At 38.5% G+C, this 72089-nt stretch overlaps 3 long non-coding RNA genes across 3 annotated transcripts; all 3 read left to right on the top strand.

The window, feature by feature from the left end:
* The first annotated feature begins 18340 nt into the window (after nt 1–18340).
* Nucleotides 18341–32884, top strand: LOC127952745 (uncharacterized). The gene is made up of 3 exons (XR_008153041.1): nt 18341–18457; nt 24809–25297; nt 32540–32884. It is a non-coding gene; the product is annotated as an uncharacterized LOC127952745 (long non-coding RNA).
* Nucleotides 32885–35793: 2909 nt separating this feature from the next.
* On the top strand, nt 35794–37668 carry LOC127952752 (uncharacterized). Its single transcript, XR_008153049.1, has 3 exons — nt 35794–35976; nt 36070–36276; nt 37490–37668. It is a non-coding gene; the product is annotated as an uncharacterized LOC127952752 (long non-coding RNA).
* Nucleotides 37669–66552: 28884 nt separating this feature from the next.
* LOC127952754 (uncharacterized) lies at nt 66553–66979 on the top strand. The gene is made up of 3 exons (XR_008153051.1): nt 66553–66705; nt 66784–66828; nt 66914–66979. It is a non-coding gene; the product is annotated as an uncharacterized LOC127952754 (long non-coding RNA).
* The last annotated feature ends 5110 nt before the right edge of the window (nt 66980–72089 follow it).

Raw genomic sequence — 72089 nt, 5'->3', positions numbered from 1 at the left:
AATTACATTATATTTTGTGAGCCACTTTATTAATGTTGCAGGTGGGGCAAGGTGTTTGAGTGATGACTGATGTGTCAGACCTGTCACCTACGTGATGGATGGTGTGGCTGACGGAGTGGTGTCAGGGCTGGATCGTATGGCGTCACTTCCATTTACAGATGGGAGCACTCTCACCACCTAAGAAAATAAAACATTTAAAACTCATTAACACACTTTAAAAGAAATGGAAGTAGCTTAGAGGATGAATTATCATTGTATTAACGTCAAAATTACCTGTGTTGTGTCCACAGTAGCCCTAGACAGAGGTAAAATGCCAGTCTTGTGAAACATTATCCTTTATGTTTTGGGCTGTGACAGTGACAGTGGGGTAGACGTGTTTGAGGAGAGATGAAAACTGCTTTTTCCCCCTTGTTGTCTGCTGCTAGTCTGTCACAGGACCTTCTTCTCTGGACCGAGTCTTGTCAAAGCCAGTCTCATCACAATTATAAATGAGATGTGGCTTGTTCTCCAGTTGTGCTTCACATTAAGGGCCTCGTACAATTTGAAGAATGCCTCAATGGCCTCCTGTGTAGCAACATGGACTATGGCTCTGTCCAGGGAATTTACCGTCCTTGAGGCCAATTCTGGATGGAGGGCCTTTAACCTGGACCACCAAAACATCACTTGCCCCATTCTCCAGGTGGTGGTCTTGGTTAAGCCACTCTTTTTAATGATCTCAACAGCCAGAACTTTGACAAGGGATCTTGTCACTGGGAAGCCATGGTCCACCATGCAGAATATAAGAAAAGGAGAGCCTCTTCCTCTCCAATGTGTCAGGGCCGAATTAGGATGGGGGTTGTGGACATATTTTTCTTTATATAGTCCTGTAGGGTGATGTGGGGAATGCCAAATATTTCTGCTGTTTCTTAAACTGGCTCCTGCCTTTACTTCCTCAACTGCCTCGTTTAACTTTTGGTTAGTTAAACAGTTAGTTGAACTAAAATTAAATAGTTTACTTTGAGTAGAATCTACATTTTAATGGTTCGTTCCTGCATTCCTCTGATATTATTACCGCTCCGAAACTGGTTTGGGTGGAGGAAATACCGGTTAATAACGTTATTTTTTTTATTTTATTTTTACAGTTTTCTTTGCCTAAAATGTGCCTAAAAATAACGTACAGTGATTTCTTTGCTAATAAAGAGGAAAAAAGAGAGATCTGGTAATGTTACCAGCTGCCCTTAGTCACAGTCAATACAGCATCATCTCTTTAGATTTTTGCAAAATAAAATAAAAAAATCTATCAACACTTTAAAGACATCCAATTATTTGTAAGATATTTAAAAATGTTTGCTGCATTGTTAAAAAAAAAAAACACTTGTGTAAGATTGAGTTCTGAGAGTGAAAAATTGCTAAAATGGCTGTAGACTAAAGCACAATGTTTGCAAACATTATTAGTTTCTCTCTAAACAAATCTTCTAACGTTTAGGCTATAAAAACGTCAATCCAGGAACAAATTAATTTAAGGTGAAGCTGATGCCTACCACTGTCATGAATCCAAATGTTTCCATGTTCCCAACGTATCTGGATGCTAAAGAATTATTATATAGTGTTTGTACTTGAATCGACTTGAAATATCATCCTTTACATCGGCTATATCAGCACAGTTATTTTTGCTAAATAATTAAAAGTGTAAAGCTTTTGCAAAATAAAGAAAACTACTCTGTTTCGTTTTCACTCCCGAAAACTTTGGAACGTGTGTCAAAATTAACCGTACTTTAACAAAAAAAATTTTTTGTTTACTTAATATGATTTAAGTGAAATATATTTAGTGTATATGCCTATATTCCTTTTTATGTAAACCTTTAGTTTTTTCTGTTTTCTCCATTCACAGAAGTGCTGCAGGTGCATGTGATCTGTTGAATTCATCTCACACTATCCTTAGATAAACTCTTAAGGGTGGAGCATTGCGACTTGACTATGATGAGTGGACAGCTGAGCAGACATTTCACTCATTGGCTTCAGCATCACATTTGCATAGGCCATACTACTGGAATTTGTGATTGGTTGACAGCAAATTTTAAATATTAAAGCTGCGGTAGGTAACTTTTGACGCTCTAGCGGTTAATAAACAGAACTGCTTGCATCTTGTGGAAGAACATCGTAGCCGGAGCTACTTCTCTCTGTTTATGTCTATGAAGAATCACAAAGGTACTGGGTTACTCCGCCGCGGTATCCCCGAAGCAATCTAAAATAGTCCGAATATAAACACTTATTATAGGTGCACCCTAGTGATTCAGGACAAGCCAAAAACACTGTTTGGAAAATGGATTCATGGTGTACTCGCTTATTATATACATTTGTCTACATTTTGAACACAAACTAAGTTACGGACCGCAGCTCTGATTGGTTGTTTCTTAACAGGAGCGATGGTATTCCTGCAAATGGCAATAGGAGCACTGGGAGGAGCCAGAGGAGCTTGATTTTTTCACAGATTATCGGTCTCATATTCTACTGTAAGGACATAATGACAGGTTTAACAAATATGTAAAAAATATATTTTTACAAAAGTTACCTACTGCAGCTTTAAATAGAATGATAAAATAACACTATTAACCGGTTAATGGCCATTTCAAATTTTCTATTATTTTCGGAACTATAAAATTAGATTTTGTTTCAGTTCATTTCGTTAGTTTCTGTTTTTTGTTTTCGTTCCTTCAGAGCCCTGCTTCAAATTACTGTTTATAAAATTGTTTGTATTCACAAAGTTGTGTATTTGTTAACTTGATGTATGAACTTATTAAATAACTAAAAAGGTCACGTCCTTCGTGATCCCATGTTTCAAACTTTAGTTAGTGTGTAATGTTGTTAGAGTATAAATAATATTTGTAAAATTCTATAGCTCAAAATTCAATGCCAAGAGAGATATTTTATTTAACAGAATTCACCTACATCAAACGACCAGTTTGGACTACATCCCTCTACTTCCTGCATTAATGACGTAACTAGAGCAGTTTTTTGACTAACCTCCACCCACAGGAATACACAAAAAAGGGAGCGTGGTCTTTTTGCGCTCTGAGGGAGAAGAGGAAGAGCTGTGTTTGTGTTTGTCGCTATGTCATCGAAACGCTGTTATTTTCATCTCGGAGTCCAATCATCTTTGTTTTGTCTTCCCAGGGAAGCTGTACTTAAGAGATCAATGGTTACAATTTATGTTTAACTCGGTTCCCGAAAATTATAATGCACATATAAAACTATGTGCAGCTCATTTTACTGAGGACAGCTTCCTCAATCTCAATCAGTTTAATGCCGGATTCACACAAAGATTATTCTTGAAAGATGGAGCAGTTCCCTCTTTGTCTGGAGAAGGCGTTGTTTATGGACCACAACCGGTAAGTGTATTTTATTATTTAAGTTGGTGCGTTTAACAGTTTCTGTAACTTATTACACAAAAGGGCAACGCTGTGTTAGCTTTGTTAACTAGATCGGGTGTTAGGCCTGTGCAAAAAATCGAATGCGATTTTTCATGCGCATCTCGTCTGTAAAAACACTCCTGTGATTAGAAGTACATCTCCACGTGCACATTTGCTTCTCAAAACTACACCAAAACTAGCCCAATAGCGTTTCCAGGAGGGCAGCGTGCTGTAAGCTGCTGTCGAATCACAACACAGGAACCACTGGCCCAATCAGAACTCGTTACGTATTTCTGAAGGAGAGGCTTCATAGAACAAGGAAGACATCAGCCCGTTTTTATGACAGTGAAAACAGCGGTATACAGATAAGTGAATTGTGTGAAAAATACAGTTTTTTTACACGTGAAACATGAACACATGTTATATTGCTCACTGTAAACACAATTAAAGCTTAAAAAAAAACACAAAAAAACATGACCTTTAAATCTCTGAATATCCTATCACTGTGTTTAACTTTAGGTTAACTTTAATGTTAAGTTAAATAACTTAAAGAAAATTTGGCAATGAAATAACACAATTGAGTTTGTTATTTGTTACAGCATGACAACTCAAAATTGTAAAATTTAATGTAAGTTAATGCAAAATTATTTGATCCTGAATGAATATAAACATCATCACTGAGAGCAGGATGACTTACAAACAGCGTCTTTTGTCGGTCTCAGATGAAGAGTGGCACCAAGTGGTCATTGCCCTGAATTGACGTCTAAATATTCCCATTTCAAAGCATTTATTCAACAAAAGGTAATTTATTTATCAATTTGTAATAACATGATATTAATTTCATAAAGACAGTAATACGGTATGAAGCATAATTTAAATACAAATGTAAATTTTCGCTGCTGTAGTTGTCTCCCCACCCAGGAGCAGTCTCAGGTTAAGCTTGTCTAAATGGAACATGGTTAGTCTACGTTAGCTTAAATGGTAACATTAGAACACAATATCTTATAGCATACGTCCAGCACGCAAAAAACAAACAAATGCAGTTTAGTATGAGAGGATGCCAAGGAATAATTTTGTGTAAATGTAGGCAACTTAATTTATTCAGTGTAAAACCCGGACCCTGCGACACACATGTGCTTTTTTTATTAATGACTGTTGTGGCTGTGATCTAGTTGTGGTTTCTTAAGAGGCTTAATAACCACCAGCTTGAATGATTTCGGGATGCGACCTAAATGGCGAGTTAATAATATTTGGAAGTGGTTCTTCTGCTACAGGTAACAACTCTTTCAGTAATTTAGTGGGTACAGGATCTAATAAACATGTTGTTGGTTTAGATACAGTGATGCAAGTTTATTTATCTCTTCCTGATCATGAGTTTCTTTCATGAGAGTGGGTATTGCTTTTGTACCATGGCACAGTATGTTAAAAAGCCGGTGTACAGTTTAGCAAAAGTAAAAACAAATATAACTGCTAGCAGTGATTCGAGGCCATACCAGATATGCAACCTACCTACCTCACTCCCTGAATCTATATATTCAGTAATTTGCCATCTATCTACCTATCTATCTACCAATCTATCTATCTATCTATCTATCTTTAAAACATGTCAGTAATATGGTAGTACTGTGCTTAAAATCAATAGGAATTTGATACATTTTGTTGAATCAGTGGGTGAGTTACATTTAAATGCTGAGACACAAACCAATTTCAGAGAACTAGTGGCGACGAAAACCAATGGTGTTGTGACCTCATGTCCATAAAGCTGCACTGGAACACACCGCACAGACTATAGCCAATGAAAAAACTAATGTTGCATTCACACCAAATGTGAATGCAGCATCTGGTGCGAATGATTTCAACGTTAAGTCTGAAGGTCTTGCGGCGTGAATGTGGCGTTTAGCGCGGTGCGGTAAACGCGAATTGAGCATCTGGCGTGAATGGTGCTTATTGTGCATTTACGAGTTGAACATTTTTAACTTTGCCTTCAATTCGCACTGCGTTAACCAATCAGGAGCCTGCTTGCTGCTGTGGCGGCAGGCCCACCCAGAGTCACTGGCTGCATCCGAAAACTTAGGCAGTTGACTTACTGCCGTATCAGGCAATGACTTTGCAGGCAGCATTTTTGCATGAAGGCAACATTTTCAGTTTTCGGATGCAGCCATTCATTCAACCTGGAGGAAGTCACCCGGAGCTATGACACAAGTTCATATTTCTATAGAGACAGGAATAAAAGGACCTCACTTGGAAGAGTATCGGTGAGGAGATTGGACAACCTGATAAATTGGAAATAAACATTTCACTTTTGAGTTACGTACACTTTTATCGTATATGAATATCGTCTTGATGAATACTCGATCAGCATCAGCCATCTTGCAAACAGACAATCACCTAGTACTTGCCCCTCCCACAAGAAGTGGATTTCGCCTTGGACGTGCATTAATTTAGCTTCAAACACTTGATTTTAAAATGCGTCTATTTTGCTCTAGACGCGCAAATGCATTTAAAATGTTCAAGCGACAAACTAGACGCAAATTTTACGATCAAAATGTACGATCGTTTGGGCTTTATGTCTTAAGAAATTCCTTTTAGCCTTTGACATTTGCATATAAATCGTAGACATGGCCACACGTTATACAATTATATGGGTGCTAAATTGTCCAGGGTTTCCCGAACCCCACTATCAAGATGATGTTAAACAGCAACTCTCTGCTCCTCTCCATTGGACTACAAACACATTTCAAAGATATGTCAATGACCCTCCGGGCCAGACACCCTGGCCTAGCTGACCAAGGGACCACCTCCATGCTTCCAAATACACATTACACACACATATAAAGGCATTTCCTTTATTCAGACTACAATTAATCCGTTACAAATGTATCTGATATTCACCTTATGTTGCATGGCAACAATGGTGCCGCCGTTGAATTGGTTTTGTTATCTAAATTCCGTCTGAGGGACCAAACGTACCTAAGATTGCAGATGATAGCAGGCCAGCTAACTACATACACTGTTCAAAGTATGGGCCCGATTAATTCTCATTATGTATTTTAAGTACTAATGTAAAAATGTTTAATTATTTTCCACAGATGTATTAAGTTATGTCAAGTTTGCAAGGTAATTCCATCTTGGTTTATTACATAAGGAAATTAAATGGTGAAATTTTACAGGATGGTCAGTAGAAGGTGTCTCTTGCTTCCTTAAAACAACAGACACCTGAATATAAGGCATTTATCATCTTAAAGTTTCCTTAAAAAAAGTCACTTTAACAGACTTATAAATTAAATGTTCCCTTCTGGTGGAATGACCTCCCCAACTCAGGGTGTACTCACACTAGGCACGGTTGCCATGAACCGGGCCCGAGTACGATTGTCCCCCCTCCCCACTCCCCCTCTGGCCTGCACTCACATATAGGGTTTCAGCATTCGTGCCGGAGCACGCTTACGTCATTATGGTGCGACGGTTTCGGGATAAACAGGAAGAGCGGCGCTCTATGAACACAATGGAGTGCATCGCTCTGTTTTCTTTGTGGATAATTTTGTGTTGTTTGGTCCACAGCCTGTTGTTAAACAGATGTGTCGCCTTAGTGGCGCGAACATTTTCACGTAATCGTGCTGCTCTTATGAGGATGGTTTGCAAGATACCAGCTGAAGTGTAGCAAGGACTTTGCAGTTTTTAGTTTGTTTATGCGTTTTGCACCTCTGTCATAGACCAAAGCGACCCTTTCCCTGCCATGTTGGTTTTGGAGCGTTGCAAAACCGTGATGCAAAGCGTCCTTTTCCGTGCCCCGGCACGGTTAGCGCTCACACTGCATGCGAACCGCGCCCGAGTCCAACTGAACCGTGCCCTGGCCCACCTCTTCCAAGCGGGCCAGGGCCGGCCAATCGAGCCGCGCCCGGGCACGATTCGGAGCACTCACACTAGTCAAACGAACCGCGCTTTGGTGGTCAAACGCACTCGGGCACGGTTCAAACTGGCTAGTGTGAGTACACCCTCAATCCGGGCAGCTGAGTCCTCAGTCGTCTTCAAGAATCAGCTTAAAACCCATCTCTTCCATCTTTATTTGATCCTCTAACTTTAACACTCACTATTCTAATTCTATTCTTTAGAAAAAGAATAAAGCAAATTAGTGTTAGATATATATATAGTTCGTTAGATTTTTTTTATTGTTTTCTTGTTATTAGGGCCCGAGCACCGAGGTGCGAGGACCCTCTTGTATCTGCTTTGTTTTTTATTAGGGCCCGAGCACCGAGGTGCGAGGACCCTCTTGTATCTGCTTTGTTTTTTATTAGGGCTCAAGCCTGGAGGGCGAGAGCCCTATTGTTTTCCTTAGGATTATTTGTTATTATTATTATTATTTTTCTTCAAGGTTTCGGGGGCTTTTGGGGCCCTTAACATGCTTAAAAAGTCTTGAAAATTGGCACACACATTGGAACCTGCGGCCATTAGGGCCGGGCAGAGACTGATACACGGGCGTGGCACAGGGGCTCTACAGCGCCCCCTGGAATACTGAGGGCCATATATCATACATACTTGCACGTAGATGCACGAAACTCGGTACACATGTAGATCTCATCAAACCAAACAACTTTCGTACTGCATGTCATAGGCTCCGCCCAACAGGAAGTTGGATATTTAGGGTTTAGTATTCATATTTTTCGTCAAAGTTGTGGGGGCTTTTGGGGTCCTTAACATACTCAAAAACTCTTGAAAATTTGCGCACACTTTGGAATCTGTGGCCTTTAGGAGCCTGCAGAGGCTGGGACCCGGGCGTGACACAGGGGCTCTACGGCGCCCCCTGGATCACAGTCAGAAATGTTGATGCATAGCTCACACATACTTGCACATATTAATATCAAACTCAGTACACATATAGATCTCATCGTGCTGAACAACTTTCGTATTGCATGTCATAGGCTCCGCCCAACAGGAAGTCAGCTATTTAGAGTTATGTAAAAAGCGCATGCTCTGGAATTTGAAATACTTGTCATAGGGTTTTTTGCCGATTGACACCAAACTCGGTCAACATGATCTCAAGACATTGGGGATGAAAAATTGCCAGGGGATTTTTGATATCTCGAACGGTTTGCTCGTAGCGAGGCGTTGAATATATGGCGGGAATTGAGAAACAGGAAGTGTCTAATACCATCAACATACATTTCCTAATTGTAATCAAACTTCATCAGATTATTCATTGTATGATGTTGATCGCATATATGTGACTATTAGGAGTCAAAGTTATAGCGCCACCAACTGGCAGCAGGAAGTGTGTCATTTTCAAAATGCTTTGAATTCAGCATCTTATTTTTACTCGATGTGCTTCAAACTTCATCAGAATAATGTTAAAACACAGTCGATATAAATCTGCTGGGGGGATATTGATATCTAAAAATATTGTTGCCGTGGCAACATGTCAAACTGGAATACTTCTCAGGTGATTTTGAGGCATATAACATGCTTAGAATTTCATCAAACTCAGAACACATATCAGTATTAGTGACAGCTAGACACTGGCAAACGTTCATAAGAGGGCGTGGAAGAGGCACTCTATAGCGCCACCTTTTGTCAAACGTGAGGGGGTTAGTTTTAGCTACAGACACCAAACTCGGTACATAAATTGTTCTTATCAAGACGGACAACTTTCTAATTCACAGTCATCAGCTACGACCAACAGGAAGTCGGCTATTTTGATTTGAATGTGGATTGTTTTTTACATTTAGCTGTGAATTAATGCATACTGCTCAGAGGAGAGTAACACTATACACACCAAACTTGGCCTACTTGTTGAAAAAACATTGAGGAACTTAAATTGTGAATGGGTTTTGGATAGCTTGGATGGTTTTGTCGTGGTGATTTTTTTAAATGACAATAAAGATGGAATTATTAATTTTCCTGCATTTTTAAATTCCAAACACTTCAAAACCTTTTTTCATACAGAAAAAAAGTTATTCTGAGTAAATATGCATAGTTTCATGACTTTACAACACTGTATGGATAACAGAAAATTAAAAAACTGTCAGACATCTCATATCACTCTGTCCATCTGTTTGAGTGTGTGTGCTTAGACTTCCATTGTCTGAGAGAAAATGCGCCCCTACAGGTTCAGTTACCGGACTAAAAAAGGGAGGAGACTGTCTTTTGGTTTCACTTTTAAATCGGTTAAAATACAAATAAATACTTGGATTTAATTCAAACTGACAAGCTAAACCAACATATATGATTATTATCAGGTCAGGGCTGGAAATGTGGAATGATGAGCTCAGAAAAAACGAGTTTATTCTTGTTTTATAGCTATTAAAAATAAAGTATTGCAGCGATATCACACAATTCACCAATTAGAACACACCAAGAGCTAAATTAAGATGTTTTTGAACTGTTTGTGTGAAAATGAAATATTTTCAGCTGCCTTTCTGAAATCACTGCCTCCGATCAGCGCGCACAGTGTCACAAGTTCAAAACAAACGAATTTATTCTTGTTTAAGAGCTTTTTAAAATAAATTATTGCCATAAATGCACACAATACACCCATTATAACACAACGCGAGCTAAATGCAGGTGTTTGTGACCCGTTTATGTGCGCAAGACTATTTGAAAGCGAGACTGGCAGAATAACATATATCTCTGGAGCTGCAGGATTCTGCCTCTCGTCTTAAGAACGAACACATCACGGACAAGATTATTTCAAAATACATAATAGCTTGGCTAATATAAACGAAAACAGCCACGTGAACATAAACTGTTGAGAAATAAATCTGAAGTGGATCTACTGGATTTTAATATTAAGTGACCGCATATATACCAGCTGTTTCTGTCTTCAATTTTAATCTATATAAAAAATTAAACTCATTCATCTTGGCTGCTTTTTTAATGTGTGTACGTATTTATTTATTATTTTGCTCTAACAAGACTTAATCTATATTTAATTAAATCAATTAAATTTTATTTTACATTTGATTTGTCCATTTCTGCATCTAAACGCCTAAAAACCTAAAACATGCTCTATTATACTATTGTTAGCAATTTCTTTATCGTCCAATTTATCTGGTGTACACACTTTATTTTCATAATAAACCTGTTTGTTAGATTATACACAGTTACAGTGGTCTATAATAAATATTAACAGGTTTTATTCAAGCTGTTTAGAATGAATGCCGTAGACTAATTTTTTTAAAATGTAAATCCATACAGCTATAAATAGCTTGTTCTTGGTTTATAAGCACATTTATTAAAAAGGAGAGTAAAGGGTCAGTTATCTTCCTATGAAAAATAAAAAAAATAAAAATAAACAAACAACACAGGCCATAGCGATTTATTAAAGTAACATAAATACAATAGTTATTTTACTATATCTTTTAAATTTTTAATTCCAACTCTTCATAATTTTTTATATACGTAAAAGTCATCATTTGAAGGAAGCACAGTAAGTTTCATAGCTTTATCATTTTCAAGAGCCAGCATAAAATTAAAACTATCATAACATATAAATCAAGCTTGCAATTCTTAGTACCAATAATGGCCACCAGATGGAGCTATAGGATTACTTTTAAATAATTATTGTAGAAACAAGTATGATTTAAATAATTTATAGAAGTCTTTGAAAGAAAAATAATATGTATTTTATGTATTTTACTGATAAAATAACCCTCACTTAATTAGAATAACAAGCTGAAGTATTGTGAACTATATATTAAGAATAATTCTTTATAGGCTTTATGAACAGATACGTTTTGAGTGACTCTTGAAGGTTTAGCACCACATCCTCTTTTACCACTGTTTAAAGAATTAATCTTACAGAACAGGTGCGGATGAATTTTGGATAGCTTGAATGGTTTTGTTGTGGTGATTTTTTGAAATAACAGTAAAAAAGTAACCAGTAAATGTCTTTTATTTTTTTTAAGTGCAGCTTCTAAACACTTCAAAAAAAATTACACATAGAAGACAAGTCATTCTGAGGAAATATGCATAGTTTCATGACTATACAACACTATATGGATGATAGAAAATTAAAAAAACTATCATACATCTGATGTCACTCTGTCCCTCTGTCACTGTGGGTAATGTGTGTGTGTTTGTGTGTGTGTGTGTGTGTGTATTAAGTGAATTAGGTGTGAAACTATCAGACAGCATTTAGTCTCCAGCGCCAACATTTTACAGAACTGCCACTTTCCTGGAGTCTCAGAATTACAATGTGTCAGGTTCTGAGAGATCTAAGATTCCAAAAAATGATTTAATTAGAATACCATGAAGTATTGTGAAATACTAAATATTAAGACTTTATATATAGGCTTTATGAACCGATTAGAGTGACTCGTGAAGGACCAGCACCACCTCCTCTTGTCTGATGGTTTGAGGAATATTGTGGCGAGTGGGGCGGGGCCGAGAGGCGTGGGAACGAGGAGTGAGGCCAGGTGTAGTGATTGGAGATGAGCTACACCTGAGCCCCACCGCTAGTATCGAGTCCCACGTAGGAGATGGAAGGATATAAAACTGGAGTGACGACCGTGAAGGACGAGAGAGGACCAGGCCTGGGACATTATTTTAATGTGTGTGCTTTTTATTTATGCGCACCAGTCGGCCGTGAGGGGCTGGTGCGCCGTTTTGTATTTATTTTGGATATTAAAGTGCTTTTTGATTGTGCGCCGGTTCCCGCCTCCTTCTTCCCGATGAATATGGAGATTTGTTTATTACAGTGGTGCCGAAGCCCGGGAGAAGGAGGGACGCGCTGCTGAAGATCCCTCGCCGCTGTGGTGAATCCGCGGTGCCCTCGAGCAGGCGAGGTATGTGCCGCCAGGGACGCTCGAGGCGGTGGGCTGGAGCGAGTTGCCGGGGACGGGCGAGCTTGCTGCCGACCGCCCACGACAAGGAGGGGCGGCTGCCGTCCGTGAGGGAGCGGAGGAGTCGGCGCCGTTCGCCAGGGGGCCGGAGCCTGCCGCCTCCGTGACGGAATCCGGAGGGGCAGGGAACGGGGGACTCCTGCCGCTGCCCAAAATCGGAGGAGCCGTCGCCGTCCATCGGGCGGCGGAGGAGTGTCGCGCCGTCCGCCGAGGGCCGTCCAGTGCCACCGCCAGGCACCGCGGAGGAGATCACCCAGCTGGTGGAGGGCCGAGCAGCAGTGCGTCTGGGAACCGGATTTTTTTTTTTTTTTTTCTCTCTCCCCTCTCTCGTCCTTGTCGCTCCTCCTTCCATCTCCTTTTCTCTCGCCTCGTCTGTCCTACCCCCAGGTTCCTGCAGGTCCCCGTGAGCGGTCCCCCCCGGAGGGAAGGGGGGGGGGGGAGTAGAGCGCAGTCTCGAGGGTACCCCCCGGCCTGCGAGGGGCGATGGGGGTATGTGGCGAGTGGGGCGGGGCCGAGAGGCGTGGGAACGAGGAGTGAGGCCAGGTGTAGTGATTGGAGATGAGCTACACCTGAGCCCCACCGCTAGTATCGAGTCCCACGTAGGAGATGGAAGGATATAAAACTGGAGTGACGACCGTGAAGGACGAGAGAGGACCAGGCCTGGGACATTATTTTAATGTGTGTGCTTTTTATTTATGCGCACCAGTCGGCCGTGAGGGGCTGGTGCGCCGTTTTGTATTTATTTTGGATATTAAAGTGCTTTTTGATTGTGCGCCGGTTCCCGCCTCCTTCTTCCCGATGAATATGGAGATTTGTTTATTACAGTGGTGCCGAAGCCCGGGAGAAGGCGGGACGCGCTGCTGAAGATCCCTCGCCGCTGTGGTGAATCCGCGGTGCCCTCGAGCAGGCGAGGTATGTGCCGCCAGGGACGCTCGAGGCGGTGGGCTGGAGCGAGTTGCCGGGGACGGGCGAGCTTGCTGCCGACCGCCCACGACAAGGAGGGGCGGCTGCCGTCCGTGAGGGAGCGGAGGAGTCGGCGCCGTTCGCCAGGGGGCCGGAGCCTGCCGCCTCCGTGACGGAATCCGGAGGGGCAGGGAACGGGGGACTCCTGCCGCTGCCCAAAATCGGAGGAGCCGTCGCCGTCCATCGGGCGGCGGAGGAGTGTCGCGCCGTCCGCCGAGGGCCGTCCAGTGCCACCGCCAGGCACCGCGGAGGAGATCACCCAGCTGGTGGAGGGCCGAGCAGCAGTGCGTCTGGGAACCGGATTTTTTTTTTTTTTTTTCTCTCTCCCCTCTCTCGTCCTTGTCGCTCCTCCTTCCATCTCCTTTTCTCTCGCCTCGTCTGTCCTACCCCCAGGTTCCTGCAGGTCCCCGTGAGCGGTCCCCCCCGGAGGGAAGGGGGGGGGGGGAGTAGAGCGCAGTCTCGAGGGTACCCCCCGGCCTGCGAGGGGCGATGGGGGTATGTGGCGAGTGGGGCGGGGCCGAGAGGCGTGGGAACGAGGAGTGAGGCCAGGTGTAGTGATTGGAGATGAGCTACACCTGAGCCCCACCGCTAGTATCGAGTCCCACGTAGGAGATGGAAGGATATAAAACTGGAGTGACGACCGTGAAGGACGAGAGAGGACCAGGCCTGGGACATTATTTTAATGTGTGTGCTTTTTATTTATGCGCACCAGTCGGCCGTGAGGGGCTGGTGCGCCGTTTTGTATTTATTTTGGATATTAAAGTGCTTTTTGATTGTGCGCCGGTTCCCGCCTCCTTCTTCCCGATGAATATGGAGATTTGTTTATTACAGTGGTGCCGAAGCCCGGGAGAAGGCGGGACGCGCTGCTGAAGATCCCTCGCCGCTGTGGTGAATCCGCGGTGCCCTCGAGCAGGCGAGGTATGTGCCGCCAGGGACGCTCGAGGCGGTGGGCTGGAGCGAGTTGCCGGGGACGGGCGAGCTTGCTGCCGACCGCCCACGACAAGGAGGGGCGGCTGCCGTCCGTGAGGGAGCGGAGGAGTCGGCGCCGTTCGCCAGGGGGCCGGAGCCTGCCGCCTCCGTGACGGAATCCGGAGGGGCAGGGAACGGGGGACTCCTGCCGCTGCCCAAAATCGGAGGAGCCGTCGCCGTCCATCGGGCGGCGGAGGAGTGTCGCGCCGTCCGCCGAGGGCCGTCCGCCGAGGGCCGTCCAGTGCCACCGCCAGGCACCGCGGAGGAGATCACCCAGCTGGTGGAGGGCCGAGCAGCAGTGCGTCTGGGAACCGGATTTTTTTTTTTTTTTTCCTCTCTCCCCTCTCTCGTCCTTGTCGCTCCTCCTTCCATCTCCTTTTCTCTCGCCTCGTCTGTCCTACCCCCAGGTTCCTGCAGGTCCCCGTGAGCGGTCCCCCCCGGAGGGAAGGGGGGGGGGGGAGTAGAGCGCAGTCTCGAGGGTACCCCCCGGCCTGCGAGGGGCGATGGGGGTATGTGGCGAGTGGGGCGGGGCCGAGAGGCGTGGGAACGAGGAGTGAGGCCAGGTGTAGTGATTGGAGATGAGCTACACCTGAGCCCCACCGCTAGTATCGAGTCCCACGTAGGAGATGGAAGGATATAAAACTGGAGTGACGACCGTGAAGGACGAGAGAGGACCAGGCCTGGGACATTATTTTAATGTGTGTGCTTTTTATTTATGCGCACCAGTCGGCCGTGAGGGGCTGGTGCGCCGTTTTGTATTTATTTTGGATATTAAAGTGCTTTTTGATTGTGCGCCGGTTCCCGCCTCCTTCTTCCCGATGAATATGGAGATTTGTTTATTACAGTGGTGCCGAAGCCCGGGAGAAGGCGGGACGCGCTGCTGAAGATCCCTCGCCGCTGTGGTGAATCCGCGGTGCCCTCGAGCAGGCGAGGTATGTGCCGCCAGGGACGCTCGAGGCGGTGGGCTGGAGCGAGTTGCCGGGGACGGGCGAGCTTGCTGCCGACCGCCCACGACAAGGAGGGGCGGCTGCCGTCCGTGAGGGAGCGGAGGAGTCGGCGCCGTTCGCCAGGGGGCCGGAGCCTGCCGCCTCCGTGACGGAATCCGGAGGGGCAGGGAACGGGGGACTCCTGCCGCTGCCCAAAATCGGAGGAGCCGTCGCCGTCCATCGGGCGGCGGAGGAGTGTCGCGCCGTCCGCCGAGGGCCGTCCAGTGCCACCGCCAGGCACCGCGGAGGAGATCACCCAGCTGGTGGAGGGCCGAGCAGCAGTGCGTCTGGGAACCGGATTTTTTTTTTTTTTTTCCTCTCTCCCCTCTCTCGTCCTTGTCGCTCCTCCTTCCATCTCCTTTTCTCTCGCCTCGTCTGTCCTACCCCCAGGTTCCTGCAGGTCCCCGTGAGCGGTCCCCCCCGGAGGGAAGGGGGGGGGGGGAGTAGAGCGCAGTCTCGAGGGTACCCCCCGGCCTGCGAGGGGCGATGGGGGTATGTGGCGAGTGGGGCGGGGCCGAGAGGCGTGGGAACGAGGAGTGAGGCCAGGTGTAGTGATTGGAGATGAGCTACACCTGAGCCCCACCGCTAGTATCGAGTCCCACGTAGGAGATGGAAGGATATAAAACTGGAGTGACGACCGTGAAGGACGAGAGAGGACCAGGCCTGGGACATTATTTTAATGTGTGTGCTTTTTATTTATGCGCACCAGTCGGCCGTGAGGGGCTGGTGCGCCGTTTTGTATTTATTTTGGATATTAAAGTGCTTTTTGATTGTGCGCCGGTTCCCGCCTCCTTCTTCCCGATGAATATGGAGATTTGTTTATTACAAATATATCTTCCAGAATCCAGGATTAAGATTTAGGAGCTCATTTTTATTCCACCTCCTTTCCTGAAAGTCTGTTTTGCAGAATTGACTAAAAATTAATCTTCACATTAATTCCTAATTATTTTGCAATTCTTTTTGTCAGTTCTTCTTGACCTGTTTTTTTCTTCTTCTTTTCTGACCTCATGACCCAGTCAGCATTTTTGTACAATGGTCAAGTCTTAACTTATCAATTTCTGTATTGCATTTGGGTTTGATATTTCTCATGGGTATTTCATAATTTTCGACTTTGAGTTAAAACAGTTTGAGTTAAAACTCTTTTTTAGCGCATTTCATCTGTAAAAGAAAACATGCCTTATAATTCTGCACACATGAATATAAGGAGTTTTTCTCTTCCAGCTTTCCTGGACTATTGTATAGCACTCATAAATGATTAAATAAAAAATAATGGTAGTTATTAAGATTGATATGGTTTGGAATTGGTAAAATGTGCTTTGAAAAAAATCACAATAAAACAATGTTTTAATGTTTAAGTTTGGAATATTAACTGACATGAATGAATGCTATATAAATATTGTTCATGTTAACATAATGTTTATCAATGAAATCTTATTGTAAAGTGTTACTAAATAAATAAATAAATAAATAAATATATATATATATATATATATATATATATATATATATATTGTTCTGGGAATGTGATTTTAAAGTCTAGATGATTCGGATTAACCCTTTAACTGCCATATCCTTTAAAACCTCACTGCCAGAGGGATATTGTGAATGCATGTGCCCGCTGGGCACAGTTTACCTGATGCCACCGGGGTGGCGATGGCATTGGTGGCTTGAGCCCGCCATCGCTGCTTGCAGCTATATTTAGGGCCCGAGCACCGAGGTGCGAGGACCCTCTTGTATCTGCTTTGTTTTTTATTATTATTATTCTTCTTCTTCTTCTTCTCCCGAATGAATCGCATTTTTGAGGGCTTTAACATGCTCAAAAAGTCATGAAACTTTGCACACTCGTCAAACCTGGTGAAAATTTTCGTCTGATATAGGATTCAGAAGAGGGTGTGGCAAAATGGCTCGACAGCGCCACCTATACCAAGAAAATCAACAGCCTTCCAGCTATGTTTCACGTACATGCACGAAAATTGGCACACATATGTAACACACCAATACCTACAAAAAAGACTCTTGGAGCGAAATTCTAAACCCAACAGGAAATCGGTTATTTTTAATATTATGAGCATATTTTGTGTAATTTTGGTCATTTCCATGTGTTGTATTTTAACGAACTCCTCCTAGAGAGTTCTTCAAATCAACACCAAATTTGGTATGCCTAATCTAAAGGCCTTTGCGATGTAAAATTGCGAAGATCCTGACTTTTCGTTGAAGGGCGTGTCCGTGGCGGCCTGGCGAATTTCGATGATTCGCCATGAAAAATGAAGTTGCTATAACTCACACATACAATGACCAATCTGCCCCAAACTTCACATGTTTGATGAGACTCCGAACCTGAACAGATTGACATGCCCATATTCAGTTATAGTCATAGCGCCACCTATTGGCAACAGGAAGTGACATATTTTATGCTGCGACGAACTACTCCTAGAAATTTTATGACATCAATGTCTTTTTTGTGGTCAGTCTAATCTAAAGGCCTGTGCGATGTTCAGTTGTGAAGATTTTGAGTTTTCGTTAAAAGGCTTGTTCATGGCGCCGCGACGAAGTTCGATGTCTCGCCATGCGAATAAAAGATGTTATAACTCAGGCATAAGATGTCCGATCTTCCCCAAACTTCACATGTGTGATAAGAGTCCTGGCCTGAACAGATCTTCAGGCCAATATTCCACCGGGTGTGGCAAAATGGCTCTATAGCGCCACCTATACACTTTCAACGGAGTGCGCCTCGAGCTATGTTTCACGTACATGTACAAAAATTGGTACACACATGTAACACTCCAATACCTACAAAAAAGTCTCTTGGTACGAAATCCGGATCCCAACAGGAAGTCGGTTATTTTGAATTTTCCCTTCAAAATTGCTGTTGTTTTTGCCATTTTCAGGGGTTGTACTTTAACGAACTCCTCCTAGAGATTTATTCAGATCAACATCAAACTTGGTCAGTGTAATCTAAAGCCCTTTGCGATAATAAATTGCGAAGGACTTGAGGTTTCGTTAAAGGGCGGGTCCATGGCGGCCTGAAAAATTTCGATGTTTCGCCATGAAAAAGGAAGTTGCTGTAACTCAGACATACAATGTCCAATCTGCCCCAAACTTCACATGTTGGATAAGACTCTTGACCTGAACAGATCTACATGCCAATATTCAGTTATAGTAATAGTGCCACCTATTGGCAACAGGAAGTTACATATTTTACACTGTGACAGACTACTCCTAGAAATTTTATGACATCAATGTCTTTTTTGTGGTCAGTCTAATCTAAAGACCTGTGTGATGTTTAGTTGTGAAGATCTTGAGTTTTTGTTAAAAGGTGTGTCCATGGCGCCGTGATGAAGTTCAATGTCTCGCCATGGGAATAAAAGATGTTATAACTCAGGCATAAAATGTCCGATCTTGCCCAAACTTCACTTGTGTGATAAGGGTCCTGGCCTAAACAGATCTGAAGGCCAATATTCCATCGAGTGTGGCAAAATGGCTCAATAGCACCACCTATACACTTTCAACGGAGTGCGTATACACTTTAAACGGAGTGCGCCTTGAGCTATGTTTCACGTACATGTACAAGAATCGGTACACACATGTAACACACCAATATCTACGAAAAAGTCTCTTGGTACGAAGTCCGAATCCCAACAGGAAGTCAGTTATTTTGAATTTTCCCTTCAAAATTGCTGTTGTTTTGGCCATTTTCAGGGGTTGTACTTTAACGAACTCCTCCTAGATATTTATTCAGATCAACACCAAACTTGGTCCGTGTAATCTAAATCCTTTTGCGATCTTAAATTGCGAAGATCTTGAGGTTTCGTTAAAGGGCGTGTCCATGGCGGCCTGACAAATTTCATTGTTTCGCCATGAAATAGGATGTTGTTGTAACTCAGGCATAAAGTGTCCAATCCTCCCCAAACCTCACATGTTCGATAAAAGTCCTGCCCTGAACACATCTGAAGGCCAATATTCCATTATAATGATAGCGCCACCTGCTGGCAACAGGAAGATTGGCACATATATGGAATAAACATTGATATATTCTACTTATATTTATGAGTTTAAACGCATATTTCTCACCGTTCACCTATTAACTAAAGCCACTCGCTGCCGGTGAGCCCGGGTGCGAGGGCCCGTTCATCGCTGCTTGCAGCTTTAATTAGGGCCCGAGCACCGATGGTGTGAGGACCCTCTTGGAATTGCTCCGTTTATTATTATTATTATTATTATTATTATTATTATTATTATTATTATTATTCTTCTTCTCCAAAATGAATCGGATTTTTGAGGGCCTAAACATGCTCGAAAAGTCATGAAACTTTGCACACACCTCAGAACTGGCGAAAATTTACGTCTGATATGGGTTTCAGAAGTGGGTGTGGCGAAATGGCTCAACAGCGCCACCTATACACGTTCAACTGTGTGCGCCTCGAGCTACGTTTCATGTACATGTATGAAAATCGGTATACACATGTAACTCTCCAATACCTACAAAAAAGTCTCTTGGAGCAAAATCCGAAACCCAACAGGAAGTCGGTTATTTCTAATATTATGAGCAAATTTTGTGTCATTTTTGTCATTTCCATGCGTTGTATTTTAACGAACTCCTCCTAGAGATTCATTCAGATCAACACCAAATTTGGTATGCCTAATCTGAAGGCCTTTGCGATGTTAAATTGCGAAGCTTTTGAGTTTTCGTTAATGGGCGTGTCCGTGGCGGCCTGGCGAATTTTGATGATTCGCCATGAAACAGGAAGTTGCTATAACTCAGACATACAATGACCAATCTGCCCCAAACTTCACATGTTTGATGAGACTCCTGGCCTGAACAGATTGACATGCCCATATTTAGTTATAGTCATAGCGCCACCTATTGGCAACAGGAAGTGACATATTTTACACTGCGATGAACTACTCCTAGAAATTTTATGACATCAATGTATTTTTTGTGGTCAGTCTAATCTAAAGGCCTGTGCAATGTTAAGTTGTGAAGATCTTGAGTTTTCGTTAAAAGGCGTGTCCATGGCGCCGTCACGAAGTTCGATGTCTTGCCATGGGAATAAAATATGTTATAACTCAGGCATAAAATGTCCGATCTTCCCCAAACTGCACATGTGTGATAAGAGTCCTGGCTTGAACACATCTGAAGGCCAAAATTCCATCAGGTGTGGCAAAATGGCTCGATAGCGCCACCTATACACTTTCAACAGAGTGCGCCTCGAGCTATGTTTCACGTACATGTACAAAAATCGGTATACACATTTAACACACCAATACCTACAAAAAAGTCTCTTGGTACGAAATCCGAATCCCAACAGGAAGTCGGTTATTTAGAATTTTCTCTGCAAAATTGGCGTTGTTTTTGCCATTTTCAGGGGTTGTACTTTAACGAACTCCTCCTAGAGATTTATTCAGATCAACACCAAACCTGGTCAGTTTAATCTTAAGCCCTTTGCGATGTTAAATTGCGAAGATCTTTAGATTTCGTTAAAGGGCGTGTCCATGGCGGCCTGACAAATTTCGATGTTTCGCCATGAAAAAGGAAGTTGCTGTAACTCAGACATACAATGTCCAATCTGCCCCAAACTTCACATGTTAGATAAAACTTCTGCCCTTAACAGATCTACATGCCCACATTCAGTTATAGTCATAGCGCCACCTATTGGCAACAGGAAGTGACATGTTTTACGCTGCGACAAACTACTCCTATAATTTTTTTGAGATTAACATATATTTTGTGGTCATTCTAATCTAAAGGCCTGTGCAATGTTAACTTTTGGAGATCTTGAGTTTTTTTTAAAGGGTGTTTCCATGGCGCCATGACAAAATTTGATGTCTTGCCACAGCAAGAGAAGTTGTTGTAACTCAAGCATAAAATGTTCAATCTTCCCCAAACTTCACATGTTTGATAAGAGTCCTGGCCTGAACACATCTGAATATTCAATATTCCATTATAATGATAGCGCCACCTGCTGGCAACGGTAAGATTGGCACATATATGGGATATACTTTGATATATTCCACCCAATTTAGGACATTAAATGCATATTTCTCAACGTTCACCTTTTTACTAAAGCCACACGATGGCGGTGAGCCCGGGTGCGAGGGCCCGTTCATCGCTGCTTGCAGCTTTAATTAGGGCCCGAGCACCGATGGTGTGAGGACCCTCTTGGAATTGCTCCGTTTATTATTATTATTATTATTATTATTATTATTATTATTATTATTATTATTCTTCTCCAAAATGAATCGCATTTTTGAGGGCCTAAACATGCTCGAAAAGTCATGAAACTTTGCACACACGTCAGAACTGGCGAAAATTTACGTCTGATATGGGTTTCAGAAGTGGGTGTGGCAAAATGGCTCAACAGCGCCACCTATACACGTTCAACGGTGTGCGCCTCGAGCTACGTTTCATGTACATGTATGAAAATCGGTATACACATGTAACTCTCCAATACCTACAAAAAAGTCTCTTGGAGCAAAATCCGAAACCCAACAGGAAGTCGGTTATTACTAATATTATGAACAAATTTTGTGTCATTTTTGTCATTTCCATGCGTTGTATTTTAACGAACTCCTCCTAGAGATTCATTCAGATCAACACCAAATTTGGTATGCCTAATCTGAAGGCCTTTGCGATGTTAAATTGCGAAGCTTTTGAGTTTTCGTTAATGGGCGTGTCCTTGGCGGCCTGGTGAATTTCGATGATTCGCCATGAAACAGGAAGTTGCTATAACTCAGACATACAATGACCAATCTGCCCCAAACTTCACATGTTTGATGAGACTCCTGGCCTGAACAGATTGACATGCCCATATTCAGTTATAGTCATAGCGCCACCTATTGGCAACAGGAAGTGACATATTTTACACTGCGATGAACTACTCCTAGAAATTTTATGACATCAATGTCTTTTTTGTGGTCAGTCTAATCTAAAGGCCTGTGCGATGTTAAGTTGTGAAGATCTTGAGTTTTCGTTAAAAGGCGTGTCCATGGCGCCGTCACGAAGTTCGATGTCTCGCCATGGGAATAAAAGATGTTATAACTCAGGCATAAAATGTCCGATCTTCCCCAAACTTCACATGTGTGATAAGAGTCCTGGCCTGAACACATCTGAAGGCCAAAATTCCATCAGGTGTGGCAAAATGGCTCGATAGCGCCACCTATACACTTTCAACAGAGTGCGCCTCGAGCTATGTTTCACGTACATGTACAAAAATCGGTATACACATGTAACACACCAATACCTACAAAAAAGTCTCTTGGTACGAAATCCGAATCCCAACAGGAAGTCGGTTATTTAGAATTTTCTCTGCAATATTGGCGTTATTTTTGCCATTTTCAGGGGTTGTACTTTAACGAACTCCTCCTAGAGATTTATTCAGATCAACACCAAACCTGGTCAGTGTAATTTTAAGCCCTTTGCGATGTTAAATTGCGAAGATCTTTAAATTTCGTTAAAGGGCGTGTCCATGGCGGCCTGACAAATTTCGATGTTTCGCCATGTAAAAGGAAGTTGCTGTAACTCAGACATACAATGTCCAATCTGCCCCAAACTTCACATGTTAGATAAAACTTCTGCCCTTAACAGATCTACATGCCCGCATTCAGTTATAGTCATAGCGCCACCTATTGGCAACAGGAAGTGACATGTTTTACGCTGCGACAAGCTACTCCTATAATTTTTTTGAGATTAACATATATTTTGTGGTCAGTCTAATCTAAAGTCCTGTGCAATGTTAACTTTTGGAGATCTTGAGTTTTTGTTAAAGGGCGTTTCCATGGCGCCATAACAAAATTTGATGTCTTGCCACAGCAAGAGTTGTTGTAACTCAAGCATAAAATGTTCAATCTTCCCCAAACTTCACATGTTTGATAAGAGTCCTGGCCTGAACACATCTGAAGGCCAATATTCCATTATAATGATAGCGCCACCTGCTGGCAACGGTAAGATTGGCACATATATGGGATATACTTTGATATTCCACTTATATTTAGGACATTAAATGCATATTTCTCAACGTTCACCTTTTTACTAAAGCCACACGATGGCGGTGAGCCCGGGTGCGAGGGCCCGTTCATCGCTGCTTGCAGCTTTAATTATTATTATTCTTCTTCTTCTTCTTCTTCTTCTTCTCCCGAATGAATCGCATTTTTGAGGGCTTTAACATGCTCAAAAAGTCATGAAACTTTGCACACTCGTCAAACCTGGTGAAAATTTTCATCTGATATAGGATTCAGAAGAGGGTGTGGCAAAATGGCTCGACAGCGCCACCTATACCAAGAAAATCAACAGCCTTCCAGCTATGTTTCACGTACATGGACGAAAATTGGCACACATATGTAACACACCAATACCTACAAAAAAGACTCTTGGAGCGAAATTCTAAACCCAACAGGAAGTCGGTTATTTTTAATATTATGAGCATATTTTGTGTAATTTTGGTCATTTCCATGTGTTGTATTTTAACGAACTCCTCCTAGAGAGTTCTTCAAATCAACACCAAATTTGGTATGCCTAATCTAAAGGCCTTTGCGATGTTAAATTGCGAAGATCCTGACTTTTCGTTGAAGGGCGTGTCCGTGGCGGCCTGGCGAATTTCGATGATTCGCCATGAAAAATGAAGTTGCTATAACTCACACATACAATGACCAATCTGCCCCAAACTTCACATGTTTGATGAGACTCCGAACCTGAACAGATTGACATGCCCATATTCAGTTATAGTCATAGCGCCACCTATTGGCAACAGGAAGTGACATATTTTACGCTGCGACGAACTACTCCTAGAAATTTTATGACATCAATGTCTTTTTTGTGGTCAGTCTAATCTAAAGGCCTGTGCGATGTTCAGTTGTGAAGATCTTGAGTTTTCGTTAAAAGGCTTGTTCATGGCGCCGCGACGAAGTTCGATGTCTCGCCATGCGAATAAAAGATGTTATAACTCAGGCATAAGATGTACGATCTTCCCCAAACTTCACATGTGTGATAAGAGTCCTGACCTGAACAGATCTGCAGGCCAATATTCCACCGGGTGTGGCAGAATGGCTCTATAGCGCCACCTATACACTTTCAACGGAGTGCGCCTCGAGCTATGTTTCACGTACATGTACAAAAATTGGTACACACATGTAACACTCCAATACCTACAAAAAAGTCTGTTGGTACGAAATCCGGATCCCAACAGGAAGTCGGTTATTTTGAATTTTCCCTTCAAAATTGCTGTTGTTTTTGCCATTTTCAGGGGTTGTACTTTAACGAACTCCTCCTAGAGATTTATTCAGATCAACACCAAACTTGGTCAGTGTAATCTAAAGCCCTTTGCGATAATAAATTGCGAAGGACTTGAGGTTTCGTTAAAGGGCGGGTCCATGGCGGCCTGACAAATTTCGATGTTTCGCCATGAAAAAGGAAGTTGCTGTAACTCAGACATACAATGTCCAATCTGCCCCAAACTTCACATGTTGGATAAGACTCTTGACCTGAACAGATCTACATGCCAATATTCAGTTATAGTCATAGCGCCACCTATTGGCAACAGGAAGTTACATATTTTACACTGCGACAAACTACTCCTAGAAATTTTATGACATCAATGTCTTTTTTGTGGTCAGTCTAATCTAAAGACCTGTGTGATGTTTAGTTGTGAAGATCTTGAGCTTTTGTTAAAAGGTGTGTCCATGGCGCCGTGATGAAGTTCGATGTCTCGCCATGGGAATAAAAGATGTTATAACTCAGGCATAAAATGTCCGATCTTGCCCAAACTTCACTTGTGTGATAAGGGTCCTGGCCTGAACAGATCTGAAGGCCAATATTCCATCGAGTGTGGCAAAATGGCTCAATAGCGCCACCTATACACTTTCAACGGAGTGCGTATACACTTTAAACGGAGTGCGCCTTGAGCTATGTTTCACGTACATGTACAAAAATCGGTACACACATGTAACACACCGATATCTATGAAAAAGTCTCTTGGTACGAAGTCCGAATCCCAACAGGAAGTCAGTTATTTCGAATTTTCTCTGCAAAATTAGTGTTGTTTTGGCCATTTTCAGGGGTTGTACTTTAAAGAACTCCTCCTAGATATTTATTCAGATCAACACCAAACTTGGTCAGTGTAATCTAAAGCCTTTTGCGATCTTAAATTGCGAAGATCTTGAGGTTTCGTTAAAGGGCGTGTACATGGCGGCCTGACAAATTTCATTGTTTCGCCATGAAATAGGATGTTGTTGTAACTCAGGCATAAAATGTCCAATCCTCCCCAAACCTCACATGTTCGATAAAAGTCCTGCCCTGAACACATCTGAAGGCCAATATTCCATTATAATGATAGCACCACCTGCTGGCAACAGGAAGATTGGCACATATATGGAATAAACACTGACATATTCTACTTATATTTATGAGTTTAAACGCATATTTCTCACCGTTCACCTATTAACTAAAGCCACTCGCTGCCGGTGAGCCCGGGTGCGAGGGCCCGTTCATCGCTGCTTGCAGCTTTAATTAGGGCCCGAGCACCGATGGTGTGAGGACCCTCTTGTATCTGCTTTGTTTATTATTATTATTATTATTATTATTATTATTATTATTATTCTTCTTCTTCTTCTCCCGAATGAATCGCATTTTTGAGGGCTTTAACATGCTCAAAAAGTCATGAAACTTTGCACACGCGTCAAACCTGGTGAAAATTTTCGTGTGATATAGGATTCAGAAGAGGGTGTGGCAAAATGGCTCGACAGCGCCACCTATACCAAGAAAATCAACAGCCTTCAAGCTATGTTTCACGTACATGCACGAAAATTGGCACACATATGTAACACACCAATACCTACAAAAAAGACTCTTGGAGCGAAATTCTAAACCCAACAGGAAGTCGGTTATTTTTAATATTATGAGCATTTTTTGTGTAATTTTGGTCATTTCCATGTGTTGTATTTTAACGAACTCCTCCTAGAGATTTCTTCAAATCAACACCAAATTTGGTATGCCTAATCTAAAGGCCTTTGCGATGTTAAATTGCGAAGATCTTGAGTTTTCGTTGAAGGGCGTGTCCGTGGCGGCCTGGCGAATTTCGATGATTCGCCATGAAAAATGAAGTTGCTATAACTCACACATACAATGTCCAATCTGCCCCAAACATCACATGTTTGATGAGACTCCGAACCTGAACAGATTGACATGCCCATATTCAGTTATAGTCATAGCGCCACCTATTGGCAACAGGAAGTGACATATTTTACGCTGCGACGAACTACTCCTAGAAATTTTATGACATCAATGTCTTTTTTGTGGTCAGTCTAATCTAAAGGCCTGTGCCATGTTCAGTTGTGAAGGTCTTGAATTTTCGTTAAAAGGCTTGTTCATGGCGCCGCGACGAAGTTCGATGTCTCGCCATGGGAATAAAAGATGTTATAACTCAGGCATAAAATGTCCGATCTTCCCCAAACTTCACATGTGTGATAAGAGTCCTGGCCTGAACAGATCTGCAGGCCAATATTCCACCGGGTGTGGCAGAATGGCTCGATAGCGCCACCTATACACTTTAAATGGAGTGCGCCTCGAGCTATGTTTCACGTACATGTACAAAAATTGGTACACACATGTAACACTCCAATACCTACAAAAAAGACTCTTGGTACGAAATCCGGATCCCAACAGGAAGTCGGTTATTTAGAATTTTCCCTTCAAAATTGGTGTTGTTTTTGCCATTTTCAGGGGTTGTACTTTAACGAACTCCTCCTAGAGATTTATTCAGATCAACACCAAACTTCTTCAATGTAATCTAAAGGCCTTTGTGATGTTAAATTGCGAAGATCTTGAGTTTTTGTTAAAGGGCGTGTACATGGAGCCATGACAAATTTTGATGTCTCGCCACAGCAAGAGAAGTTGTTGTAACTCAGGCATAAAATGTTCAATCCTCCCCAAACCTCACATGTTCGATAAAAGTCCTGCCCTGAACACATCTGAAGGCCAATATTCCATTATAATGATAGCGCCACCTGCTGGCAACAGGAAGATTGGCACATATATGGAATAAACATTGATATATTCTACTTATATTTATGAGTTTAAACGCATATTTCTCACCGTTCACCTATTAACTAAAGCCACTCGCTGCCGGTGAGCCCGGGTGCGAGGGCCCGTTCATCGCTGCTTGCAGCTTTAATTATTAGGGCTCAAGCCTGGAGGGCGAGAGCCCTATTGTTTTCCTTAGGATTATTTTTTTTTTTTTTTTTTTTTTTTTTTATTCTTCTAATTTTTTTCTAAGGTTTCGGGGGCTTTTGGGGTCCTTAACATGCTCAAAAACTCTTGAAAATTGGCACACACCTTGGAACCTGCGGCCATTAGGGCCGGGCAGAGTCTGATACACGGGCGTGGCACAGGGGCTCTACAGCGCCCCCTGTAGTACCGAGGGCCATATATCATGCATACTTGCACGTATACATATGAAACTTGGTACATATATATAACTCATCAAACCAAACAACTTTCACACTGCATGTCATAAGCTCCGCCCAACAGGAAGTTGGCTATTTAGGGTTTTATGAAAAACACATGCTCTGGAATTTGATATACTCCTCTGAGGAACTCCACCCGTTCACCACAAAACTCGGTGAACACGATCTCAAGACATTGGGGATGCTAAATTGCGAAGAGATTTTTGATATCTCGAACGGTTTGCCCGTGGCGAGGCGTTGAAATTATGGCGAGAAATGAGAAACAGGAAATGTATAATAACATCCACATACATTTGCCGAATTTGATCAAACTTAATTGGTTTGTTCGTTGTATGATACCGATCGTATATATGTGACTTTTAGGAGTCAAAGTTATAGCGCCACCAACTGGCAGCAGGAAGTGAATCATTTTCAGAACGCTTTGAATTCAGCATCTTATTTTTACTTGATTTGCTTCAAACTTCATCAGAATAATGACAAAACACGGCCGAAGACAATCTGTCGTGGGGATATTTATATCTAATATAGTGTTGCCATGGCAACGTGTCAAACTTGAATGTTCTGTTCTGGTGATTTTTAGGCAGATAACTAGCTCAGATTTACATGAAACTCGAAACAGATATCAGTATTAAAGATAGCTAGACCATGGCAAAAGCTTTTAAAAGGGCGTGGAAGAGGCACTCTATAGCGCCACCTTTTGTCAAAAGTGGGGGGATTAGTTTTAGCTACAGACACCAAACTTGGTACATAAATTGTTCTTATCAAGACGGACAACTTTCTAATTCGCAGTCATAAGCTACGACCAACAGGAAGTTGGCTATTTTGACTTGAATATGGAGTTTTGGGAATTTTCTTTTGTGAATTAATGCATACTCCTCCCAGGGGAAGTACACTATACACACCAAACTTTGTCTACATTAAGAAAAACCATTGAGGAACTTAAATTGCGAACGGATTTTGGTTAGCTTGAACGGTTTTGTCGTGGTGAATTTTTGAAATGACAGTAAAAAGGGAAACATTAATTGTCTTGTATGTTTAAATTGCAGCTTCCAAACACTTCAAAGCATTTTTTCATACAAAGCTCAAATCATTCTGAGGAAATATGCATAGTTTCACGACTTTACAACACTGTATGGATAAAAGAAAATTAAAAAACTGTCAGACTTCTCAACTTACATGATCTCACTCTGGCCACCCTGTCTGTGTGAGGAAAGGGAGGGGGAGAGTGAGGGGGAGTGTGAGGGGGTTGGTGACTGTGACAGTGTGTGTGGACTGTAGGGAGGGGCTGTCTGGCAGAGAGAGAGAGAGAGAGACCTAATCATCCCTTTAATAATCAGAAAAAAAAAATCTGTATTTTAAATTGTTATTGTTTTTGTTGTTGCTAATGGTGGTGTTTTTTCCTTTCATTACAGGTTAAGAAATCTCTTAGGCCTATCCTTTTCTGACAGTTTTAGGGATTTAAAAACATCCTAAGAACCCTAATTTGTGCTGCAAATAATAATTTCAAACTCATTTGATACTGACCTATGACAACCTGTGACGTGACATGACATTTATTAATCTCATGGATGTAACAGTAAAACTCTTCAACTGACAGAAAAAGCTGCAATGCAAGCAAAACTATTTCACAAATGCTTATAGGTCATTAAAATCACTACAAAACACTAATACATTATTTAAGGATTTGGTAACACTGTAAAATAATGTCTAATTTGTTAACATTAGTATATGCAATGGTAACACTTTATAATAATTGCACTCATTAGCTAAGCATTAGTAAATAGTTCATGATTATAAAGCCTTTTCCCTTAATAATAGTCATTATTAAGCAGTAATACATCTATAAATAAATTGTTCTTGGTTTAAAAGCACATATATTACAAAGGAGATTAAAGTCTCAGTTGTCTTATAAAATAAATAAATAAACACAACCCAGATTCAGAATTCAGAAATATTTATATCAAGATGCAATAAAAGGAAACTGTACACTTGAATAGCTTTTATGCGATTCTTGAAGGATTAGCATCACCTCCTCTTGTAAGATGGTTTGAGGAATATATCTTCGAGATTTTACCGCCGCTCCCTATATGCATAGTATGCAGTCTTCGTAGGGCACCAACTCCCAGAGGGGGCACCATCCCAGTTGCTCAAAAAAACAAAAAAAAAACATGCGCCATTCTCCCATCTGCGCTCGCGACCGCTCACACCTCATGTTTGCGGCTGAATGTTCGTAATTGATGGATGGACATCTATGCCTGGGTATAGGACATCAGCAATCCGGCACAGAGAAAAGAAAACTAAAGAAAATAAAACAGGCATAAAGTTGTCTTGACATTGGACTTTCTAGAGTCTCAAATTTAGGGCCGGTCTCTAAAGTTACATGTGATATTGTTATACACTTTAGTAGCATTTGAAGAGAATGACTTACAGTCATAAAAACAACTGTAATTGTTCATCTAGGTGACAGCTATAATGCACAATTAAATTGAATGTTTGATATTTATTACAACAAACTGTAAGTCATATGTAAATTATGCTACTTTTTCACATGGGCTCAAATGCAAATTTGAAGCTCAATAGCATTTGAGAAGAAAGACTTGCAGTCATAAAACAATTGTAATGTGTTCATATAGGTGTCAGCTACAATGCACACCTTATACATTTTTTATAAATATTAAAATAAAGTGTTACTAAAGTTATATATATTGTTCTGTGTATGTGATTTCAAAGTCTAGATTGGTCGGATTAACCCTTTAACTGCCGCATCCCTTAAAACTTGATTGTCAGAGGGTTACTGTAAATGCTTATGCCTGCTGGGCACAGTTATCCTGATGCCACCGGGGTGGCGTTGCACTGATGGCTTGAGCCCGACATCGCTGCTTGCAGCTATATTTATTATTCTTCTTCTTCTTCTTCTCCCGAATGAATCGCATTTTTGAGGGCTTTAACATGCTCAAAAAGTCATGAAACTTTGGACACTCGTCAAACCTGGTGAAAATTTTCGTCTGATATAGGATTCAGAAGAGGGTGTGGCAAAATGGCTCGACAGCGCCACCTATACCAAGAAAATCAACAGCCTTCCAGCTATGTTTCACGTACATGCACGAAAATTGGCACACATATGTAACACACCAATACCTACAAAAAAGACTCTTGGAGCGAAATTCTAAACCCAACAGGAAATCGGTTATTTTTAATATTATGAGCATATTTTGTGTAATTTTGGTCATTTCCATGTGTTGTATTTTAACGAACTCCTCCTAGAGAGTTCTTCAAATCAACACCAAATTTGGTATGCCTAATCTAAAGGCCTTTGCGATGTAAAATTGCGAAGATCCTGACTTTTCGTTGAAGGGCGTGTCCGTGGCGGCCTGGCGAATTTCGATGATTCGCCATGAAAAATGAAGTTGCTATAACTCACACATACAATGACCAATCTGCCCCAAACTTCACATGTTTGATGAGACTCCGAACCTGAACAGATTGACATGCCCATATTCAGTTATAGTCATAGCGCCACCTATTGGCAACAGGAAGTGACATATTTTATGCTGCGACGAACTACTCCTAGAAATTTTATGACATCAATGTCTTTTTTGTGGTCAGTCTAATCTAAAGGCCTGTGCGATGTTCAGTTGTGAAGATCTTGAGTTTTCGTTAAAAGGCTTGTTCATGGCGCCGCGACGAAGTTCGATGTCTCGCCATGCGAATAAAAGATGTTATAACTCAGGCATAAGATGTCCGATCTTCCCCAAACTTCACATGTGTGATAAGAGTCCTGGCCTGAACAGATCTTCAGGCCAATATTCCACCGGGTGTGGCAAAATGGCTCTATAGCGCCACCTATACACTTTCAACGGAGTGCGCCTCGAGCTATGTTTCACGTACATGTACAAAAATTGGTACACACATGTAACACTCCAATACCTACAAAAAAGTCTCTTGGTACGAAATCCGGATCCCAACAGGAAGTCGGTTATTTTGAATTTTCCCTTCAAAATTGCTGTTGTTTTTGCCATTTTCAGGGGTTGTACTTTAACGAACTCCTCCTAGAGATTTATTCAGATCAACATCAAACTTGGTCAGTGTAATCTAAAGCCCTTTGCGATAATAAATTGCGAAGGACTTGAGGTTTCGTTAAAGGGCGGGTCCATGGCGGCCTGAAAAATTTCGATGTTTCGCCATGAAAAAGGAAGTTGCTGTAACTCAGACATACAATGTCCAATCTGCCCCAAACTTCACATGTTGGATAAGACTCTTGACCTGAACAGATCTACATGCCAATATTCAGTTATAGTAATAGTGCCACCTATTGGCAACAGGAAGTTACATATTTTACACTGTGACAGACTACTCCTAGAAATTTTATGACATCAATGTCTTTTTTGTGGTCAGTCTAATCTAAAGACCTGTGTGATGTTTAGTTGTGAAGATCTTGAGTTTTTGTTAAAAGGTGTGTCCATGGCGCCGTGATGAAGTTCAATGTCTCGCCATGGGAATAAAAGATGTTATAACTCAGGCATAAAATGTCCGATCTTGCCCAAACTTCACTTGTGTGATAAGGGTCCTGGCCTAAACAGATCTGAAGGCCAATATTCCATCGAGTGTGGCAAAATGGCTCAATAGCACCACCTATACACTTTCAACGGAGTGCGTATACACTTTAAACGGAGTGCGCCTTGAGCTATGTTTCACGTACATGTACAAGAATCGGTACACACATGTAACACACCAATATCTACGAAAAAGTCTCTTGGTACGAAGTCCGAATCCCAACAGGAAGTCAGTTATTTTGAATTTTCCCTTCAAAATTGCTGTTGTTTTGGCCATTTTCAGGGGTTGTACTTTAACGAACTCCTCCTAGATATTTATTCAGATCAACACCAAACTTGGTCCGTGTAATCTAAATCCTTTTGCGATCTTAAATTGCGAAGATCTTGAGGTTTCGTTAAAGGGCGTGTCCATGGCGGCCTGACAAATTTCATTGTTTCGCCATGAAATAGGATGTTGTTGTAACTCAGGCATAAAGTGTCCAATCCTCCCCAAACCTCACATGTTCGATAAAAGTCCTGCCCTGAACACATCTGAAGGCCAATATTCCATTATAATGATAGCGCCACCTGCTGGCAACAGGAAGATTGGCACATATATGGAATAAACATTGATATATTCTACTTATATTTATGAGTTTAAACGCATATTTCTCACCGTTCACCTATTAACTAAAGCCACTCGCTGCCGGTGAGCCCGGGTGCGAGGGCCCGTTCATCGCTGCTTGCAGCTTTAATTTATTATATTATTTTAAAGCCCTTGCTACTTTGTTAAACTAACTGAGACTTGTTATAGCACTTTAATCATTGCTCTTTTGTTGTTTTTTGATTGCTTCCATTGTCCTCATTTGTAAGTAGCTTTGGATAAAAGCATCTGCTAAATGAATAAATGCAAATTTAAATGTAAATGTAAGTTCCAGATTTCTCCTTTTCTAATATGTAATTTATAAATGTTCACTTGCCTTACTCCACTGTACAATTAAGAGATTATACAAGATACTTATGATGATGGTCAGAAGCAGGTCTTTTATACATTTATAACATACTTATTGTATGTTAACAACACAATCGCTGCAAGATATTATCACGAATAATAAATAATAATGATGTGTGTGATAGTCTTACCTTCCATAATATCGAGGCTGTGTGGCTACATTACCTTCTCAAACCAGCGATGCACGAACATCCAGTCGTGTCCACCGATCCCTGCTAACCAGTAAAATAGTTTGGACTGCTCGACAGGCTGGGGTGCACGTTTGCTTTAAAAAAGACAAAATCACCATCGCTGTGTAAAAGTACACGACCCACTTTCCCACTATGTAAATACTGGTAGGCCTTGGTACTTTTATAATTTTTCATTGCTGCTCAATCAACTCCTCCTGACGGGACAAAGTAGTTAAATATGTCCCCATAGGTTACTTCTGGACACTTCTTAATATCGTGTACCCACGCTAACCGTGATGATGGATGGGAGAATTTGAGACCATCTGATCATCTTAAGAAATTTTCATTGTGCTCCCAATTTATAACATTTACATTATTAACGTTCTTTGTCATCGTCTTTGTCTTTTTGTCTTTGTCATCTATAAACATTCTTACAACTACTAAACAATTTACCGGATGTGCTGTTTCAGTTTAGCGGAAGTCGGATGACAAAATGTGGAAAAGCGAAGTATAACAAGTGTGTGTGGGGGGAGGTAACTAATATTACTTTAGTTACCACTGTTCATTTGTATTAGTTAAGCTCTAAATGCTAATATTCAGGTGTATGAATGTATCTCTAGTTTAATATCTTCTGGATGTTTCTTTCTTTGTATCAAAATGATCTGCTCTTTATTCCTCATACCATGATGTACTCTATGTGATCATGAAATGCACCACACTATTTGTACCACATTTTGGGTAAAACTACACCAAGTATTCAGGACAAGTAAAGGGTAACTGGGACAAAGAAAAACACTTTCCCGCTGAAACTATACGCCTTGTTACTGGTCAGTCTAACCAAAATGGGTGTTACAGGGAAACCAAATAAAACCTACTCCACAACCAAAAGGTAGGTTTTCTTTTAACTTGCGGTTCCCTGGAGACACCCATCACCTTGGACACCTCGCGACTCCCCTTCGGGAGGGGGGTGGGGGGTTTCCGATCTTCTGCCATTTTTCAGTAACTTTAATAATTCACTTCGGAGCAGTCAACCCATGGATGAAATGAGGAAGGTTTCACTCCTAACAGGATTCAACAGGAATCTCCGCGTTATACATGAACCGGGACACTATACTCAGCAACTACAGAACCAATGCAAGTATCCGCTTGTTAAATATTTAGATGCGCTTCTAGGCTAAAAACAACAACACAGAAAACCTTTAAAAAAATTGTCAAACAGAATCTACATCAACACATGTTGTTTGGGAGGGTTACAATAAAAATTCTCCTAGCTCATCCAGAAACAAACCAAAGCATATTCATTTATTAAACATGACTGGAACTTCAATTGGGAATGGCTTCTATGATCAGATGAAACAAACCAAAAAAAGATTTTTAGCAGCAAACACTCAAGATGGGTTTGGTGAACACAGAGAAATAAAGTACCCCATGTGTACAATGAAATATAATGCTGTATTTTTTATGTTGTATATTTATTTATTTATTTTATGCCTATATTTCTGCTGGAGGTCCTGGACATCTTGTTCAGACACATGGCATCATGGATTATATCAAATACCAACAGATAAAAAATTCTAAACCAAGCTTAAAAAAAACAAGCTTCTGCTATAGCCCTTCCAGTCCTCTGACCTGAACCCTACAGAAAATGAGAGGAGTGAACCGAAGAGGAGAAGCTCCAACATGGAGCTGGGAATCTAAAGGGACTGAAGGGATTCTGGATGAAGGAATGGTCTCTGATCTCTTGTGAGGTGTTCTCTAACCTCATCAGGCATTATAGGAGAGCATTTAGACCTGTTAAACTGGCAAATGGAGGTTTCAAAAAGTTTTGAATAAAATGGTGCCGATAACTGTGGCCAATGTGTTTAGAGAAAAACATTTTTCATAATATTTCCCCCCATTTTAAATGTTTGTGAATTTTTCTTTTAATAAAAGATCAAAAGTATTAACAATGCAGATGAATTTTCACAGTCTTATTTGATCATATTTACCAAGGGTGCCAATATTTTTGGGCACGACTGTATACTTCACTGTCTTTGATATCCCACAATCCTGTGCTTGTTCATCTGATGGGGAGTGGCTTGCTTTATTTGATTATGGTAGAGTTCAGGAAAAAAATGGCTTTGGAGAATGTGGTTAGAGGCCAGTTTTTGTAAAAATGTAAGTTATATTTTCACTTTCGATAGCTTTTGATTGCATTTCTACCGAAAAATGAGTTGCTAAATATTTGCTTGGTTCTTGCCAAAGTGCTCTATTTATAGTTCAAATATCACTTCATCTGAAGATCCAGCTGCTTTCATAACGGCCAAGGCTGAATATGAGGAGGCATCCACTGGCCATAAAAACAGTGCTTCTTAATTAAAAATAGTTAAATGCCAATGTTAATGTTGCATTATTTGTAGTTTAAATGCTTAAGCTCTTGCTGTGTGAGTTATTATTGTCCTAGTATAGTGTAATGTACAGATGTCACTCTAAGCTTATATTGTTCAATATTTCCTTTGTGAGTTAATAATGCATGCTTTACAGGAATAGGTTATCTGTATGTTTTTTAACCTTTAATCTCACTGAATTTTCTCCAGAAAAGTGTTTTAGACAGTTGGACTGGAGGGAAAAGTAACACCACAACAAGCCCCAAAAAAAGTAGGACAACTTAAAAAAGAAATATAAGGTATGTTTTATACATATTCTTGGCACATATTTTTAAATGCATTCTACAGTTTTTATATATAAAAAAAGTTTTTCTTTTTACATTTTTCTGTAGGAGCTGAAAAACTCACCAACTGGTTCAGGGGTGGACAAGGGAGAGGATACAGCTTCATCATGGCCCTGGTTCACCCTAATGTATAAGGCTTCGGGTCAGAAGCATTCAGTTACTCCTTCAGTGCTGCTTGCCTCAGTGTCCCAGGCCTCTTCCACCTGTAGTGAGCCGGGGACTTCAAATGAGAGCCTGAACCAAGCAGACAAAGGGGTCAGAAGAGGAGCCTCATTGAAAGGTTCAGGGAAGAAATGAGAGGAAGACAGGGAAGAAGCCAGACAAAAGGCTGCAGATGAGAGGAACAACAACAGACTTTTCAATTTACTTGAGACTCTTGTTAAGGAAAACTAAATTGTATATATTTCATGTATTCAAGTTTGTTTACTTGTGTTAGTATTGCAGTGGTTTTTTTTGGTATAAAAGTTTAACATTAAGTTATTTAGAGAACAGAAAATTTGGTAATAATATATATAATAGTTCTACCTATAAATAGTTTGTCAATAATACAAGTGGACAACAACAGACATTAATTTTCAGGTCCATAGCAAAGTTGTTTATAGCGTTGTACATGAATAGCAGAATTTTTAGTTGAATGCGATAATTAATTGGTAAGTAGTGCAATACACGCAGGATAGGCATAATGTGATTCCTTCTGCGACTGCCTGTGAGTAAATGAGCAGCCGCATTTTGGACAAGTTGCAGATGATGAATGAATGAGGCAGGCAGCCCATAATATAGCGAAATGCAATAGTCAAGTCACAAAGAAATTAAGGCATGCTTGACAATCTCAAAACTCTCCCTGCTTAGGTCGAATAAATTTGATTGTTCAGCTATAGACTGCTTTGAGTTTTATCATCATTAAAATTCAGAAAATTATTGCTAAGCCATGTTTCTAATTCTAGGAGACAGGCTGTTAGTTTGAATAATGCAGAGTTGTCATTGCACTTATGTCGAATGTAAAGCTGGATATCATCGGCATAGCAGTGATAAAACAAATTGAATCTCCTAAAGATTGAACCATTGGGTAATGTGTACAGCGAGAACAATAATGGTGCCAAAGTTGAGCCTTGAGGAACATCACATGAAATATATGCTACAGAATAAGAATATTGCACAATACTGAATGAAAATCTTCTGTTAGACAAAAGACTACTCTTCTTCTACTGCCTTAATGTCGTCATTGCTAATACAGATGTTATGCAGTATGGTGCATGTCAAAACAACATTTTGGACGAATGAAGTGTCAACCTCCAGGGCATGGTAGAAGATGGCCCTCCACCTGGCCTTGATAATACCAAATGCTCGCTCAATGACTGAGTGGTCTTTGGCATGATGAACATTAAACTTGTAAAGCCCCCAAAGTGATCATTTAAATATTAGAAACATGATATGATGCTTAATTTAATTTTAATCTTTTTCCAAACAGCTGTTGTGCCACTCCTCTTGAAGGTTGCTTGAAGGGTATCAACGGCAATGGGCCTCTCCAAACAGAGTTTGCCTCCATCACCCAGGAGGAAGTGTCCTGGTGGTGGACATGCCCCACTGCGATACAGGGGGCTGTGTCGGAGGACTCTGGAGTCGTGCACCAGAGCCAGGAAAGCCAAAACAGACATCAATAAACCTGGCTTTGTGGTTAAATACAGCCTGCAGCTGGATTGAGGGAAACAGTTTGCGGCTTCTGTAACACTGAGCATGGGGTTCTCCATGTGCTTTGATCAGATGTGAAATAAAATGCAAAAACGTTGCCTTTTAAGTCATTACCTCATACGGCAGCAAGTCAGCTGCCTAAGTTTTCGGATGCAGCACAGGACAGCTCCAGAAGCTTTATCCTCTCTCTTTGCCTCCTTTCTTCCTCCATCAGTAACACCAGACCCTAACAGGTGTGTCTCATCAAGCCAGTGAGGATGTTTCTCTGCTGTGAAAGTGGTGTGTTGTAGTACACAGGTCCATGCGCTCCCTCCATATCAATCACTTTCTTTGATCGTGAAAAATAGCTGTTCCATGATAAGACTGTGTGGTCACCTGTTAATAGTTGCTATCAGATATTAAATTTAACCTACAAAATGAGTAAGTGACTTTCACACCTTTGATCAGTACGACAGGCAACACATTCTAACTGTCATATAACATTAATAAGGCGAGCGAGGTTGTAAATCGACGTACTCAACTTTGACAGGCATCTGATGGACTACCATGCAGGCGCTCTTACTGTAGCCTATACTTCAGCAAATTTTGCTTCGCCTAGGTAATAACATCTACAATACTGGACATAAACAAAGGCTGATCAATCACTGTTGATTTTTCCAGAGATAGTTCACTAAACCAGTGGCGTAGCCAGGGGAGGGGCCATGGGGGCACTGGCCCCTCCTGAAAACTGATTGGCCCCCCAGTGTGCCCCCACATTTCTACACATCTGTCACTCACAAATTCAAATTATAATCTTTCAGTTTAGTAAATAACTCATAATTGAGTCGCGATGCTTCTCAACGAGGACCAAGAATAGCGAGCTGCTGTTTTCCAACGAAAAAAGCACCTATTTTAAATAGCTTATTTTTTCGATTAGCGAGTTGTTGCAGTGCAAGAAGTGTTTGCTACTAACGTTAACATCTTTCGGTGTTAGATAGACCAGGTTCGATGACGCTGTTATCTCCTAGAGCAGACCAAGATGCTAATCATTATATTTACTATGCTCCTGTGATGCTGAATTTAAAAGGGATTTACAGCGTTACGATTTACTTTTTTTTTCAGCCGAACGCGCCGATATAGGCAACAACGCAATTTAAAGCAATGGTTTAAAAAAAACTATAATAGCAATTCTAATAAAGTCATTATTGAATCATGCAGTCGATTAGCGAATTTTTTCACCCAAGTGAGGTGACGAAACAAATTGTGTAATGTTTATCTAACGCTCCACACTTGAGACTTTTTTTTTTAAGTCTATATGGATGAGACACATGCAAAAACATCGTTTTTTTACTGGTCAATTTTGAGATATGGGGCTGTTTGTCTTCAGTAACATGTCTTCTTTCAGACTTTCAGAAAAAGTCCAAAATACACATATAGGTCTTTATTTTTCTACACCTTTAGTCTATTTGCGTCTGTAGATTCCTTATAAATTCAGTTGGCGTTCTAAATCACCATGGTGCTCCGCGATTGCTGTCTGCACCCTGGAAAGCTCTCTCTCTAGCTCTCTCCCTCCCTTCACAGAAGTTATTGACAAAACGTCATTTGATGACACCCAGAAACATTCTCAAAAAAATAATACATAATTATTTAATGCATGATTAAATAGCAAAATAAATAACTAATACTAAAATAACACTGGACTAATTAAGCTATTCTAAACTGTTTTATAGGATCCACATATTTTACATGTTAAACTAAAGCTACCTTTTTGAACAAGGAGCTTTCTAACAAAGTATGGATTTATGATATTTTTAAATCAATATGCTCAAGATTAATTAGCCTTGACATAAGTTGATTTAGTTTATTCATCAATGCAAATTTACTGCAACTGCTGCTATGCAAATTGAATGGTATGTGGATAATAAACAAAAACATATTATGAAATTATATTAAATTTATATTAATTATATTAATTAATTGAGTATTTATTTCTATGAATTATAAATGTTATTCTGCATTTATATAAATAAGGCTATTATATATATATATATATTATATAAGGCTATTATAAATAAATTATATTATTATTATTTGTGAGTTGTACACTATTCATACACTGGATTATTTTATTTATTACAGTTTTTCTTTCACTTTTGTAAAGTGAAAAGTAAATACAAATTGTATTTGATTTTTTTTTTATTATTATTTAGAGCAGTGAATAACTGCTATTAAAATATATAAGGGTATCACTGTTTATTACTGATTTTAAAGGTTACTGAACTCTTGAGATGATTTGGATATAACGTTCAAACAACACAAGATTGGCCCCTCTGTATTAATCGTGGCCCCTCTTGTGCCCCCCAGTTGAAAAAATCTAAACATTTTGTTTTTGTAATGAACATTTCAAAACAACACCGCAAACACAGGCTGAGCGCCTTCAGAAGGATGCAGAACTATTGTAAGATCTTTTAGAGCTGCTTGGATTAAACTCTCTTTTAATTTTCCCTTTATTTGAAATACAATTATATTATTTATACTCTAACAACAACATTACACACTAACTTAAGTTTAAAACATGGAATCACGAAGAAGGGGACCTTTAAATTAGCCTATGCATTTTACATATACATCACATTTCTCATCAATATGATTAACAATAAAGATTAATAATAAGTAAAAGAGGCACATCACAAATAGCCTACATCGTTAAATCCCGTCCTACTGTAGATAAACAGAGCATCTCCGCTTATTAACTAACAATCATGTGCCTCAAAGAAGAACAAATAAAGATATAGGTGCAAACAGAAAACATTGATGTCAACCTTGGTTTTGATAAGCAGTTATTTTATGACACAGAATGCGTTGGTGAAACTCATGCATCTCGCAAGAACTAAATACACAAAATAATCATATTGATTCAAGAGTTTAACATTTATGAATTATTTAAATGTCAGTAATGAACAAGACTGCACAAATTATAGCGATCACAAGGAAGGTCTGCGTACAGGGGAAAGTAGATAGTGTACAACACCCCATTAGTTATATTTAGGTCTATAGTGCCACCTGCTGGCGCAGTTCTGTAACTTCTTAGAGAACAACTTTTGTTATGTCGAGATAACGAGAAAATTAAGTCTTTATTACGAGAAAACAAGAAGGAAAAAAATAATAATGCATGGCCGCTTAGAACTTCCGTACTTTTTATGTTCTTTTATTAATTTATATATTGTGTGTGCTTAAGATATTAAAATAAATATTTATCTATGATAAAAAACTGTAACATTAAACTGGGGGGAAAATGTGATTCTACATTAAAATTTCTATAATTAAAATATTAACCTCATAACATTATTGATGCAATTGCAACTGTACTTTTACTGTATTGTAAATCAAATTATGCTACCAATGAGCTGCATTTAACAGACTAACTGCATAAATACAACTTCTGATGCAGCTTATGTGCCACCCATGCAATTCAAAGATGGATTTTGTTGATAGTGATTCCATTTGATTGCTATCAACCCTATTGTGTCTTGTGCTCAATGAACCTAATCTAAGCGTCCGGATAGAAAAACATTTACATCCCATCATTTAATACACCCCTCAGGATCACTTTGTCTATTAGACATATTACTGAAAATACAGTAAATAATCTCCGTTACAATTCTCTGTGCATGATGATATAAAATCACAGTGATTTTGCTTTGTGTTTTCAGAGGGCAGAAATAATTTGTTCGATGGCCAGTATCCAGTCAAATTGAGATCTTGTTATTTGTTTGTTTGTTTTCAGTCTTATAACATGATAATGAAACTTAAAAAATACTATTTTTTAAATGTATAAAATAAGTTTTTCCAACTGCAGTAATGTACTTTTTTTGCATGATTTCAAACATTTCTTGTGATCCACTATCATTACTTAACCGGGAATATTGTCTGTATACTGTATTATGCCCAACATAAAATTTGAATCAGAACAGAATTTTTTTAAATTGTATTTTGTTTATTAATTGTAAAACCTTGTTTAAAACTTAGTAGTAGTATTCTCTATATAGTCCTATAAATCATGTGACATGTTGAATGACCTGAATGAACCTTGAACCCGAAAAGCAAGATGTACAATTTAATGTAAACGGTACTTTGTACCTAAACAATGACGAGCATTTCTACTATTGAAAGACATAAAAACATTAAACATAACCAGCAATAAAGTGAACAAATTAAAGTTACTGTTTTACTTTACGTATATGTCTAAATAAGAATGAACCATTAAGATATTTTAACAGTTTTGACTGAACAGTTGACATGAACAACTTGGACAACTTAATTTAAACACTCATTTGCACCTAGACAATGGAGATATATCACGATTGAAATGTAAATCTTCAAAAGCAAAAAAGGTTGTTCAATTTTATAATAAAAATTTTAAAAATTATAAAAATTTTCAATTTTAATAGTTTATGAGCTGCCTATAACTCATATCTGCCAATATTACTTTGTTGTACCACTAAACTATGTCCATGACCCAGACATTGCTGGGTAGTATTCCTCCCCACTGAAATCTGTTCTGCAGCTTTCAAATACAACACACTCATTTTCTGAGACATATTTATTTTTAAAGGACATGAGAGTTTGTGACTTCCTGCACTTACTATACTTTATACTTAAACACAGTAAAAGTTCAAAAATGTGTTTTTATAATAAATCCAAAAGCAAGACATGAGAAAATAGGCAGTGAGCTAAATGAGTGATCCTCTGCTACCATCTACTGGTTATAATGGTAATTTCATGTTACTTTCATCTTTAAAATCTACATCATTGTTTTTTAGTAAGTGTAAAATGGGCTTAATCAGGGTAGATGCCATATTTGCAATTGCGATTAAAAATTAGGCTGAGTGGGATAGGCATTCAGTCAATTTAAAAGGTTATACCATATAAATGTTCTAGATTATCTCATACTTCATAATTGGATTATTATATATATATTTTTACATTTACATTTAGTCATTTAGCAGATGCTTGTATCCAAAGCGACTTACAAATGAAGATGATAGAAGCAATCAGACCAACAAAAAAAGCAATGATATGCAAGTGCTATGACAAGTTTTTTATAAAAAAAATAATATTACATTTAAAAAGTTTAAAATATATATTTACTATATATTATGTAATAATAATAATAATATAATAATGGTAATAATATACTTATTGACATATTATATAATATAATGTTATATGATATAATATAGTAGTATTATAATAAGTATATTATTACCATTATTGTGGGCAAACTGAACTTTTTGATGTGTGAAAAGTCTTAAGGGAGGTTATGGGCAGTAAAATGAATTATAGTCAGCCATTATACTTAATGAATGAACAGAACGTTGAGATAAGTGGTGAAAAAATGGCTGATGAATTTAATTCATTTTTTGTCAATGTTGGTTCAAATCTTGCCAAAACTATACCATCACATGATGAAAATAAAAGCTGGACAGGTGAAAGCAGAGTCATGCAGTCCCTTTTTTTAAATGAAGTTAGTGAGAGTGAAATTATTTCCACTGTCTCTAAATTAAAAAGCAAATTTTCATGCGATAGTGATGGCTTAGATATGTATATTGTTAAAGAAACTATACGTTGTATTATTAGACCATTAAACTATATAATTAATTTGTCTTTTGATACAGGTTTCTTCCCAGATAAAATGAAGGTGGCTAAAATTATTCCCCTTTTTAAATCTGGTGATAGACATAGTCTCACAAATTATAGGCCTATATCTTTGCTTTCTCAATTTTCAAAAATTCTGGAGAAGCTTTTTGTTAAAAAATTTGATTGTTTTCTTGAAAAACATTCTTTGATGCATGATAATCAGTTTGGGTTTCGAAGTACCCGCTCAACAGCTATGGCTTTGATGAAAATCACAGAAGACATTACTACAGAATTGGAGAATAAAAATCACACAGTTGGAGTTTTTATTGATCTTAAAAAGGCCTTTGACACTCTTGATCATGCTATATTGATATCTATATGGAATTAGAGGTGTAGTATTAAATTGGATTATTAGTTACTTAGAAAATAGACAACAATATGTAGAGTATATAGGCCATGAATCTAAGTTGGTAACAATACAGTGTGGAGTCCCTCAAGGCTCTGTGCTGGGGCCTAAATTATTTATTTTATATATTAATGACCTCTGTGACTATTCAAAGATTTTGCGTTTTGTTCTTTTTGCGGACGATACAAATTTTTTTTGTATCGGGGAAAAATTTAAACATATTAATGAAAACTATTGAACAAGAATTGGTCCTACTTCAGAAATGGTTTAATAAAAATAAACTGTCGTTGAACTTAAGTAAAACAAAATGTATGTTGTTTACAAATCAAAAATGTCCTGATAATGTTAGTTTGACTTTAAATGGAATAATTATTGAGAGAGTGTCAGAATTTAGGTTTTTAGGAGTACTCATTGATGAGAAAATTTAAATGGAAGTCACACATAGCTTATGTAAGAAATAAAATTTCTAAAAACATTGCCGTTTTGAGCAAAGTAAAGTTTATGTTAAATTATAAGGCAATGAGAATCTTATATTGTTCCTTTATTTTGCCATATTTGATGTATTGTTTAGAGGTATGGAGAAACTCTTATTTTACTAATTTAATGCCTTTATTTATTTTGCAAAAAAGGGTTATAAGAATAATTAATGGAGTTGCTCCAAGAGAACATACTACAGGACTGTTTCTGAGGTCAGGACTACTCAAATTGAAGGATTTGGTTTCTTTACAAACTTTATTAGTTGTTCATAAAGCGAAACACTGCCTGTTACCACATGGATTGCAAACCCTTTTTACTGTAAATATTGAGACAAGCAGAAGAAATAATGATTTTAAACAACCTTTTGCTGGAAATACCCTCAAACAAATGTGTGTTTCAGTTTCTGGTGTGAAAAAATGGAATTTTCTAGAAAATGATTTAAAATGTTGTTCAAATATTCTTCAATTTAAATATAAGTATAAACAGAAGATATTTAATTTGTTCGGAGATGAATGTGAAAATCATTAAAACTATAACAACAATGATGGTTTCGTCATTGTTTTTGTTGCTGGAGTCGTCATTATTGCATCGTTGTTGTTTTTTTTTGTTTGTTTGTTTTTTTATATATGTGAAATGTGAAGGAAATGTGAAGTGACAGTCAGCCAAGTATGGTGACCCATACTCAGAATTTGTGCTCTGCATTTAACCCATCCAAAATGCACACACACAGAGCAGTGAACACACACACACACACGGAGCAGTGGGCAGCCATTTATGCTGTGGCGCCCGGGGAGCAGTTGGGGGTTCGATGCCTTGCTCAAGGGCACCTAAGTCGTGGTATTGAAGGTGGAGAGAGAGCTGTTCATGCACTCCCCCCACCCACAATTCCGTCCGGCCCGAGACTAGAACTCACAACCCTTCGATTGGGAGTCCGACACTCTAACCATTAGGCTACCACTTCCCCACGACTTCCCCAAAATATGTCATGTCAGTGAGGCCATCTAATTTGTAATTTGTAAATTTCTTAATATAAGAATGGGGTAGGAGTTTATAAGATTTTTTTTTCTTCATATTACTCCTGTTCTTCTTGTCATGGAATGTATTTTTGTGTGTTTGTTGGTTTGTTGTTGTGGTATTTTGTGTTGCATTACCATGAAAAGAGAATAAATAAATGAAATGAAATGAAATGAAAACAAATGGTTGACAATTGCTCTAATGTACCTTGCCATCATTTATGGAGTATGGATTCCTAAAGGCTCAGAGTTGACTGAGAAGTGTTTTTATTCAGAGGTGGGTTGTTGCTCTCTGAACTATTGGGCAGCTCATCTGGTCCTCCGTCAGGTGCGCTCTCAAAAGGTGCAGAAGGTCTGTTAAGAAGAGATAGACCTGCAACCAACCAAATATATTAATACTTTAAAATAAACGGGTGAAGTCATATTCTAACTGAGTGTAGTAGTGTCCCTTGTTGATGCAGTATGCATCTCGTTCTCTCTCTCTATTCATACCAATTATCATGTATTACCTCTTTATATATATATCTCTATGTATAACTCTTTTTACTTATAATAATACATATTGTTATGCTTCAGTCATATGCTAAAATGCTAAAATGGAGTACCACACTCTAGATACTCCATAATGACAAAACAAAAACCAGAGTTAAGATAATCAAAATAGCCAAGACAACACAAGTGTAGGGACAACTCTGCGAATGTCCATAGATGTCCCAGTCAGGATTTGAACCCAATCACTGGAGAGAACTTAAAATGGCCATGCATCAAGATTTGAAACGATACCTGTTTTTGAGAAGGCTCTTTGTAGCACTTCATTTAGGTTCTGCTGCAGTGTAATGTTGAGACTTTTGTATGTAGCCAGCTCTGCAACCAGATCCCCTTTCTCCTTTTCTAATTCAGCTAATCTTTAGAGTTGTAGAGAACAAGAAACTGAAAAGTTTTTCTCATCAGATTTTCATACTAAGATTCTGAAATGTATCATATATTTTCATTATTAAGAATTTATTATTATAGCCTATGTTTGTAAACAAATGGAAATTGTTAATTATTCATAAACTCTTACTTATATTCGAAATCTTCCAGCTTTATAAGTCTTTCTTTTGTTTCTTTATATATCATTATTTTCTTTGCAAATCCTCAAATGTTTTTTTTTTTTTGAGGTGCAACTCCTCCATCATCTTCGTCTTCACTGTCAGAAAATTCCTCTCGCTCTTTTTTTTTTGACTTTCTTTCTTCAAGAATTTTCAGAAGGCTTTTTCCTTTTTTTCAGACACTTCAGCTGTGTTTTCTGTAAAGCATGATTATTGATAAAAATGTAATACATATGTTGTACAAAATTGTAATAAATCATCAGCTTTCGGTACATGTTACATTGTCAAATATTTAAAGGTAGAGGTCACCAAAAAATACAGCTATATTATATTTAAATATTAAAGACTGATGAGTCACTGTTCGCTTTCATTTAATGGAAAAAACATTGTGACCGAGACTGAAAGGAATACATTACATAAGAAGACAGGTTTGGAACCAGTGAGTAAATGATTACAGGAGACTTTTCTTGACAACTTTACAAACTATAATATCCATTAGAAGGTTTTTTTTTTTTTTTTTTGGTAATACAATGCATTATATATTCTCATTCTTTTATCAAAAGTTATAATGCATTATATTGCTACATGCTATATATTGCATTATATGGTCAAAAACATAAGACATTACACTTTGTAAAGAAATTTGATGATAGTATTTTAATAATTTTTTTAGATATTTAAAGTTATATAACACATAAGTAGGCCTAAAATTCAGAAATGTATGTTGCCATAAAATTCATTTTTGAATGTATTAAATTTATTTAAAATATTAAGAATAAATAATATATACAGTTAGTTAAAGTCTATTAATTGAAAACAAACTCTGATGTGCATATTTAAGCCAGGTTCACTGAAGAGTTCTGAAGAACAGATTTGCGATATGACTCTTAACCAAATAATGATACAGCGTTGGGTTTGATAATTCCTCCCCCATCTCTTCAGGGGTCTCTGGAGGTGATTTAACCACATTAAACCACAGATAGTGTAAGTAACATTAACGTTAGATAATGTAAGTTAGCGAAAACAGACATTTTTTATGTCCAGTAAAAATAATCAGAAGTACCTGTGCGGTGGTAACTGTAATTCAGTCGGGTGTTAAAATCATTCGCGAAACTACCGCCAGGTGGCGCAAAGGAACGGATTGCGAAATGAATCTAATTGTAAAATGAGATAAAAGAAGGAAGTAAAATAACAATAACATTATGATATAACATTGTAACATTTAAAAAAAAAAAAAAAACAGTTTTTTTTACAATTTGTTAATTTTTAAAATATAGGATAGTCTTAGACTACAGTCTACTAAACAAAAATTAAAAGAAGACCTTAACACAAAGGATCATATGCATGCTATTTTTATTAAACAGTAAATAAATATAAGGCCTATATATATATATATATATATATATATATATATATATATATATTTATATATATAAGCTAAATGTTTTAATTTCATTTTCAGTTCAATTCATTCTTGGTTTAAAAAAATCTTCAGGTTCCATATGCAGAGCGAAATGGGAACGGTCCAGCATTTAGCAATAATTAGTATTTACCCTGTTATTATTCTTGATTTTTCAAACTACCAGCATTTTGCATGTTTGAATTATGCCTTATGTGTGACCAAAAATTAAGTATTATTTGTTTCAGCTGATCGTGCTGGTGCCTCACTCACATAATGGAAACATCAGTCGTTCACCAGACATTCGGCATGAGCACTATGACATATTGTTAATTATGATTTTTTTTTTCATCAATACTGAAACGCACACAACCTATTTACCTCATGAATAATAGTTAAGCTTCAAATGGGCAACATCACAAATATGGAAACATTTGATTTCTCCCGATTGAGAAAGCCCAAGCTTACCTTATGCTGAGCTTTAAATTATTATTATTATTATTATTTATTACTAAGCCTATATTATTATATACTGCAATTATATTTATCCACTAGAATTATATATTTTTAATTATTGTTTTGTTCTGATAAATTTGTTAAATTTAAAGGATTTGTTGTAAAATATTTTCTAATAGCCTATTTTTTTCCTCTCACAAACTCTGATTTATTTTTTAGCGTGTTTTTAAAAAAAAAAACATGCAGCAAACGAAAATAGGTGATTGATCCGTTAAAATGAAACCTATAAACGACTCATATTTTTTTTTCCTCTGACAAAATTAATAAATTTTTTAGCATGTTTAAAAAATAAAAAATAAAGAAAACATTCAGCAAATGAAAATAGGCGATTAATCCGTTAAAATGTGTTACTCTTGGTTAACAGTACTAATTATAATTATTTTACTTCAGAACAGAGCCTGGGGCTATCCATGTGTTTTTTTTTTTTTTTTTTTCATTGCATCTGAAAACGACTTTGTTCATTACATTCACTTCACGCGATCTGGCGCAGATCAGCCTCCCGCAAAGCTCAGCTGTGGACGATTTAAAAATGTTTGATATAAAGCAGTGGTTCTCAACCTGCAGCCCGTCACGAATTCTAGTGCGGTCTGCACAACATGCTGAAAAAAAAGAAAAAAAAAACCTTTATCAGTTTATAAAATTGTATTGTTTACATCAATTTAAAAAATATATGCTACTAATGAAATATAAGCTATATCCTAATGTTTTATGTGATTTTTTTCTTCTTCATATATTATTTTCAGACATGAGCACTGGCATAAGCATTTAATGAACACATACAAGCGCGCACTTTGGTAGAATTCAATTCAAATAGTCATCAACAGCCATTAGGTAAATTGCCTTTAAGGTAAAATTGCGCATCAGAATGATCAAATTTGTTTTTTAAGGGAGAAAAAAAAGAAATTCAAAAAATGCCAGCGAATGAACATGTACAAACTGTGAATAGTCATAGTATCAGTATTGAAGGAGAAGTACTGGATTTTCGGGGGGGGGGGGTTTATGCCCTGCAACTCACTTGAAGAAGTTCAGATAAATGGAAACACCATACACTATGTAACAATCCTTAATTGAAGAAATGTGGCAAAATATCTCAAGACAGAACCTCATATTATTAAATTCATAAGTGCTTTCCATATTTGGGTCAAAATAGGCTACATTTGTGAACGCACATTTTCTGTAATGTTGAGTGTCAGGTCATGCAAGCCTGCATCTTAAACCGTCTGTCAAACTTTCTGCGTCCGCTATGGACCGTTAGGTAGGCGTGATGTAAAAACCGTCATTGGAGAGTGTGTCCCGAGGCTCTAGCAGAGGACCGCGCGGACAGGTGCGCCTGGTCAGTTGGCTTCAAAAGCAAAATTGCACATGTGCAGCCAGGCAGAGTGAAGAAGCTCATTGCTACTCGAACCTGTGCAATCCGTCAATAAAAGAATATAAAGACAGCGATGTGCAATAATTCTGGGCAATTGCAGAGCTGGCCATCAGCCTGTGCATTCAGAAGTATAAATTGAAGAAGTCTGCGTCTGCGCTGGCCGTCCCAACAAACATGAGACGTCTATACGACGTGCAGATCAAGTCTAAATTGCGTCGGTCGGTCTGGACCATATCTGGACGTCTACTCGACGTGCAAATCCGGTTCATATCTGGACGTCGAACTATGACGTCCATTGGACGTCGATATGAGGTTCAAAATTTGAACGTCGGGCTAAGGATTTTCTTGGACGTATGTAGAACTTGCAGAACAGGTTCAGGAAATCGACATAAGTTTTTTTTTATATAAACACAAAGCAATCCTTTGATTTCTGATTTAAATATTACATGTAGCCTATACTCCTCTGAAACATTTAGGTGTTAATTTAATATATAAATGTTAAAAAAAAAGGCCTAATTAAAGTACCATAATGTGACCATATACAATCTTACAGGTATTTATTTATTTATTTATTTATTTGAGTGGCATTTTTCACTGGAGCATTGACAGAAAAGCAGTTTTCATCTAAATCTAAATATAGTTAATTAAATAGATTAAAAATATTAATGTTTAATATATTTAAATAGATAATTAGATTGGAATAATATTATATCGTATTAGATAATAAATATTTAACACATAGATTTAAATGAAATAAAATACAGTGTATTTAAACGTGCGCTCGCCACGAGGGGCATTAACGTGATGTTACGTTAGTGACGTAAACGTGATGGCAGAAAAAAAAAATAAACGTGATGGCGCAAACAATCCCGAAGACGGAAGAATAATTCAGTTTATTACCAGAATGCTGTTTGCTCCAGAGCAGCAGGATCCTCTGGCTGCCGTGCCCAGTGCTGATGAGCTCATTCGGGGCCTGCTGTCTCTGAGCTTCCCTTCCTGGAACCAGCCCTGGAGCCACCCAGAGTTCCAGTGGTCGACCCAGCCCTGCTCCCAAACGCCCCGTGAGTGAACCCTCTCTGTCTATCTCTCTCTGGTGAATCTGGTTTCACGAGAGCAGGCTGTGCCCGAACCATCTATGAGAGAGTTATAAATGTTGCATAAAAGTTCATTACACTCCAAAAAAAGTTTTTTGTTCTTTGAGATGTTTTTGAAAATTTCAATTGCCATTCAAAACTAATTTTTCATTTGTAATACAATGTTTCTGAGTAAAAGTGGAACTCTGTCACATAATGTGCAAAAAAAAAAATGTGACGTGATGTTACGTTAGTGACGTAAACGTGATGGCAGAAAAAAAAAAGTAAACGTGATGGCGCAAACAATCCCGAAGACGTTAGAATAATTCAGTTTATTACAAAAGACTGAAGATAAAACTACCGCCATCCTTTAATTTATTTATTTATTTCTACATTGAGGACACTTTATAAACCTACAGAGATACCTGACTAACAAACAACCTTCACAACGGGACGGAGCTAATAAAAAATTTACGTTACTTTGAAATTCAAACAGTAACGGTCATCTGACTAACGTTACTGGTGTTGAGCCAAAGGTAAGCATAAATGTGCTTTTATTCGTCGTTTTATCAATCTAATGTTAAATTTCACTTCAGATTAATATTTAAAATTATTTATTTGGATTAGAAAGATTATATATTTTCAAATTCCTCTTTTTGTAATTGTACATATCCCTGTTGGTTTATTTTAGGTGGTTCAATTTAACGTTACAGTCTGAGGTAAAATTATGATGATCCTTTTTAACTTGGTTATTAAAATTGGTCACTAAAACAGGTGACCGTAATTTTACTTGATCAAATAAAAGCAACGGTTTTGTTATTTTGTATATATTTTTTCTACTTTTCAGGACGGGAACAGCAACAAAAAAAAGTTTAACTTCTGATTCATAATCTACACACTCTACTGGTAACGTTAACACTACTGACACCTAGTGGTAAGTTTTAGTAACGTTACTGGCAAATACAAATACATTCTGTCACTACATTAACAATAATGTAAGATTTTCAAAACTTTATTGTGTGAAGGGTTCGTTCTTGTATTAAAATAGCCTTTGTGGTATTCTGGATGCTCACGCAATCCTGTGAAATTAGGCAATTTAAATTTGAAATGATTTACTAAAGACAAAAAATCAGTCTGGCATAATTTTCTGATCATATCTTCACCACAGAGGTTAAAATGAGCATTGTGAAGCTATATTTATATTTGTTATAATCATTTATATTTAATTTGTGTTTCAGGGCAGTTGGTGAAGACAGAGAGCTGTTGTGACGATAGGACAGTTCCTCCTCACCAGTCTCTGCTGAATATGGATGCCTGTCCACTAGCATTGGACATTTACAACATTTTGGAGCCAGGGACCCCTTGCAGATAAGATTTTTCAAGGACACCCTCTGAAACTTTGTAAGCTCTTCAGTCTTGCCCTTGAACTTGGATTTTTCACTTTGTCACCTTCTTGGAGCTCCTTGAGATTGAACTGACCGTGATTTGACATGGTGCAGAGAGTCCCTTTTCAATGATAATGATTCACCAGATGTAGAAGCCTTTGACACTTTTAAACAATTTATTTTCCCTGTAAAGCTTTTGTAGCAATTTTGGTGATAGCCAATTGTATCCAAAGACAAGTCGTCTAATTTCAATGGAATCTGTTCACAAATATCCCTCATGTGATATGGTGAACTGACGTCTTCACAGAGTCTCATATCTCATATCCCCCACCCAACTAAGCTACCAACACTGCTAGTCAAGAATACAGATTCGATTTCCGAAAGCTTATAGTAAAAACTGTTGAAAAATCACTTTAAGTTATGACTACAATGGTATATCTTAATTATAGTTTCAAATACTTACTGAAATTTTTCCAAAAGAGAGAGCAGTGGGAGATGGCAATTGATTAATAGAGAAATTAAAAAATAAAAAATGAAAAATAGATTGCTGTCTACTAGCATATTGTGTTCTCTTCAGACTTCGGTGGATGCAGATATTACTCAGGGACACGAACACTTGAATATTGAAAGAATGGAGAAAGTAAGAATTACTTAAGATTTTAGAATTTAATGTTAATTGTTAAACATATATATATATTTTTTAGATATATTTTTTGTGGCAGTGTGAACTGGCCATAATGCTGTATGATAGGTGTGAGATTCATTAAACTTGATTTGCTATAATACATCTGTTCATAAGCTATTGCATATTATTTTCAATGAATTATTTGTTATTTATTAGCTGACGTATTATTGTGGGAGCTTGTGATTAGTCGATGAATGTGTGCATTGTTAATGATAATATTTAAATGCAATGTGCTGAGTGCTTAATAAGACTTGCATGTTTGTTCATAATGTTTTGACCCTGGATGCTTACAGAAGGGTATAGATATTTAAATATATGGAAATGTATTTATTATTAATATATCTCAATCTATGTGCTTCAGTATGGGCTGAATGCTTTTATTCATATTTCGCTGTATATCCTGTTTTTATTAATAATCTGGGTGTATTACTGTTCATATTTTCTTGTTAATAAATTAACTGAATTCATTTCGAGTTTGTATTCATCATTCACAGCTGCTGAAACATCCTTAACTTATGATTTGATTAAATTCAAGATTTTAATTTCACAATTAGATTCACTTTTTTTTCACACATTGAGATTTAAGTCAAATTATAAATTAAATGTGTCATTTTACTATTGCTTGGACTAAATGCTGCAAGTTTCTTTGTGAAATTGAAATATAACACCTTAATAATATACAGTAGGTGGCCAGCCTTTCTGGGGCTTACCGTCGCGAGTGCCGAGGTGGTAACTGTAATTCAGTCACGTGTTAAAATCATTCGTGTTAAAAACTACTGCCAGGTGGCGCAAAGGGACGGATTGCAAAATGAATGTAATTGTAAAATTAGATAAAATGAGGAAGTAAAACAACAATAACATTATGATATAACATTGTAAAATAAAATAAAAACTGTTTTTTTACAATTTGTTATTTTTTTAAATGTAGGATAGTCTTAGACTACAGTCTACTAAACAAAAATTAAAAGAAGACCTTAACACAAAGGATCATATGCATGCTATTTTTATTAAACAGTAAATAAATATAAGGCCTATATATATATATATCTTGCAAAACTAATAAGGTCAGTGCCTTGAAGTGGATTTCAAATTCTCATTTAAAAAACTCAATGTGTAAAGGCCACAAAGCTCAAACCACAAAACTGACCACTGTCTTCATTTTTTGGGGAAAAAAATCTTGCCATCGGAGTACTTTGTGTTCACAACCCACTAGAAAAGAACATGGGGAGACAGGTAAGACATTTCTATTCTCAATTAATACATAAATGATTTATTTTTATGAGTAAACAAAACTTATATGGCATAATGTGACTCACTGGGGCCATTTGCAGGATTTGTGTTCCTTTCCATAATAATAATAATAATAAAAAAAGCAAAATAAAAAAATGTTGCTTAGCAAAATGTTATGTGATTATATACATGATATAATGATAGAGACTGGATTGTTTTTTTTATGTAGATATAAAGTATCACTATGTAAATGTACATTACATTTTCAATAAATAAATAAATAAACAGTTTTTAATAAATAAACATTTTTTTACTCGCGTGCTAAGCCCGCGAAACCTGGCAGCGGGCATATAAAAGGGCCTGTGTGTGCCCACCACGCGCATAGCCCGGCTTCTGACCCCTGCAGTACTGAGGTAAATGTATTCTTACTCAAACATCTTATTTAAACAAATTTTTTAAACATATAACCACAATATCACATAAAATATTAAAACAGGACAATTATAAAATCAAATTATAAGAACAGTCTGATGTGAAAAACGCGTTTTTTCCTCTCAGGGTAATATCAACGTATGAAACTTAATAAACTGTCCGAAAATTTACGGACTATCTTTACCAGTAAATTTAAAAAAAAAATTTATAAGTGATACAAAATGTTTTTCTGCGCTTTTTGTTCCCTTTTCTGCTAATGTTAATCTGTACCGTTCGTTAACCATAAAAACCATATCTCATTGGTGTTTTAGACATTATAGTAGGCTACATTTTCATGCAGGCCTTCATGCAAGCCTTTTTAATTGATACCATGAAAATAAAAGTGATCAGTTTACGTTAGCACCTCTTAATGATCAATAAAAACTGAATAGCATTTTTATTCATAAAGAAATGTTTTTTTTCAGCTGCTGAATACCACCCCAAGGGCTCTTTTCAGAGCCACATACCCATTGTCTTTGGCTTTGTAAGTATATTTTGTGACTGACTGAGACAGTACCATATTATTTTAATTTTTGCAGCAGCCAGTCTTCACGGTCTATAAAAAACATTAAAAAAATAGCTACTTCACAACACAGTCTATTCTGCATCTCTGATTTGCCGTGTTCTCATCTCACTCGTTCTGCCATGTTTTTTATTTTAATTTTTCTCCCTTCTGCTTCTGTCTCAACAGCTGCTGAACACCACCCCAAAGGCTCTTTTTAGAGCCATATTTCACATCGTCTTTGGCTTTGTAAGTACATTTTGTCTCTTACTGACCGACACCTTAACATTATTTGAATTTAGATTAATTAAAGTGCATTGTGCAGCAGCCAGTATTCATTGTCTTAAGACATTACATTTATGATCCTTTACCACAATTTCATATTGGTAACATGTTTTTTAATATTGGATAGTAAATAATAATTTTTACTATTCTAGCTACTTTAGCTAAAGCTATTCTACACATATATATCAATTTAGATACATGTAATATTTCCCCCCTCTTTGCTTGTCTGCAAACAGATTATTGGCATTTTAAGATGTTTTTAATCATCAGAGACGTTTTCAGGTTGCATCTCTATCAACTCCCTAGTTAAGTAGTAAGGTCACTGATCAGGGAGTCAGATATTTTTAGGGCTGTCTCAATCACAAAATTCTATCAGTGCACTGAAACGTTCGCTCCCTTAAAAGTCCCACAACGCACCATTGCTCACTATGTTCCTTTAAAGGAAGTTCCGAAGCACAAAATATGGATCACATGTACAAACTCACCACACATGAAGTGTCCCAATGTGAAGTGAGCCTGGGTCCTTACTGTCCTTACTAGTGCCTAAATTCATGTACATGATATACTGATTCATGACATAGGGATGTAGGGAACTAATTGAGACACACGCTCAATGTCTCAAGATTTATCTTAAATATTCATATTTACAGAAAACTCAACATATATGTATATTTCAGTGTTGTGTACAGTAATGTGAACAATTATGAGTAACATATTACTCTCCTCCCTTTAAATTAATAGATTTTTGCATTGTCCTACACTGCCTCCACCACAGATTTTTTTTTTTTTTTTCTGTCAACGTTTCAAGGCAAGTAATTTTCTTATACTTTGTTTAACGGTTTGCTTCACCAAAAAGAGAACATTTGCTGTCACACATCAGACAACATATCTTTTTACTTTGAAGTAGAACATTAAAAATGTATAATTCTGCTCCTTTGCCAATTCAAATAAAGTCATTGGTTACCATCTTTTTAATCCTCTTCAAACAGAATGTACACGCGTTCACACACATCCGATATAGGTCCTGTACATTTTTTATTTCAATCATGCACTTTGAGAAACCATGGTTGTGCATTGTTTGTATTTGATCATACCCTATTGCAAGCCATTCCACTAAACTTCAGCACAGATAGTGAGAAAAGAAATTGCTGCAAAGAATATTGTGCCAGAAAGAAACATTTACCAGATCATCAGGAATTTCAAGGAGAGTAGTTCAACTACAGTGAAAAAGTCTTCAGGACGCCCCAAAGTGTCCAGCAAGTCTCCTCCTAAGGAGTCAGCTACAGAATCGTGTCACCACCAGTGCAGAGCTTGCTCAGACCAAAAGTTATTCACAAGTCAACCAGCCCTTACCATTGTCATTCACTTACCTGAATTAATCAAACCTGTCTGAGTTGATCCATTCTCTTTCTCATGTGCCAACTCCTGACAGTTATGAAATAATCAACAGACAATGAATTAGCAATACTAAATTAATGGGGCAAAGCGACACTGGTATATATACTCTACCAGCGATTAATTATTTTGGCACTGTAAAAAAAAAAAAAATAATAATAATAATTTGGGCCTGGTCCAGTGGAATCTCTATTGGGAAAATCAGTGTGGCTGCCACTGTTTACCTTTATTAGATTCTACAATTTGGACATCCCTGCCCTCCAGGCGCAGATCTTATCCTCTTAAAATTTGCTTTTTCCCTCCCCTTGGGCGGGGAGAGTTTTGTCAAGAAGACCACTGAATATTCTCAGGTCTCTTTGTGGCTCAGGCTAATGGAGCCCTCACTGAGTGTTTCTGGGCTGAATTCGTAGAGCAGGCTTAGTTCTGCATCTGCTTGTAGCATGGATGCGTTCTCCAGCCAAGTCAGCAAAAGATGACGCAACGGGAGTTAGTTTCCGATAGGTAACGCTCTGGTAACCTCGGCTCCCTGAGATAAGGGAACAAGCGCTGCATAACTAGCCATGCTATAGCTACGTGCGAATTGATGGCTGTCACTTCAGTCATTGATTCTGATGAAATGGCACTCTGGGCCGACTTAAATAGCAGTCAGCTCCACCCCCATGGCAGGCTTGAGAGCCATTAAAAAATTTAACAAATCATGTTTAGTTAACAGAGAAAACAGGGGTTCCTCATACAAGTTGTCAAAAGACAAGACAATGCTTGTTCCCTTATTTCAGGTAACTGAGGTAACGTGAGTAACTGGAGCATTTAGCCAACATGAAATGTCAAGCTATACTAGGTGACAAATTGGTTATTTGAATTAACTAAACATTTAATGCAGCACAAACACTAAATTAAAAAAAAAAACTTTTTTATAGTGTGGTTAAAATAAAAAAAATAAGGTACTGGTATAATTGGTACTGAATAAAAAAAAAAACTTTCCATATGACCATATGTCCTAAATTTGACTAAATTTGTCAAGCTTCAAATATATTTTCCAAGTACATACAACTTAAGTGAGTAAATGCAAAAAACAAACGTGTCCACCCTCACTTACTTGTTTTACAGATGGCTTACTTGAAAATATGGCGAAAAAGAAAACTAGAACTGGATCAACTTCTGCAAGATTCAGACAGTGATGACAGTCTGCCTGGCGTTCCAAATGCTTTTGACAGTGACTACAAATAGTTTAGACAGTTTAGAATCCAATAGTGATGACAACCAGGAGACTACAGATTTAGAACACAAACAAAATGATGAAGAAGTGAATGTAAACCTGGAGGACGACTTGAGACAGTGGGCCACAAAAAACAGAGAGACACAGATCTGTGAATGAGTTACTGTCCGTATTAAGAAAACAAGGGCACTCTACTATGGCTTAGAGAAGGGGATCCGCCAGTTCTTAAGTCAGACAGAGAGTAATGCTGTACACCTCAGTGTAAACATTGATGGCAATCCGCTTTTCAAAAGTAGCGGCATTCAATTCTGGCCAGTACTTGCGAAGTTTAGCCATTTTGATCCATTTATTGTGGCTATATTTTGTGGACAAAAGAAGCCCAGTCCCCTGGAAGAGTTTCTTTCTGACTTTTTAAACGAGTACAAGCATCTCCAGAACAATGGGATTAGTTATGAAGATCAGACTTACACCGTCCATACTGAAGCTTTCATTTGCGATGCCCCGGCAAGAGCATATCTGAAATGTATAAAGAATCACAATTCCTATGAGAGTTGGGAAAGATGTGTCAGCCCTTTAATTCCTGCATCAGTTCCTTGCGTGAGCTCTTTTGTTTTAGACTACATGCATATGGTCATCTTGGGAGTTGTTAGACGCCTCATGCTGTTCTTGACTAAAGGCTCGAACCACTGTCGTTTATATGTAAAGCAAAAGGGGGAGATATCTCAAAAACTGAATGCCCTGAGAGGGAAGATGCCAAGTGAATTTGCAAGGCAACCCTGGGGTTTACATGATTTGGACAGGTGGAAGGCCACCGAATTACGCCAGTTTTTGTTATACACAGGTCCGGTTGTACTGAAAGATGTGTTGTCCCCCGAGAAATACAACCATTTCCTTTCATTAACTGTGGCAATGTCCATAATGCTGGAGCCAGAGAACAAGATCCGGAATAGTTACCTTGAGTTTGCCCATGAGCTAATGAAGCACTTTGTCATGTGCAGTGCTGACCTGAATGGCAAGTGTTTTCCTGTGTACAATGTACATGGACTATTGCACCTTCACAAAGATGTCAGACACTTCAACCGTTCACTAAATGAAATTAGCTGTTTTCCTTTTGAAAACTACTTGCAAAGAATCAAAAAATGTGTGAGGAATGGGAAAAGTCCCCTGGAACAGGTCACCAGGCGTTTGTCTGAGATTGAACATGCAGATAACAACAACGTGAGCAAAACGCAACATGCCACACAGCCTGTGCTTGCTTCTCTGAGAGAAAAAGACTTGCGTTTTCTCTTAAAAGATGAAAGATTTGCTTTCATTCAAGAAAAAAATCCCGATGGAACTTTTGAGTGCACAATTCTTAACCAGCGCTACACTACAACACTATTTCATCAACCCTGCAGCTCCAAATATCTGAATATAGTGCGCACAGGGAATGGACAGGGCAGGATGAAAAGAGGACTACTGCATGAAACAGATCTCATCCGCAAGGTGGCCTGCCTTCCACAAGGAACGGGTGGTTATGTCCTTATACCCCTGCGCCATGGCATGGAGCACAAATGTTAAAGGTTGAATTTAGTCTAATCCATTTTAATTAACTGTAGAAGGCCACACTGTAATGGTTTTAATAATGTCAGGTGTTCCTCTAGCTTAACAGAAGAAGGTGTTAGCAATGTCGTCAGTCAAGGGTTTGATTCCTAAGTACCACACATACTGATACGAATATATACTTTCTCCTCTACTACAAGTTGACATAGATATGGACTTAGCTGATAAAGTAACATACATCTTAAAGTAACATGCATTTACTGTGCTTTTCAGAGCATGTTTGACAGGGCTGTCTGGGTGGAAAATGGAAAAGAAAGAGAAGGCACACTTCCCAATAATTGGATACACATAAATAACAAAACAGTTAAATGGCCAAAAAATAGAACAAAAGAAGCTTTCAGGATGAAAAAAGACATCAGGATGACTGGCAGATATCCCATTAATTAAAAGAAAAATGACTTCAGTTAAGTTTTGCTTAAAGGATGGTTTAACGTATTACATAATTAGTCAGTTATTGCAGTTATTACAATGTTTATTACACCTCTAGATGATATTCATGACTGCGAAAGCTATAACTTGACCAGCCAAGCCGAAGAGGATGAGAAGGAAGAGGAGGTAGTGGTTGGTAGCAAGAGGAAAAGAGCGAAAAGAAATGTTGATGACTATGTCGTTGGTGTGTTTCTCATTAAATACAGGAATGTCAAACATGGACATGTATTTTCTTTTCTTTTTTTTATAACAATTTTTGTTCTAAAATGTTGAATTGTTCTAAACAGATTCTGATGAGTTGGAAGACAAGAGCATGATGGGTAAAAAATTCACATGATGGCATTATATTCATTATACATTCATAATGTTAGAGATGGATTTTCTTTTTTTTTATTTAAAATGCATCTTAGTAGGTAAGAAGCTTCCCCCCTTTCCCATTGCACCAGCAAAGTTAAAGCCAGTTATGAATGAGGAAACTGTAAAGTCAACTTGTGAGTATACACACACACACACACACACACAAAACATAAAATGAAAGCATTAACAGGTTTATTTTCATATTTTTTTACTCTAAAATTCCAGCCTTGTCCAGTCAGGCTAAGTTTGTCGGGGGGCCTCAGGGCAGAGAAATGTCCACATCCAGTAAGTATTTATGTATTGCATTAAATTAACCACTTTTTTGTATAATAACTAATCATGTTATATCTAAGAACATTCTTTGTGTATTTTTCAGACTCTCAGCATGAAAAACATAAATCTAGCAGTCCCAAGCAGTGATGGATCCAGGCACAGCGTCTCATCAGGAGACAGTCACACATCAAGGCACAGCGAGAGTTCTAGGCACAGTGTCACATCGGGGTAAAGTAATGGATCCAAACCCAGCTACAGGTCAGGTCACACAGTCAGATCCAGGCACAGTGTTGGCTCCAGATGAGATAAGATAGATAACACTTTATTAATAAAGTACCAATTTGATACTTACATTACATTATTACATTGAACAATTTCAATTCATATCTTTTTGCAATGTTGAGCAATATGTACAGTCACAGAAATGTAGTTTTGTTTGCTATGATGTAAACAGGTAAACATTTTTTGGGCAGTATTATAATATAGTTTTTACTCAGTCAGTGAACATGTGCTATGGTTGAAGAAAAAAAAAAAAAGATTCTTAATAAAAATAACAGGTCCAATGATGGGTCTAGAGACAAAAGTGTCAGGTCCAGCAAGGATAACAGCATCAGGTCCAGGCACAGCAGTGGCACGGGGAATGACAGCCTTAGATACAGCGATGATGGTCATAGCTGTGCACCATTTTTTAACAATACAGATTTTTTTATTTGAATTTCCCAGTTTTGGGGCCCAGATCTGTTGGATGTTTTGTAAACAGGCTTGTCTTCTTACACAGTGTTAAAGTAATTTAACCATTGTCAAAGCACCTAAAAAGAACTGAACAAGACACTCTGTACAAGCAAACTAGATGTTCTAATTAATAAAGCTTTTCAGTGGTTGCATATGGTGCTGTTTTGTAGCAAAATTCATCAGCACAGCTTCATACGGACACTCACTCTGCTCACTCTTTGTCTGGGCCACCAATGTGGATATTCAAGTTACATTTTTATTGTCAACTAAAAATGGAAAATGTTTTGAAAAGGGTTTCAATGTGCATGTTTATCAATACAGTCACACAGTTATCATAAACTATAAAAAGTGTCTGTTAAAATAGTGATGTCATGTGAATGGCTTTTTATTTACTCCAATGAAGGCCCTGTGACCCATCACCCCAAACGTTATTTTACAAGTTACGATCACAACTTAACTGAAAAACCAATTGTTCAATCAGGTGCGCAAATGTCATTCAGTCAGGTTTCAGCACCACTCACAATGTTCAGTCTTGATATTTCAGGGAACCAAGGTTGCATTGGATGTTTTTCCCCCCAAATCAACCGGTGACATTTTTATCTACACCCTGTCTAAGTGTTTTAATATTCCTCAACAATTAGCTGTGCTCTTATTAAATAACCTTTCAAGCAACTCCAGCAATTGAATAATGAATAATGTATTCATTGGATTCAAATGTGAATAAAGTTTTGTGTTGATGAGGATGAATTGTTAACTTTAACTGTCCTCATGCAGAACAAATGCACTGTGTACTGTTTTCATTAGTATAGCATGAAAGAACACTATTTACCTTTCATCAGTAAAAATGTTTAGTCATGGTCTCTGCATGAACTTTCAACAGGTGCTGCATCTTGCTCGAATTGGAGGAAAGGATGTGAAGGACTGTGTCCACAAAGTCCTTGATAGGTATGTTTCATCATATTAGCGGCACACTGACCAGGAAATGTAATTGTATGGTCAAAATCACTGATGCTTATTTTTGAAAGGTCATGAAAAAAAAACTTTTAACTTGCTCATCACCACAACTTTGAAGCTAAAGGGATACTCCACCCTAATATTAAAATTCCTTCTTGGTATATTACTTTTTGTTTTCTTTTTTTCTGTGAAACACAATACAATGTAAAAATATCTCTTTCAAACACTAGGCAAAACACAGTGGAAAATTACACTTTTCGTTATTTATACTCATTACTAGAGACGTGACCTGTATGTTTGTGCTCATTTTCGGCAGCATATCAATGGTATCCCAGCTAGAATTTATTTGTTCTAAAAATGTTCTAAGAACATTCCCATGGATTGTTCTAACAATGTTTTTAGTGGTTAGTTTTATTTTTGTTCCCAGAACCTTCTCTCAAAAGATAGGATAACATTCTCTAAAAACATTCTAAAAATGTTTATTAATAACATTATTAGAACATTATACCCTAATATTCTAATTAAGATTTAAGCAGATGTTTAGATGTTGATGTTGATGTCTGTTTAAAAGTAATAGTTTGGTTTGATGTCACCATAATGGTGGTAAGTGTTGGTTTTAGTTGTGCAATTTGACACTTTACATGTCAGTGTTGTTCTTTAACTGCTGTAATCTTTATTATAGCAAAAACAGCAAGAGAACATGGTTAGACGACACCGGTTGCTTGCTTATGATTAATACATCATCACATATGTGGTGTGGATACCTGTTTTCAGATAAAACCAGTTGACCAGATTTCTACATGAGGAAAGTTTTAATATGAGGCAAATAACCAACATCATGTCACAGTGTCTGGTCTGTGTTTCCCTTGGTGTACTCTAGTGGTCTCACTTCCCCATAGTCACCCCACTGCAGGCACTACATTTCCCACAAAGCCTTGTCCCTTCTTCACTGTTAATTGCACACCTGTTAAATTGCACTCTACTGTCTCTACTTTCACCGGCTTTCTCGTGTTCTTCTTGTTTTTTTTGGACTGCTTTCATTGTTTTTGACTATTCAACAACTGCCTGGATGACCCTTTGCCTGGTCGGGAAATGAAGGGGCTGGAGGTCCTGGACTTTTGGGGGTTCACCAGTTACCTTCAACATCATAGTCAATGGGATACACAGACCACACCTGTCTCTCCAGACACGATGGCCACCAGCCCAGCGCCACAGCACAAGGTGCACAAGATGGCCACCGGCCCAGCGCCAATGCACAAGATGGCAGCCACAGGTGATCCTCCACAGGTGAGTCAGGTCCCTGTGGTCCATCCAGGGTTGAGTCAGGTCCCCGTTGATCTAACTGAACCCAGTCAAATCACTACGGAACTATCAGAGCCTTGTCCTATCCTGTCATGGCCTGAAGGCCATCCAGGAACTCCCTGCCTGCCCTGTCATTTACCATCTCATCAGGGCCACGGAGGCCTCCTTAACCGGTTTGTGTTCTCTATTTCAGCATTTCCTAACCAGACTTGCTCTCCTGTGCCATCGATCCCATTGTGGTGGTCTTCTGTGCCACCCTGGTGGGCTTAGGTCTCAACCGCACGGCTGTGGTGGTCCTCTGCGTCGCCCTGGTGGGCTTCTGTCTCGACTGCAAGGCGGTGGTGGTTCTCTGCGCCACCCTGGTGGGTGTCAGTCCTGTCTGCTCGGCTGTGGTGGGCTCTAGTTCCACCTGCTCCACCCTGGATTCCTGACCTATTGGCTCTGCCCTGGGTCCATTAATTTTCCATTCCCTCCTGGCCTCTTTGTTTTGTTTTTGTTTTACTTCCAAGCTCTGTTTCCCTCTATGGACCTGTCCCTCCCCCTGGTCCTCTGCCGGTTCACCTCCCTCCTCTCATTGTTCATTGGTTTGTTCTTGTGTTCGGTGGAGCATCTGATTGCAGTCAGGTACAAAGCACTGCACCATGTTGCTGACGTTATTGTTAACCGCTTTCACACATGCACACAATATATAAAACACACGATGATAAATATAAAAATCAATACACAATACCTATATAAAACACTATTTACACGATTAATACCGAAAGAACTGCTATTACTGCACATTTACTATATAAAATAAAATTCACTGGAGGAAAAAGTTTGCACGGCCGTCGTCAGAAGTCGCTCAAAAGGCTCGTTCGCCGTTGTGACTTCAGTCGACTTCAGTGAGGTGCGGTGGATTATGGGATGAGTAGTTCCTTCACTTGAAATGAAAATATGTAGACTGTCTTGTACCTTTGACTTTTTTTTGGATTTTCTCTTAATTTTTTCACTCAAAATGATATGTTATATGCTTATGAGTTCAGCCGTAGCTGGTTATCCTCACACATGCTCTAAAACTCTTTAGATAGAGATTTTTCCGAAAATCAATGGGAGAAATGAATGATGCCCAAAAAAATTTTTTTTAAATCATGGCCATGAATCTGAGGGCAGCCAAAACAATGCAGACAACATTGGACTGGTCGACCACCAGTATGCCAATAAAGGTCCACTGTGGTCCAAGAGGTTGTGTCCTCAGCAAGAACAAGTGGTGAGTGCCAAACTAAACGGGATAGTTCACGTGCACAGCTTGTTGGTGTGCTTTAAATAATAAATGCATGATTGCTCATTCCTAACAGGTATATTTTTTATTTCTAGCTGACCTATGTGCTGGACAGAACACGTCCAGCAAAAGAAATTGTTTTTCTGGATGGCCCAGTTTGTCTTCAAAGGGAGGACTTTTGGAGCCTGGGGCTAGATGAACAGGTGGAGAGCAATGTAAGGGGATATTGCTGTAAAAAGTTTGGATGGTTCTAATGTTTTTATTGTAATTATGCAAAACATTCTGTGCTTTCAGATTGGGAATGCGTGCTTCAGACTGGTAGAGGAGACAGCCAGGAGACATGTATGTATTTGTATTTAACTTGATGACTTACACATAAATTTGTGCAAAAGTGAGTACGTACACCTCTCACATTTTTCCCAAATACTTTGTCTTTTCATGGGACAGCACTATAGAAATGAAACTGTGCTGCATCGAAAGGTAGTCGCTGTACAGCCTGTATAACAGTATAGATGTATTGTCCTCTAAAAATAACTCTACATAAAGCCATTAACGTCTAAACAGTTGGCAACAAAAGTGGAAGGTGGAGCAGAGCAAGGAGTGTAACATCCACCAGCTCTGTGATGTCATCATGAAGGATTGGTAGATTATTCCTATAGACACCTATGCAGCTCTGGTGAATTCCAAGTCTGTAGGGGTAAATGCAGTGCATAATAATGAAACTCACAAAAACTATTGACAGTTTACGTACTTTTGTGAGATATATGTATATGAAATGCAGACATACAATTTTATTCAGGGAATGGATGTCCACATTGCTGACCTATTTGAAGTCCCTAAATGGAAACTAGTTTGCCGGTAAGTTCCATAATGTGTTGACAAGTCCAGCAGATACACCTCTTTAAGTGAAGATATGTCCAAGGAGATCTGAACATAGTTTTGTTTTTTTCAAAGGACAATGTGGAATCTAAAGACAACATCATTTTGCCAGCATGGTCTAGGGGGTCACAAACAGCAAGCCACTACATGCTTTGTGTACAGTTACATAGTTTTTTAGTTTTTTCTCTATTTTTAAACCAGTTGGTGCCCCTATAGCTGACATTAATAGGGTATTTTCTTCACAGGTGTTATTAGTTGCTAAGAAGGAGGCTATTTTTCTGGACTCATTATGTCCAAATGGGTTTGAAGATGAGAAATACCGAACCATATTTAGGTTTGAAACGCATAAGCAGAGGACATTAGCAAGGTTTGACCTGGGACCGATTAAGGCTAACACAGAGAACAGAAAGTGCATGTAGTTACATGCTACTATGGGAATTAAAGGTAATACATGATAGGGGGTGTTTTCTAGATTTTTTTTTTATATTCATCCAGTTAAGCCTGAACAGCACTCTGATGACACTGTGTAACAGCCTTAACTTAAATACAGAACAAACTGAGTGAAATGGACTGATATCCTGTTCAGACAAAGCCTTGTTCCCTGGCTTCAGGTTTGAGTAAAAGACTTGTTCTCTGGCTTCAGGTTTGAGTAAAAGACTTGTTCCCTGGCTTCAGGTTTGAGTAAAAGACTTGTTCCCTGGCTTCAGGTTTGAGTAAAAGACTTGTTCTCTGGCTTCAGGTTTGAGTAAAAGACTTGTTCTCTGGCTTCAGGTTTGAGTAAAAGCCTTGTTCCCAGGCTTCAGGTTTGAGTAAAAGCCATGTTCTCAGGCATCAGTTTTGCATTTTTTTTTTTTACAGACAACTTGCAGGAGAAGTGACTTATGGACCGTGGGTGGAGAAGATGGGCAAAGATTTTGATGTAACTTTGCTTACTATGTAATTTTGCAATTTTATTTTGTTCAGCGGACACTGTATATGGTTGTCAACATCACATCTGAGTAACTGTATATTACTTTCCAGCCATTTCCAGTTCAGTCAGATGGACAGAGCTGTGGGATATTCATGCTTATGGTAAACTTATACAATTTCTACTTGTTTTTTCCTGCATGATTCCTAAATCTCCGTAATCATTATTTTTCTCTTTAACAGTATGCCCTCTGCATCTGTACTGGTGCCATGTTTCACTTTTTGGATGTAAGTTGTAATTCATGGAATGTATGTATCCAAGAATGTTAAGAAACAAACAATTCAAGACTCCAATATTACATGTGTATTACAGACTGACATCCCATCTATTCGAAAGTGGTGGTGTATCCAGATTCTGGAGAAAATCTCGATCGCAAGGTAGGACACATTTCACAGAGGAGACAAAACAGCTGATGGCAGGCACCCTACAACCTATTTATAGGATTTATCGACCCCCAAATAGTCAAGGTATGGCCAAACTAACCAGACAACCATTTTTACGTATGCATTCTATATAGGTAGGTCAAAAAAATTGAATATTGTGCAAAAGTGTGTGAATTACTGAATTGAAGGGTTAGTTCACCCAGATAGCCAATTTATGTAATTAATAACTCACCCTCATGTTGTTTCAAACCCGTAAAACCTCCTTTTATCTTTGGAACAAAAGACTATGCCTTTATTCAGCATTGTCTTCTCTTCCGTGTCTGTTGTGAGAGAGAGTTCAAATCAAAGCAGCTGGATATCCGGTACTATCTTAAACTGTGTTCCAAAGATAAACAGAGGTTTTAAGGGTTTGAAACAACATGAGGGTAAGTTATTAATTATACATTATATAGATTTATACAACATCTTACATCATATGATATATTCAAAAATAGAAGATCATAACAAACAGTTCAAGTCAAGGTGGGTCAGATGTACACCAATAATGCGATTCTTTCCAATGATCAGAGTAAGGAGTTAATCGCAGTAAGATGTTTACATGACTGGAGCAAACCTCTTCACTTCTACATGCAGTTTTTATTTTCTGATTATTCACACATATGCACCTAATGCAGCAGAGCACAAATGATGAACTCCTATACTGTCCACTGTTTTAATTTATGTATATTAAATAACAAACGGGTTCTTATGGATGTATTTTGTTATTCTGTGCCGTGATGAAGACCGAAATATTATGTCGGTGCCTGTAACAGTTTTATACACTGCTGTCATGTTATCTGAGCTGTTTCTGGATGAAGGCAGACTGCTGACAGCGAGTCGTGTTGACAGAGTTCAGGGAAAACTTCCTAATTTCTGTATTAAAATTTTTGTTTTTTTATTGGTTGTGTGATATTCTAATTTTGTGAGATACTGATTTTGAGTTTTATTTAGATATAAGCTGTAGTAATCAAAATTAACACACCTAATAGAAATATTTCACACAGTGTCTAATAAATCTATATAATGTATGAGATTCATGTTTTACATTTGAATTATTGAAATTGACAAACTTCCATAATATTCTAATTATGTGAGACCTACCTGTATTTACTTTGTGCATGTTATGGTTTAAATGAAAATAGAACAATAATATACAAACCATAACTCAAAATAACTATTTAATTTAGGCTGAAAAGATGTCTTTAGGCCCCTTTTGAAAGACCCAAAACATCTTATGTTGTAGTGTAGTCTTAATTTTTGATATTTTATTTTATAATAGGAGGAACAGGTAGAAGTGGAGGAGCTGCCCCTCACATCGAAACACATGTACGAGGCAGAATACATTGTGAGGAACAGTGTTGGGCTTTTCACTGGCCAGATGCAAGAGCCAACATACATGTTCATGGATCATGATGACCGAAGGGAAGCATGGAGGGTGCAGGAGTCAATGCAGTGCGATGCTATGGAGCCCTTCACATTCATTTTTGAAAAAATCAAGGACATGGAAACCTTTATGATTATTTGCAAAGACACCCTCAACCTGAGAGTAAATGCTGGAGTTGGCCTGCACAGTGACCCACACTCTGTGTGAGTGTGTGTGTGAGAGAGAGAGGGGGAGAGAGTGTGTGTGTGTGTGAGAGAGAGAGAGAGAGAGAGAGAGAGGGGGTGAGAGAGTGTTTGTGTGTGTGAGAGAGAAAGCCAGAGATAATTTTTACTCTTAAACAGTGTTGTGGGTAACGCGTTACAAAGTAACGCGTTAGAGTACTCTAATTACTTTTTTCCTGAAATTTGTAACTTAACGCGTTAGTTTCGTGCGTAAGTAATCAGTAACTTCGTTATTTTTTTAAAAAAAGTAATCCGTTATTTTAAGGAAAGGAAAATCCCGACTGCAGCCTGCTTTTTGTCAGACAGTAGTCCTAGGTCTACTGTGCCACCTGCGGATGTATCAGCGGAGCCGAAGCTCTGTGATCGTAAAGTCAATGGCTGTGATACGTCTGTGCCCTGCGCCTGACCCTGTGTGTGTGTGGGGTTTTTTCGAACTCCCGGCAAGATAGCAGAGAGGACAGCGTTTGGTTTATGGAAGTACGCACATTATTTTCAATTTGTCAACGAAAAAGAAAAGAACATAACGGTAAAATGCACACTCTGCTTTGGTGAAAAGCTTCTGTCGACCGCCAAAAATTCTACCTCAAATTTAACGCTACGTTTTAATCACTGCTTTGAAGAGTAAATGTAAGAGGACTGTGTTACAGCGAATTTAGGCTTGTGACTGTGAGTGACACTTTAATAATAATTAGTTCGGCTATTAAGCGATTTGTCATTTGCCTGTGTGGCAGTGAAGGATTTAATTCGGTTTGTTATCATTTTTGTTTGACAGGCAGCTGTTAATTTCTGTTAGATCGTTGGCTGGCTGGTTGTTCATCATTTCTAAATGGATTTAAATCTGCAAGCCTGTTTAAGGTTGTGTTTACAAGTAAGCATACTTGTACTTTGATAACTGCATTATTTAAAGTTAAAGAAAAATCAGGAGTTATCTTGTGGTGCTCATAATATACAGTAGCCTAGGCTACCCGGGCTGGGTAACGTTAGGTGCGAATTTTGATTAATAATATGTTCTGTGATAATAAATAAATAAAACGCCATGTGGAATAGCCGATTGCTGACTGTCTTTCCTGTTATTGTTATCCTGCAGTGTTAATTTAGTCGGATGACTGACGTTATTCATTGTCGGGAGTCACGACTTCTAGGTGCATTTAAAGGGGCCGGGGGCTATGTCTGTCGTGTGTGAGCCGCTGCAAACGGCTTTTAATTTATGGTAACGCATGAGTACTCTAACGTGTTACTTTTATGAATAGGTAACGCTGTATCATAACTAATTACTTTTAATTGATGGTAACGTTGTAACCTAACTAACTACTTTCCAAAGTAACTATACCCAACACTGCTCTTAAATAAAACTTCTGTGTGCACACATGCTTCTTTCAAGTCATTTCCATTGTCAGTTTGAAATACTCTATAACGTTTCCCCACACTTGTTTGTAGTTCTTTCTTCATGTAAGTGCAGATAGTCTTGTTAGAAATGTTCCTTGTTGTCTTCTGTAAACAACATTGAAGGGATTATTTCCCTCACTTCGATTTATATATATATATATATATATATATATATATATATATATATATAGTCTATATAGACCCATACTAATACAAAATAACTAACTTAAAGGTTAACTATTAGTCAAGTCTGCTTTGTCAATTCTTCCACATGTACAGTACATACATACAGAGAATCGAAGACCCCCGGTGCATACAGATAACATTAACAGTACAGCCTAAAAATCTAGGTCAAATATAAAATGTAGATACAACTATACAATAATGGAATGTAAAAAAGACATAATAAAATAAAAAATCTAGTTAAATAAAGCGGCACAAGGCAGATCGAGTGCAAATCAGTGAAGTGAACAAACAGTGCAGATAAAAGATTTTTAGTGCAAAAAGAAGCTTATTCAGTCTGATTAAATTGACAAAGGGCTCAAGAGCAGTTATTTTATTTAACTGACAGATGAGTTGGTAGAATGACGGCAGTTCAATTAGCAGCTTTTAATAAATAAATAAAAAAACTACACAAACGGCCTTTGACAATACTACTGACCTCAAACTAAAACACGGCAAGTTAAGTAAATTAAGCCTAATACCAGCAATGAATTGCAAAGTATGGAGGAAAGTGATCATGTATTTTCATGTAACGACTCGCAAATCCTTTATTATTTTGGATTGGCAACCACATAGTAATGCATAGCGTAAAGCTACATTTAAAAGCATCAAACTAGACCCGCTGTTAAATGTTAAACACAATACAACTAACGTTACACAAATATGCCGCAAGTTGTGCCGCCTTGCCGTCAAGTGTTTTAGTAGGTACCGATAGTGTAGGGAAACAATGACGTTTTCTTCTACGTAATTACGCGCATGCGTAGAACGGATCGTGTACCGACAGTCATAAGCTGTGTCTCATTTAGAAGGTTGCGCCCTCCGAAGGTCGCATTCGAAGGCTGCATACGTCATCGTGGTTGTCTCATTTCAGAAAAGCAAGTAGCACACTCCGAATGAGACCTTCGAATGCGACCTTTTTTCACAGGAATTCGAAGGATACATGAGGTGTATTCTTCGCTGCTACAAATAACCCACAATCCCTTGCGTCGCCATAAATAACTGTTGTTTATTTGAAAAAATGGCGGCGGCAGATCTACACACAAGCGACGTGGTGTTTAAATGTAAGTACTTTAAAGTTCTTCATTTTTTAAAAGTTGAATTACAAGTGTGGTAAACATGATTACAAGTGTTTAGTGATTTTTTTTTTTTTTTTTTTACAGTTTAACAGTACTTTGCTAGCAGGGCGAGAAATAATTATTATTTAACCCTTGTATTACATTTCGAGGCCACTTTTATATTATTCACTGTAGAAACTGACTGTAAACAATTCCATAAATTCATTTCTGCTTTTAGTTTTATGAAATTAATGTTCAATATTTTAGTTCACTGACATTTTGTTTCTTTAAATAGACAACATTCAAATTAATTATTCACCTTTTTCTATATCAAGTATACATAGTAACATTATAATTTTAATATAAAACTATTTTAAAATGGGTAGGTTTGGGGGAATAGAATATGTTTGTATAGTGTAAAAATATTATGCCTATGGAATGTGCTCATAATGATGGGAATAAGAGTGTGTGTATTCATCTAGTATAAGACTTTTTTTTGTAAAATAAGCCAAGGAGAAAAAAAAGGAAAAAAAATCTATCTAAAATGACCAAACACTACAAGAGGGGAAAATCAACAATAAAATACATGTAGAAATAAGTCCTGTTATTTTTTTTAATAGGGAGCAAGGAAAATACGAAGACGTTTATAAGATTAAGGCAGGAACATTCTGATCTCTTCACTGGAGCTAAAAATACAGCCTTATATGGTTGGAGGTAAGATCTTAAGTGTTAAAAAGTAAGCTGTCAGTCTTTCTTCTTTTTGAGCAGAATTAATCTCATTCTTACCTGAAAGGCCTG

Source organism: Carassius gibelio, chromosome B3 (genome assembly GCF_023724105.1).
Source record: "Carassius gibelio isolate Cgi1373 ecotype wild population from Czech Republic chromosome B3, carGib1.2-hapl.c, whole genome shotgun sequence".
In the NCBI taxonomy this organism is placed as follows: domain Eukaryota; kingdom Metazoa; phylum Chordata; class Actinopteri; order Cypriniformes; family Cyprinidae; genus Carassius; species Carassius gibelio.
The sequence above is the reverse complement of the archived record's forward strand: the minus strand, read 5'-3'. Positions and strand labels throughout refer to the sequence as shown.